At 39.4% G+C, this 72,089-nt stretch overlaps 2 protein-coding genes across 2 annotated transcripts; both read left to right on the top strand.

Annotated features, from left to right (window-relative positions):
* The first annotated feature begins 787 nt into the window (after positions 1–787).
* Positions 788–4,831, top strand: si:ch211-157b11.8 (fibroleukin). The gene is made up of 6 exons (XM_041783575.1): positions 788–1,066; positions 3,188–3,383; positions 3,749–3,826; positions 3,908–4,020; positions 4,141–4,403; positions 4,489–4,831. The coding sequence occupies exons 1-6, from the start codon at positions 788–790 to the stop codon at positions 4,829–4,831; spliced, it is 1,272 nt and encodes a 423-aa protein (XP_041639509.1).
* A 28,826-nt stretch (positions 4,832–33,657) lies between these two features.
* gata2b (GATA binding protein 2b) lies at positions 33,658–44,474 on the top strand. The gene is made up of 6 exons (XM_041815396.1): positions 33,658–33,821; positions 34,005–34,397; positions 34,879–35,463; positions 37,059–37,204; positions 39,846–39,971; positions 41,312–44,474. The coding sequence occupies exons 2-6, from the start codon at positions 34,172–34,174 to the stop codon at positions 41,594–41,596; spliced, it is 1,368 nt and encodes a 455-aa protein (XP_041671330.1). The 5' UTR covers positions 33,658–33,821; positions 34,005–34,171; the 3' UTR covers positions 41,597–44,474.
* The last annotated feature ends 27,615 nt before the right edge of the window (positions 44,475–72,089 follow it).

Genomic DNA, 72,089 nt, shown 5'->3' with positions numbered 1-72,089 from the left:
CTTTGAGCATCTGCTGCATTTCATGTCCACAAACACTGACATGTATGCATGTGGATGGCAAAGGGTAAGTGGTTAAAGTGTGTTTATGAGGAACCAGAATGTTGGTGATATGCAGAAAACACAGTATGTGAGACAGATTTATTGACAGAGGAAGGTGCAGAGCTCAACCACAGCATTAAAAATATGACAAAGATATAAAAAAGACTGATTGATAAATGCAAAATGTTGAACAGTGCACATCTTATTCAAATCAGGATGCATGTGTGCAGGCACCTCTGTATGTTGGAGTCTAAGAGAGCGAGAGAGAGAGAGAGAGAGAGAGAGACAGAGAGAGAGACAGAGAGAGAGAGAGAGATGAGTTAAGGAGATGGACAGATTGTGTGCATGTATGTTTGTGCATCAGGGGGTGGGTGCATTAGTCCGTGTCAGAAAGCAAAGAGTGCCACAGTTATCTAGGAATCTGAGCCAAAGCAACCTCACTAACAGAGCCAGAGCAGGAGGAAGAGAAGAGGAGGGGGACCAGGCATAAGACAAACTGAGCAGAAAAGCAGAAACAAGAAGAGCAGAATAAGAAGACGGATGAGGATAATCCAAAAGAACCCAATAAACTCAACAAGTCTGTGAATAGTTCCCACTTGAGACCTGAGATGATATTAAGTGAAGACGGTTTGCTGAGGAAGAACTAACAGCTTACAGCTCAGCAGAGGGAGGCTCTCCTCCTTGGAAAACCTTGGACCAGAATTATTTTTAAAGAAGCCAGGACCAGCCTATGTTTCTGAATTTCCCCATGATTCCATTTGGTTCTCTTAGTTTGCTCTGTCTGCTGTCTCTGTATGTGGGAGCTCTGCTGTCCTCAGACGCTTCTCCGGCCTGCACGCGCCCTCCCTGCAGGGACACCCTGGTAGCTGTGCCCAACCAGCCAGGGGCAGGAGCAGGAGTCAGCACAGGGGCCTGTGAGGGTCAAACTGGGACAGCAGCCTGCAGGATGGGGGTCTCACTCCCAGCCATCGCCAGTTTACCTCGAAGGGTGGAGCACAGGCAGGATTTCTCTCATGTACAACCAAAGGTAAGACATATCGGCTACAGCGTAATCATCCAAATGAGACTGACTGATCTTAACTTACAGATATTAAGATCATACACTTAGAAAAGCCTTATACTGTAATGCAGCATTTAAATAAAATATTTATCAGCACGTTATGGTGAGGTAGAAGGGAAAAAAGACAAGAAGCAGAGCTGATCTGTGCATATCACTCATGCACACAGAGACTGAGCAGCACCATCAGACTAAGGCCAACAGGTCCTTCCTCTTGGGACAGTTGACACCCTAAACTTGGCACCACATGACAGCCACAGAGCAGTGACAGTCAGTAATCAAAGAAGGGATCAAATTAGGTCTATTTTAAAAATGTCCTCATCATATGTTTGTGCTGAGCTCATGCAGCAACAGGTGTGTGATTGAGCCCATCACAAAGGCTGATGTAAGTGAAAGAGACAGGTCGAGGGTGACACAAAGTATGACACTGACTGAGCTGTGAGGTTTGTGATTGGTCAAAGCTCTTTGAGATCTTACAGACTGAATGCAAAACAACTTCTTTTTCAGCACTTAAAACACATTTCCATTATTTTCAGTCAAAATTAAGGAAATGTATGACATTAATAGGATAGGATGGACTTTTCCCCAGGTTGGGAAATGCCTTTATGATGTCATACTTAGCCTACTGCTGTGTTGTAGGTTAGAAATACTGGGCATCTCAATTCATCAGTGGCTGTATATGGCAGACTATCCACTGTAAAATTACAGATGTAATTGGGATTGTATTTCATGTTAAAATATATGCTAGGTCATAGAAAAACTTACGTTAGCAGCTCTTATTAGCTAACCATAAACTTGGAGTAGCTTTAAGGTAGTGTAAAGGTTTGTAATGTTTATCATACACAAAGGTGTCCTTGTTTACACAATAGCTAAGGGGTGACTCCTTTAAGAATTTATTGTTTTCTAGGATCAAAACTAACATCAGCTTTTTAAAACTCATTTGCAAATGCCATTTTTGCTTGGCTCAAATCTAAAATAATTGTAAATGTTTGCTTGGCTGAATGCTAACTTAAACTATTGTGAAACATGTTTGCTAAGCTAATGTTTGCTAAAATTAGCTACAGAAACTCTATTGCCAATATTATAATTGCAGGGCTGGATAATGTTGTCAAACTCTTTACAAGCTAATGTTTGCCAGGCTGAATGCTAAGATTGTCTATAGTACAATTACTTTGCTAATTACTCATAATGCTGCTTAGCTGAAAACCAATATGCTGGTTGGATGCTAACATTAGCTTCTTCCAAATACATCGTAAGTAAGCTTATGTTTGCCAATCCGTATTTTAACACTAGTTTTTGTAAAACAGATTTTTTTTGTTTGCAAGGCTTGATGCTAATATAAACTCTTACTCTTAAGCTTATATTGGCCCACAGTAATTTTAACACTAGCTTTTGTAAAAGTTAAGTTTTTATATGATGCTTGTGATGCTGGATGCTAACATAAGCTTTTTTCAAATGTAGCCATGTCAGTAATGTTTTCTCATTCTAATACTATCACCAGCTTTTGTAAAACCTGTTCATGTAATGTTTGTTTGGCACGGTGCTTACACTAGGTTTAAACAAACTTGCTAATATTATGTTTGCTAGGCTAAATGCTAAGATAAATTAATGTAAAACTCTTTTGTTAATAGCCTATGTTGCTTAGCTTAAAACTTTTTGGCTGCTACGATGCCAACATAATCCAGTTTTAAATAATGTTTTAGTAATGGTTTCTCATTCAAATGCTAATACTAGTTTTTGAAAAACTCCCATGTTTACATTGACCTAAACTTTGCCTGGCAGGGTGCTTAAATTATGTTATGCTAAACTACCTTGCTAATGTAACTCTAACTATAGATAGTGGGCTTTTTAAACATTGAAATAAGTACCAGTGGCCCTCCAGAACCATTTGTCATTTATCTTGCCAATTAAGAACAGATAATATTGTCAGCTCCCTGCATTTATACTGTTTACAATGTGAAACACAGCAGCATGGAATTATAATAGCCTGGTCATGATGTCATATACAAATGGGATTTAAGAGGATTTCACAGTGTGAAATGCATGACACAATATCTTACAAAAAAGTACCTCTGAGCACTGTCTTGGCAGACTGGAGGTGTGAAAGAGCGTCTCGTTCAGCTGCAGCGCTGCATGCGCTCTCTCCAGGAAACAGGGGGCCCCTGGAGTCACAGAGGCCAGGACAGTGACTCTCTAGGGGCCATCCTAGCCCTGATGGCAGCTGTACTGACAGAGTGTGACCTCCACTGTCACAGCCAGGCCCTTGGGGTGATGGCAAAACGACTGGGTGAGTAATACACATTTATGTCTCCCATGTCTGCAAAAGAAAGACAAATACACACAGACAGCCACACACAAAACACACATACAAAATGCCAGTGCAGTCACTCCCCCACGCATAGTAAACAGAGCCTCAATGAAGCCTGCTAAGTGCCGGTCATAGGTGAGTGCATAGGAATTTATCTGCATTGAGAAGGATGAGACAAACACTGGTATGAATGCATGCTCAGCCACACGGACTGTACAGAGCAGGAAGGAGCTTTAAAAATTCATGATCCAACTGAAACTTGTATGTGGGGTTTATAAAGACAAAGCTTTTATTTTAAACACCTGATGACATTGTTGTAACTTAATCTGTCTGTGGGGTGACAGAGAGTGCAGCCGTGGGAAGAGAGGGGGAGAAGGATCTGCTGCTATTCCTGAAGAGCATCACACAACATCCACCCACAGGTAAGGACACTAGGAGGTATAGGTACTGTAATTCCTTTTGATTAACAGATTGAATAAAGATGTTCTATATGTGGATATTAGTCCCCCCATTAGAGAGACTACATCCACAGGACTGTGCAGAGATTTACAAGCTTGGGATCAAAGAGAATGGCATCTACACCATCCAGCCAGACCTGCACAGGCCAGCTTTAGAGGTATTTCAGCTTTACCATTCTCATAAAACAAACAGGCTGGACTTTTCTTCTTTAAGAGGTGTGTGCGCTATCTGGGGATCACTGATATCTAGGCTTTGTAATATCTTTGTTTTGGCTCAGGCTAAATGTGACATGGAGACGGCGGGTGGTGGGTGGACAGTGATCCAGAATCGTCAGGATGGCTCAGTGGATTTCAACAGGACATGGCAGGAATACCGAGAGGGCTTTGGCAGTCCACAGGGAGAGCTGTGGCTTGGGAACGCAGCACTTCATGGCCTCACCTCCACTGGCCAACACCTAGTGCGCATCGAGCTGGAGGACTGGCACCAGCAAAAGCGCCATGCTATCTACAACAACTTCAAAGTGGCCTCAGAGGCTCAGAGGTTAACAGAAATACACACTTTTTACACACTTTATAATTTCTATGATTACAGCCTGACAATAAGATGCTTCTTCTCTGTTTTCCAGGTATCGTCTCACAGCGCGGGAGTACTCCGGTGACGCAGGCAACGCTCTGAGCTACAGCAAACGTTACAACCATGATGGCAGATCTTTCAGCACCGCTGACCGAGACAACGACCGTTACGCAGCCGGTAATTGTGGTCAGTACTACGGTGCAGGATGGTGGTTTGATGCTTGTCTGGCAGCAAACTTAAATGGACGGTATTACCGCGGGCGCTATAGTGGGGTGACCAACGGTATTTACTGGGGGACGTGGTATATCCTGACAGATGGGAGGACAGGAGAGCGCTACTCCTTTAAGAGGGTGGAGATGAAGATAAGACCCAAGAACTTTGCAGGAACATCCTAAAGATGACAAAAACAAGTTACAATTTCAAAACATGTCTCACAGCATCCTCTTAACACATTGGTTCTGGATTCCTCTTTGAAGGGTGTTTTACTCAGTGTGTGGCAGCTTTTATGTCAGTGATCAGTTATATGACAATGGCAGCTAATAGATTACAGAATAAAAATGTATTCATTAAAACAATGTTGAAAAATTTACTATCATGCCATATAATCTACTCTGTTTAATCATTGTTTATTACCAGGCTTTTCTTTTGCAACATCACACTAAACAATCACTAAAAACATGTTTTAAAACTTAAAATTACACATTAGAATGCTGAGTGAGGCATATAGACTAAGCAACAACTCCCTGAAGGGGTGCAAAAAAACTGCAGTTCCTTAAGTGGCCACTGGAGGATGGCTCCAAAAATGAGTCATTCCCCACAAGGCCCTATATTAAAATGTGGTACTGGAAAACAGAATTAAAACATGCTTACAGCCTTGAACAAGAAGGTTTATGTCTCTTAATTTCTCTTTTTATGACAACTGTACAGTAATTAATTCTTAAATAATTCAAATTATTATGAGGCAGTTGATTTGTTCTCATGCTGTCTGCTTGGTGTCACCTCAGATAATCTAAGGGTGTACTCACACTAGGCCATCCGTACCGTGCCATATTCTAACCATGCTGAAGCCCATTTGACCCCCTCCCCTGTCCCCCCTTTGGTCCGCACTCACACTGCTCAACGCATCCAGGCCTGGGCACAGATATGTCACGTGCCTACGTCATTACACGAAGCGTCTGCCGTTGATGATTCAGTATGCATAAGTGTTGTTTTTGGGCTATAAAATAGTTACAGATTTATACGATATCTGATCTGACACCAGAATTATTTTCCCTGACAATCAGCTACATTAACTATACAGAGCCCAGTGAGGAGAGAAAGAGAGAGAGAGAAAAAGCAGTTCATAGCGGAGAGTTTACCTTTATGCGCTACGAACTGTGCCTTTTCTCAGCGTAATCCTGGATGCCTGATGCACCAGACAAGTTCATGTGTCCAGAGCAGGATTAAATGTTCAGTTAAAAGTTTTTTTTTTAACGTGACGAGAGCAATTTTAACCCTCTGATGAGAGCTGGAGGTGAAAACGCCTCAGGATTAATAAACGATGCTCCGTTCGAACATCAGCAATCAAGATCCCACTTTCACTTCTTGGTGACATGAAATAGAATTAGAGGCAAGTTATTTCAGTGGATGATGGTTTGGCATTATGTCTTTTTTTTTAATAAGAGAGGTTAAATCAGCCGTGTGATTAACCCTGGCACATACTTGTCTGCGTATTTGGCACTCTCCTTTACGCACGGAGGATGAAAGGTGTTTGTTATCCTGTGAGATGCTGTTTGTGACCAAAACAAGGGAAGAAGCTTTATTATACAAACCAAAAACCTCTTACAGTCGTTAAAGCCTGACTTTGCCAGAAACTGGGCAGAAATGTGGACTGGACTGGGATCCTGCTGTCTCTATCATGCAGCTGCTGCCTGGTGGGCTCTCTGAGGCGGGTCCTCTTGTTGTTACTTCACGCTACGTCATATTCCCGCGCTTGTACTCCTTCATCTACATCCGTGCCGTGCCTAGGCCCACCTCATCCATCTGTGCCAGGGCCGCGAAGTGGGCTGCGCCGAAGCACAGAACGATTGCACTCACACTGGCCAAACGTACCAGACTTTAGGCCGAAACGGGTCCAGGCACAGTACGGATGGACTAGTGTGAGTGCGCCCTAAGTTACAGAAATTGACTTGGAAATTTCTCTTGAACCTATACATATCTCCATCCTTGGGCAGTTTTCCGTAATCTTCTCCTCTGTTTTGGTGCATTTCCGTGGCGGCGTTATAGCGCCACTTACAGGCTTGGCATATATACTACAGCATTTTCAGTGGTTCAGTGCTTATGCAGACATTTCCTGAAACGACCCTGTGTTTTCAAAATGAAATGGAAATTTATTGTTTTTGTGTCCGTGTGGACAAGTTACTAAGCTGTCTGACTCCGCCCCTGACTCTGCCCCTCTCAGGAACTGGATGCGGCTTAATGGATGTGGCAGGAAGGGTGGAACTTTCAAGTGGGGAAGGCTGACCAAACCTGGGGATGGTGTTAACTCCTCACATAACATCATGAGGGGAAAATCTGAGAAAGGCTTGTCTTAGCACACATTTTCTGAAAGGGGTGGATTTTTCTGGTACTTGGGTTTGTTGGCATGTTTTTGCTAGAAAAGCCTGAAAAAGTCATTTTTTTTGCTTTTAACTCACTGAATTTCATTCATATTTCAGCACTAACTAGCAGATATCTATTTCTGTGCTCACCAAATCTGGCCAGCAAACTAACTCAGTGTTTCTCATACTCATATTTGTAGATGCATATACATAGTTATAAAAACTGTAGGAATCTCACTGCTGAACTGCTACAACTGCTGAGTTGTACTAAGATTATATTTTTGAGCTGGCTGGAGGTTTAATTGCCCTGCACTAGGATTATTTACCCCATAAGCGTATGAGCCTGCTGTAAGTTAGTCTTTTTGAAGTGAGAGACGAGGTACTGGACTGGTTGCCAGTCAAATGCAGGGCTGACAATAGAGACAAACAACCACGTACTAACATTTGCACTCCTGTAGTATAGAGTCACCAGTTAACCAGAGTACCCACATAAAACCGGTAAGTGGCTCAGCAGGTAGAGTCAGTTGTGGGTTTGATCCCCTGCTCCTGAAGTCGCATGGTGACCCTGGTTTAACCACAATTTGCATTTCAGTGTTGTGTGAATGGGTATAGATGTGTATATATGAGGTAAGCTAATACTGAATTTTGTGTGGATGGAGTGAAAGGGTGTGAATGGGTAGGTGCGATCTGCAGTGTAAAGGTGCTTTGAACAGTCAGATGACTATCAAGCTTAAGTCAAACTTGCAGACTCTGCACATGTTCTTGATTTGAATCCTGTCCAACCAGGATTCAAATCAAGAACCTTCTTTCTGTGAGGCGACGCTGTTTGACACTGCTGGAGCAAGCAACCCTTACTATGTCACCTATAGTATTTACAAAAAAATGCAAAGTACACCTAACGGCATCAAACTAGCAGGTCAAAATCCAGTTGGTTATGTCTGTTACTTTTATACAGCAAGTGCTGTCTGTAACCATATAATGTGGCCCAACACATTCACATACAACATGATTAAAATGAAATTGTAAATGATGATCTTCTAAATGTGATCCTGTAAAATGCATAAACTACTATGTGGAGTTCAAAAATGCTCTTAACTGACTAAGGACATTGACCAGTGTATTTTAGTGTACATGTTTTTTTTTTTTTAACTTTGATGATACATGGAGAGAAAATGTCTGCATTACAGAAGCTTAAAAGTCATTGTGACCCTGCAGTTGGTTGCAGCACCTTAAATTTAAACTTCCCCATGTCATCCTAACTGCAGAGATCTGAGAAGGATTTGAAAATCTTTTGTTCTGTCCACCCACAGGACCCTGTGTTCTGCTTCCAGCTGCATTCATACAGAGCCAAACCCAAAGCTGGTGGTTTCACACTTTTGGAGAAGCCATTTTTCTTACCTCGCTCATACTTTCCCAAGTCTGACACACTGACATTTTGGAGCTTTACACTGCCCTTATACCCTAAAGCCATTCAACGCCCACGATTACAGAGTGAAAAAAACACTCACAAAGACAGACGCTGAACATTTTCTATTTTGTTAAGGCAGAGAGACAAAAATAAGCCTTTTTCTGGGAGTTGGTTTGTGTTGTTGGTGTGTGGGTGTGTGTGTGTTCACAATGAGCTGCCAGTGTCTCCAACAAGCTGTGTGTCTAATATTAACCAGTGAGGGGGCTCAGCAGGCTCTGATCTAAACGCACGGACTCATCAGAGACCAGCCGTGGAATTTCACACACACTACTTATACACACATCTACTCTGTTCAGATGCACTCGTCTCTCTTTCACACACAGGAGCCTCAGTGTCTCCGAAGAGGACGATGATGTGCTTGGCTTCATTAAAACAAGAGCACTTCAAACATCAAGCGACCTCCATTAAAGACAGTTTGATCGTGCCGCTGTAATTACTGTTATTCAGCCACAGGCTCCTGTTTTTTGTTTTTCCACATATGCTTTACGCAAACACAGGAGATAGTGGGCTATCAAGGGTAATCACCCATAAAATCCATTATAATATCAGCTTTCTTATTTGATTTTGCCTCTGAGTATCTCTGTTGAATCAGGAAATAAGAAAGTTTTGAAGTCTAAGACTCTATTTTCTGCCCCCTGGTGGCTTCATTTCTTATCAAAGAGTCAAAACAAGCTTCATTTTAGCCAGAGAATACTGCTTAAATCTTCAGTGTGTGTGTATTTGGAAAGCAATCATTTTCTTGTAGGTCTAAAAAAAAAGATGAACTCTGAGAAATCTGGTTAATGAATGCTAAACACAAATAAACTAATCAAACCTGACTGAGCCCTTCACATGTTAAATGACACTGAGTCATTGTGTCCTCTTCATTTCTTCTCTGTACATTCATCAGTCTTATTGACAGGGAGGAACAGAGGCCCAGGGTTGTGTGTGTCACCACAGTATCCTGGCACAGTGTCTGCTGTCTGGCGATAGTGGAGCTGCTGCATGGTGTGACGGGTACCCGCAGGCTCTGCCACCCCCCTAGGCCGGAAGTGTCAGCCTGGGCAACGGTTAGCCAGCACATCCCACTCTGAGAAACACTGTGCTTCACTGAGAGTTTCCCTGCAACCTGTGTTATCCAGCACTGTGTGAAGACAACAGGTTAAAAACAAAACTTAATTAATCCTGTTGACCCATAAGAGGTTTTTAAAGCACAATCAACATTTCAAGGGGCCCACCATACAAGATGACTTATTTTAATTACATTGATTACAAAGGTAAAAGAGAAATGTATTAAATATTAAAAATTCAAACCTGTTTTCAAATAGCTCAAATAAATAGCCCAACAAATAGTTAAGCTGTAAAAACCGTATTTTCTTTTAAACCTGAATACTAATCACTCCTGTTAAAGCAACACAAACTATTTATTTTAGTAATGATGAAGTACAGCAAATATAACCCCTTAAAAATAAGAACAGAGTAACCTTTTTTTTAGGAATGATAACAATGTGGATGAGCACATTGAACTTAATCATTTGGAAAGCAAGGTCAAATGTTTGGATGGCGAAAAATAAGCAGAAGAAATTTTGAGAACTTTAGTGGGAAAATATTTACACAAAGGCCAACTGATGCAAAAATGGGTTAAAATTGGTTTTGAAAATGGCAACACCCAGCTGAAAGTGGCAAAATAGTTAAGTTTAAAGTTTTAAACTAGAAAAGCAATTGGAGAGCGCAGACTTCCGCCATTAGCCCTATCTCCCAGTAGTACAGAATCCTTCAAAAAATTCCTGGATCCAGACGGTGATCTGGATCAGTCTCAAAATCTAATCAGTTCTTCCTTATGCCATTTCTGACATTTCCTGAAAATTTCATCAAATCCATCCATAACTTTTGTAGTTATGTTGCTAACTAACAAAATAACAAACAAAATAAAAAACAAACCCTGCTGATCACATAACCTCCTTGGCAGAGGTAAAAATTGGAAAAATGAGTTAAGAGTGGCAAAAAAGTCGGAACATTTTGTTAATAGCAGTGCACAAGGTGTTAAAAGTGGCAAAAAATTGTTAAAATGGTCAAAATCATGGTGAAATGGGTTCCAAGTGGCAAAATGGGTGGAAAAATGTTGAAAAGCTGTTAAAAAGAGGAAAAATATTGCCTCCTCAAAAAAACAGGTCGTAAGTAGAAAACCAGGTGTTAAAAGTGGCAAGTAAAAATGGGATGGGTGGTAAAAGTTGCGAAAAAGTGGCATAAATTGCTGAAGACAGGTTACAAGGGCAAAAATCTGTTAATAATGGCAAAAGGTTGCATGAATTATTAAAACAGGATATTAATGGCAATATGTTTCAAAAATGTCTTAAAAGTGGCAGAATAAGTTGAAAAAATCTGGTAAAACAGGTTAAAAGTGGCAAAAATTTGTTAAAAGTGGAAAAATGGGTAAAAAGATGCAAAAAGGTGTAAGAAGTGGCAAAAGCATGGTGATAAACAGTGGTGTTAAAAGTGTCATGATTAAACAATTTCAACATCAGACCAAATGATTTCAGCAGCACTTTTCAGCTCCAAAATGAGGTAACTGTTAGCCAGGATGCTAGCACCAGTGCTACTAAAGGCCAAAACACATGTATCGACAAATGAGGAGCCTATTCATTGGGATTTTCAGGGACCTTGCCAGTTCCATAGGAATGTCTGCATAACGGCAACACAATCCAACAGGTGCTGACACAGCAAGAGACCAAGGGACAGTCAGTGTGTTCTTCTTAGGCTAATCATTGGATTGAAAAAAATAGAACAAGAGAGAAAATTCTAGAAAACATGTGGGCTGTTACTGTTGGGATTGTCATCACAGACATTATTAAAGACAGCGGTAAAAAAGGACAAAAAATGAGCAACAAATTATTAATAGTTATTAAAAACAAGAAGCCTTATTGAGAAGATGTATGTTTAGTTTTTGATTCATGACTTTATCACAAGATATTTTGTAAGATTGGAGCTACCCAACTGTGGTTTTATATGGAGAATAAAATCCAGCCTTTGAAAATCTACAGTTAGAAACCCATCAACTCAGAGAGGGACTAAAGCAGTCCCTCTTAAACACCAGGGGGCAGTGTTTAACTGAGACAAAGCTGAGACTCAAAACAAGATTTTCCCTTTTGTGCCAGTGGGACTTTCACATGAGAACCACAGAGAGGCAGAAACACTGAGCATAGAAATGGCAGAACAATAGATATTGTGCTCTGAGTGAAAATAAATACTGAAAACAATAATTGAGCAAAAACAAAGTGATTATGAGAGAAAAGCTGCAAGAAAAAGTCAATGATGTCATGTGTAATAAGGTTTCTTGGAAAATGTGATTTCTTTAAGTAGCTGATGTCCAAGATTGATAGCCTTTTAAGTCATGCCACAGCATAAGTGAAGAAATACAGAGTGCTGTCAAGGCGATGCAGTTTGATGCCAGCTCGTGCTGCCACATGCAGGGACAGACTGGGACCAAAAAACACAGCCCTGGACTCTGACCTAGCCCAGACCACAGCATCAGTGCATGGATAATTGTAGTGGCTTAATCTTAACTCATGATACTATCCAGAATATCATAATAATGACTGGATGATGGTCATTTAACAAGCCCATGAGAAATGCTAACGGGCCTGACACTTACACTGATCCCTCATAAAACTAACGGGATAACTCCTTCACCTGGAGCACAGCTTTCAGTCTCTTTGTATTAAGAATGTCTTGTAAGTCTCTTCAGGCTGGGCATTCTTATGAATAAAAAAATAAATCAATCCATTATCTGTCAGGGGCCTCCTGGTATAGTCATTATGAAGTATAAACACTTAAAATGATAAAGACATGTTTGACTATCAGAAATGTCCTGGGCAGCACCCCTGTTCCCAAAAGTGTCTTCATATCGACAAAATTATGGTTAGCCAGATCCATATAAATGTACAGTATTGTATCAATTGAAGGTGTATATCTTTAATTTCTAGATGTGTCACTTGGCCTATAGACATGTTAGATTATTTAGATGAGGTGACTTTGAGTTATGATGGCCTACTCAGAGCTGATGAAGAACTGTTGGGTATTTGTCTCAGATTGTAGTCCTCTGGCTTTCATGAGAAGAGATGTCTCAATATATAAACAAAGATATTTTTTTTTCACTCTAAATGTGTGTGTACTCATGTTGGTCTTTGCCATAGAAGTAAAACCACTCTTGTGTGCAACATAACTTTCACAATATTGGCATCATATTACACATCAAGTGCAACATTACTTTCTATAAATGGGATATTCTATGTTTTGAATGTTTACTGTATGCAAGATAACTATCATGTGCAATAAACTTTTCATCACATCATCAAATATTATTGGTGAGTTGTAACAAGCAGGAACTTGTGGCAATGGAGACCTGGTCTGTGTCAGAACTGTCAGTATTATTGTCAATAATGTCATTCTCCTGGGCTTTGTTTCTTAACCGATTATTCTTCTGTTCATTCTGAGATCAGTCCACTTTATACTTTTAAAAAATGCTTTATGTATTTCTTTTAATTTGATGCTCTTTTGTGATAGTCTTATTTGTACGACTAACTGGACGAAACACTGATGAAGGAGGGTTCCCACCTGACAACCCTGGTGAAGTACGGGTTTCTCACAACCCATCAGTCTGCACGGTTGACTTGTGGAGGCAAATAGTAAGGGATTAGGGATTTCTTCACTGAGTGCTGATCCTCTTTATAGGGCACAAGTGTCTTGTGTTTTATTCAGAATCTGTAATGTTGCAGAAGCTTGGCATAATAATTTCCTTTGGGATTAAGAAGTCTATTTTAAAATCTAATTTTAAGATCTATTTGGGGGCTTTATCCGCCTCCAGATAAGGTTGGAAACCAGGGTAGAGAGAGAGTGGGGAACTTACAGCACCACAGGCCCTGGCCTACAGCTTCAAGGACAGCAGACATAACTACTTGGCTATTGGCACCCCCATCTTTTCTTGTCTTTTCTTGATCACATGACACACATATAGTAAATATCACTGCCTCGTTTACAGATATCAAAATATGTATAATTACTCACATAGTCAACCATATTCATGTAATAGTTATCCCTCTGTATTTATAGTCCAAAAGCAAGTAAGAGTAAAAAGACAATCATGGCTCCTACTAATCTCTTTTTCTGAGGTAAGAAATCGTAGGCAGACCCTGGTGCATGCTGGTACCTACCTACCTGTGACCTCATGTGCCTGCAGTGTTACAAAAAATAAACAAAACTACTACATAAGTTATTTCATTTTAAAGTGAAAACAGATTTCTACAAAGTAATGTAAATTAAACAAAAACATGCATGGAAAAACAAGAGATCACATAAATATTCACCTTCTTTAAAGTGGCAGACCAAATTCAACAGAGGTCCAGCCAACTGGTGCTAGCAGTCTCACAATTAGAGAAATGGGGATCACCTGAGTGCAGTGAATGTGTCTTAAGTGATTGTTGAATAAAGACATCTGTTTCTGAAAGGTCCAGTCACTGGTTAATCACTATTCCTGGCTACCATTACACCATGAAGACAAAAGAACACTCCATGCATATCAGAGAAAAGGTTACTGAAAAGTACAAGTCAAGGGATGGATATAAATACTTTTCCACTGAAGGCACTGAACATCTCCTAGAGTTCAGTTAAATTCATCATAAGAAATGGAAGGAATATGGAATATGTGTAAATCTGCTTAGATCAGGCCATCCTCACAAACTGAGTGACCGTGCAAGAAGGGGACTAGTGAGAGAGGCCACCAAGATACCTATGACTACTCTGAAGGAGTTACAACTTCAGCAGCTGAGATGGCAGGGACTACATACAACAAATGTTGGTGGGGTTCTTCATCAAGCAAAGCTTTATGGGAGAATGGGGAAGAAAAAAGCCACTGTTGAAGAACACTCATATTAAATCTGGACTAGAGTTCACCAAAAGGCATGTGGGAGCCTCTGTGATCCAAGTGAAAGAAAGTTCTTTGGTCTGATGAGACTAAAATACCACTTTTTGGCCTAAGTTTGGTCAACACCAGAAACTGTACATCACCACAAACACACCATCCACACTGTGAAGCATGGTGTTGGCAGCACCATGCTGTGGGGATGCTTCTTGGCAGCTGGCCCTAAGAAGGCTAGTAAAGGTAGATGGCAAAGTGAATGTGGTAAATTATAGGAAAATCCTGGAAGACAATCTTATTCAGTCTTCAAAAGAAAAACGGCTTTGGAGAACAGCTCAGTCCAACTGAGAATGTGTATTTGGACAACCCAACAGATCTTGAGGAGTTTTGCAAAGAAGAATGACGTAAAATTATAGTGTCCAGATGTGTAAGCCTGATTGAGACCCACCCACACAGACTCAGTGCTGTGATTAAAGTCAAAGGTGTATCTGCTAAATACTCACCTATTTTAAATCAAATTGTTTCAATTTAATTGATATTACTTTGTAGAAATCTGTTTTCACTTTGACATTAAAGAGGGTTATGCATCTATGCTATCTTTTTTTTTGTCAAAAAAGTCAAATTATACTGACTATGACTGATTAATAGAAATCAATAAAGGGTAAAACATCCAAGGCACCACAAAAAAAGTAATGCAAATAAAGAAAAATTCTAAAATGATATTCTATTTCACTAACAAGAACCATTAGATGGATAACTCTTTGTAGTGCATCTTTTTTACACTAGGGGCAGCATAGCAGAGTTTACAGAGGTCAAAAGGCAAAACCCTTACATTAAAATGAGATTAAAAAGATTTTAGAAATGTTCAATAAGTCAGAGGAAAAAATGCAACATGTTAACCCCACAGGCTGAACTTCAGGAAGTCTAGATCCAGAGAAGAAGTCTCATTTATGATAGACGGGGTGAACAAGGTCAGTGCAGACGAAGGAGGAGGAGGAGGTGATGTGGCCCTAAGTGGAAGGAACCTTCATTCATTCATTAATCTGCTGTCCTGTTGATAACGGTGTTCATGCTGCTGTTATGGGTAAGAAGAGGGAGGAAGCAGGAGCGGGTGAGGTCTCAAAGGTGTGCGAGTATAACGGGCCGTTGGAGGCCCCCACCCCTCCCCGACCACAGGGCCACTGAGAGACATCATGTGCCTGCTTTTAATACAGCTCCTGCACAAAAACCAGAGCAAGGCAGCGTTCCGTTTGAAACCGGAATTCACCAGAACAAGTGTATCCTGATGTGGTGAGGAGATGAGGGGGAGGAGGGGGAGAGAGAGGAGGTGGGAGGACACAGAAAGCGCCATGTGTTAAAGGCCTCGCTCCATCACTGTCACTTCTAGATCTGCGCAAGAAAGAGGAGGCGGGGTGGCCTGTCAGGGATGGTGGGGGGCATGGGGGACTGGAGGATGTGATGTGTGGGAAGTTTTGAGATTGAAAAACCTTCAAATGAAAAAATGTTTATGGAAATAACACGTCAAGCAACTGCTTGATGTTTGTTTGATGCATGTTTGTAAGAGGCACCTGTCATATTTATGTGAAGCTGCAGAAGTAAAGCTGAGTAACTTTACTGCCAATGCACTAGGACTAAATCAACAAAAATATCATAGCCAATTTAATTTAGACTTATAAAGACACAATCTGAAGGACAATTCAGAATTTAAACCTGTAAGAGCAGAGCTCAGACATGAGAGTTTGGGGTTAATACCTCCAATCTAAGGAAGTTATAGGGTTTAGGTGCAAGATCTTTTGATACTTTTCATTGATTTAAAATCTGTAAAACCCACTGACAGAGGTAGAGGATGACCGATACCACTGATATATGAAAAATGGAGATACAAGGTTTCCACCCAACAGCGACAGTAGGCTGTCTGACCTTGAGGTCACAAATGAGCCAGTCTGCAGCCTGTGATTCTGGGACAAAGCTTGTTTATATGAGGCATGGCTGAAAGCTCAGGCTGACGGAGCATTCACACTTAAAGTCCATGTAAGTTTGAACACAAGAAACTATGATATTAACCACAAAACAAAAAACAAATGCAAACTATATTTAGTAATTGTGTAAAATTACTTAAATAACAATATCAAAATGAGATGAAGTTGTCATTTGAAGAGTTAGAAATTAAGAAAATGTTGTAAACTTAGACATAAGAGTATTAAAATAACATATATCGAGCCAAAAATGACTACTTTTGTTCAGAATACACATGTATTTATAGGTGTTTTTGTCCACTAATCAATGCCTGAGTTTGAAATTAGTTCTGTGTTTAGGTTTATAGAGGACAATATGACATCTTCTGCATTACAAAACTGAGGGATCCCAAAACAGTGTGAATTCAACATAAAAAGACGTATAAGTAAGTCAAAGTTAAGCTAAACAAATAAAAACACAATTTTATACATCTGCGTTTTCCATTTTTAACTGTCCCACTGTAAAGTATTTTTAAGAACATATTCAAAATGAGTATTAAGGTCGTATTAGGATTTTTACAGAATGAATGATGAAGAGAGAGTAAAAATATAAGGAGATTTCTTTTCCTTTTAAAAAAATGAAATAAAATGCTAAAATAATGAAACAAATAGCAGCACCAGTCCTGTAGCAGTATGGGACACAGTCCTCTATGTGTAAAATTGATTTTTAAATGAAATTCAAATGATCATTTTTCCCGCTCTTATTGACCTACTGATGTCAAACAAAAACTGAAAAGAGCTTAAAAATCACACTTTCTACACAAAGTCATTACAATGACAAATGTGGCTGTGTATGCATGCTATCACGTGAAAAAATAACATGATGACATCACACCAGCGTGATCAAGGACCCCTGAGGTTTATTCTATTTAAGTCCCCTGTCAGCAGGAAAGCTGCTGCATGTATATAACTTCTTCTATATTATTTCTTTTTCACCAAAACACCAAATAAAATTCCTCATTTTGAAAATGCATTTGGCAATTTGTCATTTTGTCAGAAAAGTGTACAAATGCATAAATACAATTTGAAAATTGTGATAATTTCTAATATTTTGTTTCAGTGCATTATGGTTGGGGCCGGAGGTGGAAAAAGTACTTTACTGTTGTACTCAAGCAAAATTTAAGTTATGTTGGAAAAAAAATCACTTAAGTAGAAGTAAAAGTAGCAATAAATCTTCTCAAGTAAAAGTAAAAAGTAAGTCATTTAAAATTGATTTAAAGTACTGAGAACTGGTACTGTAAAAAAAAAAGATCTTTTCTTGGTGTGAAATAACTACGAGAGAATATGAATCCATAACCAGGTTGTTTTTATAAGGTGAGACTTAACCTCAAGTCAAATGCAACAGCTGTTTAGGATGAAATGTGGAACCATTCTGTGGCAACTGATTGTCATGTGGTGTGAAAGTCAAACTTTTGGCCAATTTCTTGTTGGCAGAAAGCCAGAACCTCCTTGTTTTAGCTTGTAGTGTTTAATTTTTTACTCAGTATTCCATGCTTTTTAAAATGTAGTGTGGTACAATAATTCCCTCAAAATGAGGGAATGTTGTTTCAGTCTTCATCACGTTGCTTTAAGATCTGTCTGAAAACAGATCAGAACAGATTATCACCATTGAAACTTACTATACTATATATATCACATGTAAACAATAAAACAGAGTTTTAAACAAAGTAAATGCTTGCTCAAAACATATTTCTACGATCTCTTTTTGCTTAAGTTTTTTTTTTTTTTCTGGGATTACAGATCAAAACCAGCCATAAAATAAAAAATGCTTCCCATCAGTTTCCTTCTTTAGTTTCCTTTTGTATCAGGATCTCTCCTGTTGACTGTTTTCATTTTAATCCACCAAACTGTCACTGTGATGATGAGGATGAGCAGAAAAGCTGCGGTGAGAGGAAATGTGAGGAGATGGAGAATGCTGATGAGGCAGACTGTTTGTGAAATCAAAGGATTATCTAATCTGATAATACAGACTGACACCAACACACATGAAAGGGAAGCAGCTCATCATAATCCACCACAAATACCAGCCAGGAAGACCTTTGACAATTAATAAACCAAAAAAAGAAAAAAAAACACTCTGTGTTTGTTGAAATATACCAAGCATGAACTTTATGTAAGGGTGTGTTTTAAGGAAGATGTCAAACTGAGTACAGAGGATGTGGTAAAGCAGACTAATGGTCAGCTGTGTTTCTCTTCTTCTCTCTGTTTCTTTCTCTCCTGCACCTGCAGAAAGTTGTGGTGGAGTGAGAGCTTATACGCACTCATGCACTCACACACGAACTTAAGCACACAAATAAATCCACAAGCAGTGACTGATGGGTGATGTAACGCGAGGAAAATTAAGTTTAAAGAGAAACTAATCCCTCAGAGCATTTTTTCATCCGAAAAACATTTAGTAGTTAATGTCAGTCATGATATTTGAGTAGGCAAGTATTTGAATTTTACATTTTAGAAAAATGCAAAGCTCCTGCCCTCTACAGTTTAAACCCAGCTACTGCAACTGAATTTTCCTATTGGTTGATGGTGCAAGCTTTGCCACCTGTTCCAATTTTTGCCTAAAATGAAGCTGATAACCAGTGTTGGGTAGTCTTATTTTTAAGTCATTTACTACTAAGAAAAGAAATGTGTTAGAGTGCTTTTCTTACCAAAAGTTGAATCTCTTTAACCACTTCTTCCAACTGTCTTCCAACTATGTGATAACCTTTAACATGCTCACAATCCGACAGCAAACCAGGAAGAGTCAAACCAATATTTCACATAGGCCAAACAGAGTGCATTATTGAAAGAGCTCTGTGGCACCACCAAACAATACAAGAGGTGTTGAACTTAAGTTTCGTGATGCTGTGGTGCTCCCTTTCATCTAGAACTTCAGCATAATGGGGGTAATTTCCCAGTGTAATGGTGTCCTCTGCAAACTCACTAGCTCAATAAATTAGCCATGCACGCACTGAAACAGTTGTGTTTACCTTTCACTGGCATGCAGTGATGTGCCAATGGGAAGGAGAGAAACAGAAACTGTGCAGATGTTTGGGGATTTTTAAAATTTTTGTCATTATATTAATCCCTTTTTATTGCATGGAAAGGGAACAGCGAATAAGGTTTTTTATTTAAATAATGAATGAAAAAAATATCTGATAATTGAATGGGTTGTATAGGTCTAAGTAAGTATAAGTTGAATAGGTCTAAACCAGATGGTATGACACCACGGCTTATGAATAAATCTGCAAAAGCAGCTTAGACAGTATAATGTTGTTGCTGATGGGGACTGGAGACGATACGATATTGTCCAGGGCGTCCTAAAGGCCTTTTTTTAAATCCTGGGAGGAAACACCTCTTCCAAACTCTGGAGTTCAACCAGAGAAAAACCACAGAGTATTGGAATGAGAAGTTCATGTTTATTATCCGTCTCTGTGTGTTTGGCTGTGTGTGTCTGACAGGCAGGACAGGTTAGCGCTGGAGAATCAGCTTAAGCAAAGCAGCAGACATTCCTTCACAGGCTAAGGAGAAGAGTCAGGGATTTATAGACTCACAAATACAAGAGGTTCAAACATAAGATGAGCAGAGAGATGAACACACAAACGTGATAATATTAATAACACACACACATCGACTAAGGCACAAAAACACACACTCAACTAAAACTGCACACATTGAGCCTTAACTTTTAGATAAAAAAACAACAGAGATGCTTCTACACATCACAGAAAAGTTATCAGCATGTTTTCCAGACGGGCTGTCTCATCAAGCATGAACAATGTCAGGCTGACTGAAGAAGACAGGGAGCAGGGATTATTTGACAGCTTATTTGCACATTTCATTTCTATCTCCTTGTCCTTTATTCATTCATTCATTTATTCATGCCTTTGTTTTGGAGGGGACAGGAGGAAATCAACATTACATTTACAACCCTGATTCCAAATAAGTTGGGGCACTGTGTACAATTTAAATAAAAACAGAAAACAATGATTTTCTAATTTCATAAACATAATGGCAGCAAAACATCTCAAAAAAGTAGGAACGGGTCACAAAAGGCTACTTGAGTAAGTAGCTGATGAAAAACAGCCAGGGGAGCATTGGCAACTAATGAGGTTAATTGGCAATGCCTCAGTCATATGACTGAGCATAAATGGAGCCATTTAGAGCAACAGAGTCTCTCAGAAGTAAAGATGGTCAGAGGTTTTCCAATCTGAAAAAAAATTGTGTTAAAACTATGGAACATTTTCAGAAAATCTTCCTCAACAAAAAATTACAAAGACTTTGAATATCCCACCACCTACAGTCCATAATATCATCAAAAGATTCAGAGAATCTGGAGAAATCCCGTATGCAAAGGCTGGAGGTCATTATTGGATAATTGTGATCTTCAGGCCCTCAGGTGGGACTGCATTAAAAACAGGCATGATTCTGTACTAATAATCAATGAATGGGCTCAGAAACTCTTCCAGAAATCATTGTCTGTCAAAACAGTTCACTTTACCATCCACAAATGCAAATTAAATCTGAGTCATGCAACGAAAGAAGCCATTTATAAACACGATCCAGAAATGTCTCTGTTTTCTATGGGCCAAAGCTCATTTAAAATGGACTGAGGCAAAAAGGAAAACTGTTCTGTGGTCAGACTAATCAAAATTTGAAATTCTTTTTGGAAATAAAAGACACTGTGTCCTGTGCACAAAGGAGGAGAGGGGCCATCTAGCTTTGGGTGTGGGGTTGCATTAGTGACTATGAGTTTTGTGGGCAGGCATTATCAATGCTGAAAAGTATATGGAGGTTTTGGAGCAATATATACTCCCATCCAGACAACATTTCTGTCAGGAATGGCATTAAATATATTTCAGTTAGACACCACTTAACCTAATACCACAGGTATCACAACAGCATTGCTTTGCAGTTGAAGGACCTGGATTCTGAATTGGCCTGCCTTAAGTCAAAGCCAAAGAAGACCCAAGACTGTTAAACAGCTAGATCAGAGAAGAATGGAACAACACTCCTCTCCCAAAACTCAGACAACTAGTCTCTTCACTTCCTAAATGTTTACAGACTGTTGTTAAATGTAGAGGGGATGCTTCACAGTGGTAAGCATTGCGCTGTCTCTGTTTTTTTGAGATGTGTTGTTGCAATCAAATTCAAAATGAGCTAATATTTTTTCATGAAATGGTAAAATGTGTCAGTTTTAAATCTGAGATTTGCCAACCATTGCATTCTGTTTTTATTTACATTTCAGCGCCCCAACTTTTTTAGAACCTGGGTTGTAATGGTCCAGAACTATACAAAAATACACACCATTAAGCAAAAGATGACACATTTGGGACTATTAAAACACATTCATAAGAGAGCTACAGTAAAGCAGGGTACCAGGGTCATACCAAGTGTGTGTGGGTGGGGGGGATTCCCAGAGGAACTGGATTAACCTGCAGACAAAATAAAAGCAACAAGTCTGAAACTGATGAACATTCAAAGGTTGAAAAAAGTGTTTTGACTTCCACAGCTCCCCAACCAGCTCCACTGAATCAGTTTGATTGACAGGTTGTTAGTGACAAGGTGTTGTAAACTTTCACTTCCTGCTGCTCTCTGGGAGGAAGTGAAGGAGTGAACCTCTGACCTCTAATGACTCACTAAAGATCCTTCATGAGACTGCACACTGAGAAACAAGAGATAAGGGAGGGGCAAACAAAACTAACAGGAGAAACTGAAAAAATCATTTAAACTTTCTGATGATGTCAGTGTTGACTATCAGCAGGGCTCACTGGGAAGTAAAACTCTGCTGACATGGAGCTGTATAATCTAAGATAAGTTACTCACACTGTTGTGAAACATGAAAAGGCAGGCAGCACACCCTAAGCAAATCAATGCTTCAGGATGAATTCAGCAGGAGAAGGCAGCTGCTTCTTCTGCGGGTGTGAGAGGGTGAAGAATAATTCCCCTTCCTGTAGGTGTCACTGTCCACCTGATTATACAAACACGCAGCAACTTTACAGATGCACATCTTATCTAGGAGAAGGAAGGGTTCCTCTGTTCCACAAAACACAAAGCAGTACTTTTATTTAAAAAAGGTTTTGAGTGAGATTCACATAAAATGCTGTGAAATTAATCACATGTTAAATCCAGACTCAGTGGTGAGGAACTCGCATTTTTGTTGATTATGCACTTGTGACCAAGACAAGTTTCCTAAAGGGTAAATTAATGTGCATCATATCATATAGTGCATTATAATGTGTAGAGCTGTGGTGTACCATATTGTTTCGTATCGTATCAAAACATAATGTAAGGCATTTTTGTAAATACCTCTTACATTTCTATGCTTTTATGCTGACATGAGCCTATAGATGACATAAAGTATTAAATAGAAAGTACTGTGTCATACTGTATCATGTTTTTGCATGTGTTGTATTCATATACACATTTTATATATTTTCTATGCAGACATGGACTTATTGGTCTGAAATGAAGCTCAAAATTGAATGTGCTGTGTTATATTTTTTTCATTGTCCCTGTCTTGTATATATACCTAAGTTCATATTTTCTATGTTTTTATTAGCAGATGTGGACTTAAGGGTCAGAGATACATGCCCTTGTCCTTGTTCAGACGTGGCTTGATACAACCCCAAAAACGGTTTCAAGAGCACATTTGAACGTGTGCATGTCTGACCAAAATGTTCCCAAATATAGATCCTTCATGCACTGTCTGTAAAAGTCAGCTGTAGACTATATATGCACACATGTTATGGTAGCTTTACCGAATTTTGGACCCTTATCTTCAACGCTGTTGTGAGGATGTTTCATAAAGACATAACTCCCAATCCCATGTGTGCCTTATTTGGAAATAGCTCAGATTTCTTGTAGAGAAAGTGTATGTACAGCATTTGTGATATAGTCATGGGACTCATACATCTATCCTGGAAAGTAAAAACTCCTCCTAACTAAAGCAGCTGGATTAGAGACACTTGAAAAACAGATTTTTTTTGCAAGACTTGAAAAAGGTTTCACTCTCTTTGGTACATTACAGGAACTTCCACACTTATGTATCCATAAATGAATGAATAAACCATTTTAATACTTGTATATGATTAGGGGACTTTTAATGGATTAAGAACGTCACTTCATTCTTGTAAGGTCTGGGCCCAATTGGACAGAGGGGGGTGGGAGGTGGGGGGTGTTTGGTGCTTGGTTTGGGTAGGGCAGAAAAAGCATAAAAACTCTATCCACTATAATATTGAAGGTATTACGTGCATCAAGAATAAACATAGAAAATGCATAAATTTTGTGGGTTAACTTCCCGCACATTTTTGTCATCTTTTGAAGAAAACCTCCAGTCTTTTCCAGCCTTGTTCCTCTGGGTGGATTTCTTACCAGGTTCTTTGGGTTTACTCTGAACTGGGTAAAGAAAAAAAAACCTTTGCTTATTTTGCTCCCTGGACCTGGAATAATTTCCCTACATCTGATAAATCTAGTCAAACTGGATATCTGAAAGCCATGACTGCCTCTTCTACCTGGTTTACTATTTTCTTTGTCTCTCATGTTTGTTGTATTTTACCGTCTTCTCACTGTAACTGGTACGATGTCTATGCCAGGTCATCCTTGAAAAACGAGGAAAGTCTAAATGGACTTCCTGGTTGAAAAAAGGTTAAATAAACATATCTAACTGTTGGTGGCATGCAATAATCCAAATTTGTTATTTCACAAATTCTTAATAAACGATATGACTTCTTCATTTTCTGGATTTTAAATTTTTGAGTTAGCTGATGATTTTTAAAATATAACATGAGCTGTCAGAAGAATGTGGATATGGTGAGCATGTTTCAATAAGTTCACCAGCACTGCAAAAAACAAGCAGCTATTCAAACTGGGATCTCTGGTGTTCTTGTAAGTCTGGGATTTGATGCCAAGCTGCAGCAATTCTTTTAAAAAACATATTTTAACTCACCAGTCAGTGTATGTTTGTAAAAATGAGCATTGCTCCATTTTTGATTTGGAATATTACTCACTACACCTGTGACTAAAAGCATCTCTGAGTGACATACAAGGCCTACACAAAGTATTCACCCTCTTGGATGTTTTACCCTTTTATGGAATTTATAAATCAATCATGATTTCTCTCTCTCTCTCTCTCTCTCTCTCTCTCTCTATATATATATATATATATATAATTTTTTTTAACCAAAAACACCTTTTTAATGTCAAATTGAATTAAGATTTTTTTTATAGAGTAACATCACTTAAATAACAATATGTGATATAAAATGGTTTACCATATAAATATTCACCCCCTTCAAGTCAGTATTTAGTAGATGCACCTTTGGCTGCAATCACAGTACTGAGTCTGTATGGATAGGTCTCAGTCAGGTTGCATACCTGGACACTACAATTTCACTCCATTATTCTTTGTAAAACTGCTCAAGCTCTATGCATGGGGATCAGGCATGAACAGCCCTTTTCAAGTCCAGCCACAAATTCTCTCTTGGATTAAGTACTGGGCTTTGACCCAGCCCCTCCAGAACATTCACCTTGTCATCTGAAAACCATTTCTGTGTAGCTTACACTCAAAAAACCAACATGGGTGTCTGTTACATAAACCTAAGTCTAACATGTAGCTTCTATTATATAAAATTAAGTTTTATGGTTGAACACTTTCAAACCATGTGGTTTTAACATAACATGCAACAACTTAAAATTTACTAGACTAATTTATGTTAACACAACCTAATTCCAATGAGTTCAAATTGCAAATCACCTCTGCTTACAACTCCAGACCAGTAGGTGGCAGTAATGTGCATATTCTTAATTAGGAGTACCCCTCTCTATTTTATTAGTTGAAGGCCATGGTACAAGTTAAGCTTAATCCTTTATCATCCATCGAACAGAATACAATAAGGGTGCTAAAATGTTATCAATAGTTAGTTATTGTTATCTTCTGCCTTTTGGATGATTTTTTCATTACTGAGTGTTTTATTAGAGTTCATTAAATTGCTGTAGATATATATATATATATACTGTGTCAAAAATATTTTATTTTCTGAATAATTACTGTTATGTTCATTTTCATATCATAAAAAGGTAATCTCTTAACCTAAAGCATTAAATTAAGTGACTCATAATCATATTGTAGTGATCCAGGAAGCAGTCGCTTGGAGCAGGGACTTCTGGGATTGTTTTGTGCAAAAGAATTCACTCTTCTACTTTTCTATAATGTTCATGTTTCATTGCAAAGTTATAAGTTAATTAGTTGCTTGTGCTTGATGCACAAGTGCTTGCTTAACTCTTTCTGCTTGTGTTGATTCATTCCTTACCACAGCTTGCAACAATAAAGTACAAGTTTAAATGGCCTAAGGAAATTATGTTGGCGGGTTACAGTTACTTTTTCAATTCTAGTTGGCCTGAACCATGGTAATAAAGTAACAGTAATGCAAATACATTATGTTGACCCAACATATTTACATTTATGTCACTCAACAAAATTGTTTCTGGCTAAGTTAACGCATTTTATTTGGGTGGACCCACTTTCCGTAATTTTATTACGTTCACTGAGCAAGTTATTTTTTTGAGTGTACATTGTATGTTTCGGGTCATTGTCTTGCTTAAAAGAAATCTTCTCCCAAGCCGTAGTTCTCTTGCAGACTGAATAAGACTGTCCTCCATGATTTTCCTATATTTTACCACATTCATTTTACCATCTACCTTTACAAGCTTCCCAGGGCTTGCTGCTGAGAAGCATCTCCACAGCATGATGCTGCCACCACTATGCTTCACAGTGGGGATGGTGTGTTTGTGGTGACAAGCAGGGTTTGGTGACTGCCAAACATAGTCTAATGGTCAAAAAGCACCATTTTGGTCTCATCAGACCAAAGAACACTGGTGTCTTAACACTACAATAACTACTACAATAACAATACTACAATAACTACAATAACTTGAGACACATTCACTGCACTCAGGCGATCCCCATTTCACTAACTGTGGGATCTCTGTTGAATTTGGCCAGTCACTTTAAAGGATGTGATCATTTATGCAGTCACTTTTTTACCTCATGCATTTCTCTATTTAATTGACAGTACTTTGTAGAAATTGGTTTTCATTTTGAAATTAGAGTTATTTTTTCTTGTCAAAAAGGTCAAATAATATTGACCATGATTTATTTCTAAAATCAATAAAAGGGGTGAAACATCCACGGCACTGTAAGGGAGTTCTCTCAGTCTACCATTACATTTTGTATGTTCACATTGTGGGGTTTATGTCCCAAGTGTCCCAGTTTTTGTTGGAATGGGAGGGTAGGATGGCATGCTAGGAGGAGAAATTTTTCCAGAGGCACACTATGGGAAATCTCTCAGATGGCTGATGTAGAAGTGACAAAAAAGTGTATAACTGTGAGTGGTTTCTTTGTGCTTGACATAAGAAATTATGACAACCATCACTGTATCTAGAATAAATGTTGTTTGAATATGTATTTTTAAAAACTGCTTGGAGTAGAAATGTCCAGCTGAGGATTACTGATGGGACTTATAGATTTCTTTAAAGATTTCACCTATACCCCCTTTAATTCTGTTATGAGGGGCAAGGAGGCATTCAAAAATGTGGGTAGGAAAAAACTTGAGCCTGAGACCACAACTAGAGTACTTCAGTCAGGACTGACATTCCTTTATTCAGAAATCTCTCCAAATCTTGCAAACCAGGTGTTACTTTAAGCCTTATGAGATGTTTTATGAGCCTTTCGGCTTCTCCCACAAAAATCTGTGGACCCAGAAAAATAATGTTTCATCTGCAAATTCCTACACACAACCGATGATTTCTTATGTCATTTAATCTTTGTTTTGTTGTCTCTTGAGTCAAGATAAAGGCATGTTTTAGTCACAGCGCCAAAAAGAGGAGAAAACAACCGATATCAGACACACTATGTATGAAAATAACACCAAGAACAAATCAAATCTCAGTAGATCATTTTCCACAGTGGGAGGTGTGCATCTATCAAAGCATGTCAGAAGAGTTCATCACACTGGTTCAGATGGGAAGTGCTCCGTCACTGTAGAGACTAGAGGAGGAGGAGGAGGAGGAGGTGAAGGAAGAGGAGGAGCGCTCCTGCTTGGCTTGACTTTCTGTTTGACCTTTTGGGAAAGGAGAACTAATCCCTGAATATAATAGACTGTAAGATATGGAAAATGACTGTGCTGTTATCAGCGTTACCGTGGAGACCATCAGCAGCACCCAGGGCTGCTGCAGCTGCCAACTTATTAAACATCATGTTTGTATGGAGGGAAAAATACCTTTCAGTGCCATAACTGCTCACCACACATACACACACACACACACACCCACACAGCTTCACAATGCTTCAACACAGGCTCCTCTCCTCAGACCTGATGCCTCTTTTTGTGGGGCCTTTTGTCAAGAATGAGGAGTATTTATTTTCATTCATGATTTTAACTTGTGTGTCGGTGTTTTTACACTTTTTTTTTTTTTTACAGTTTTGTTTTATTTAAATTGACATGATGTGCTTTAAAAACTGCCTAATCAGATCATCTTTACTTTTTTATTATTTACAGAACAAAATGTTTTGTTTGAACACAAAGTGTAGTGAAGTTAAGACCATGAAATTGAATAACGGGTAAATCAATCCCACGCTACGGGTGCCTGTGAGTTTCAAATATCATGAAAATCTGTTTTTAAGAAATATGTTTGTAAACAGACCCAGCGGTATAAGCCGCCTGCTCCAAGTTATTTGCAAAATTTTCCCCACATGAAAAAAATTATTCAGATATTTTTTTCTGCCTGGTTAGAGTCTGCAGCGCCTATTTAACTCCTCTCCAGTCAAATCCAGCATAAAAGAAATAAGATATCACAACAAAGAACCGGAACCTCAGATGGCTCGTGCAGATAACCTTCGAAAAGAATGGAAAAGCGAGCTATTTATGCTGTGTTAAATAAAGACTGTGCACATGCACAACATTAAACTTGTAAATAATATAGCCAACACCATATTGGCTTTTCTTCCTCTATCTTTGCATCTATCATGTGCACAGATCTGCTTCAGTAAATGATGCATCCCCTGCATTAGATCTATTTGTTGTGCGCGTGTTGAAAAGGCGGCGATAATCTGGGAGGGAGAGATAAGAAATGCCATTTATTCCGCGGCACTTTGGAGCCTATTTCCCGCACCGATCAGCCCCCTTTTCTCCCCGACACCTCCAGCAGCTCGCTGATAACGATTAGGCTATTTATTATCTGCACAAAGAACAAAGATTAGCCAGCGCCGATGAAAAATTACCCCGGGATGGGTTAGGATCTCAGGGACCTAAGGAGCCTGTGGATTTCCTTTTTCTAAACACAACACAGACACGTCTATTTCACATGATTTAGAATTCACAAATTAGGCTGAATATATATATACAAAAAATTCAATTAAACAAAGCAGATAAATGAAAAAATAATAAAGAATTAAGGAAAGTCGAGTCCTTTTTAAATGTATTCATTCATTTATTTTTTTGAATGATCTTGAATAAGAAACGTCTCTCTCTAGCCTGTGATTTTCTGATCTGATTTATTGCACTCACTTTAGATATATTTTCTCTTATTTATCTCTATTATTAAGCTAGGTAAATCCACTTTCTCTCAGTGGCAGCTCTATAATGAGATTCCCGGAGATTCGACCTCTCTCTCTCTCTCCTGAGCTCGCGCAGTAAAAAAAAAAAAAAAAAAAAAAAAAAAAAAATGGGCGGATTGAATTAATGTCAAATCCTAAAATGGAAGTGGATGTTCTCTGCCGATAAGGTTTTTATCGGCACGCCAGATCAAAAGGGCTCACACTCAAAGCATGTGTATTTGCACATTATCATGCTGATGAGCTCTAATACTGACGCACTTGTCCCTCCGCTCTGCTCGGCTTTCTCCACTCTATAGACGGAGGATTTCTCCTCTTAATGCAACCTGAAAAGAAGCTTTTTCACTGAATAAATAATCTCACTATAGAGGCTGCTTTCTTCAACTAGAGTTAGCTGTTTATCACTGCCTGAAAGAAGGGACAACAAGGACACTGTTATGAAATAATTATTAAAATGTATTATTAAGATAGATAGATAGATAGATAGATAGATAGATAGATAGATAGATAGATGTGTGTTTTTCTAATTACACGCCAGTAAAAAAATCAAATCTCCATAAAAATGAGGGATTGCAAGTTAATGTTGACACTTGTAGGTTAAGGTTGAAAAAGATAAGGTCAATTGAACAACCCTTATTTTTACTAAAATGTATGTTTTTGTATTAGTGCATGTATTCAGATCATATTATTTGTATGTAGACAGAAAAATGGGCTAAAATCTTAAACTCTGGAGACTTTTGATTATGACTGGCGTTTATGTTTCTCTCCTGGTCTACTTTATATCAGTGAGGGGGCTGCCATTGCTTTTAGCTTTGTCTGGTTATGTTATATTCTGTGTGTGCTGGACCCCAGAAAGAATATCACCAATGCTCTTGCAAATAGGGATGGATCCAAAGAAAGAAAGACAATCGTTTTTACAGTCTAGACAGGGTGCTGTCTTCGGATGCCCTCTGGTATTGTCAGGGGTGCCTTCAAAATGTTTTAAAATCAACCAAAAATGACTGTCAAATGCAGATCATTTTCTATGTAAATACGTCTATGTATGCTCTCATACATTGGCAGAGTGAGGGGGTGGCTTATGGGGCTTAGGCCCCATTTGTTTTCATTAAAGCCCCAAATCTTTCAGGTTTGTTAAAATGATATGATGGATAAATGCAAAAATAAATAAGTGATAAATAATTGGGCCTTGCAGCATGAAAATGTAATTCTTGAAGCGAAACTTAATTTAAAAACAATTAGATCTTATTTTTGCCATGAAGAATGTATGCACTCGCCGCTGTATAAAGGGTATCCTACTTTTAACAGCGTTCTAAAAATACAATTTTAAGATTGTTTTGTGAATAGATTAATATCCTTAAGCCAATGTATTGCTTTTATTCTTTGTTTGAAAATATCAGACACTTTTACGAGGCAGAAGTGAAAATTATCGAACTGCAACATGGTGTATCATTAACCTCCCACAGCAGATGGATACGGCTGTTTCTGTGTTTCTCACTGGCGAATCCATCTTGCAAAGTTCCCGTCTGAACAGTTTGGGCCCGGTTAGAAAGTGACAGGACCAATCAGTGACAAGGGGCAGTACTCTCAGGCCCGGCGGAGTCGTGACGTAAGCAAGCAGCAACAAGAGGCCAGTCCAATTATGGCGGAAGAGCTTAGCCTGGATGCTGCTAAAGTGCCAGTTTTATCAGAACTTGATGACATTTCTTCGTTAAGAGAAGAACAAAGAACAGCATTGAGTCGTTTTATTTTCAAAAATGACAAAAGTCATGTACTGACATGTCTACAGTCACCATGGTTCGTGTTATTCCTTGGTCGCAGCTACGTCACGTGTCTTGTTGCTCTGATTGGCCCGTAAAGATGTGACAGACAGAACGTTCATCCAATCACACACCAAGTTTTTTTCAAATCCTCTGCCTTTTCCCAAACGCTTAGTATTAAAGGTTTTCCTGATGGATGTGTGAAACACATCTATCTGGCATGTCAGGTTAGTGTATCATAATTTTAGAATGATAATGATACATTTAGTGCAGGTAAATAAAGAAAAAAAATGTTTTAAGCACTGAAGATTTTTACCACGATGATGCATAGATTTCTTTGACATTTAAAATCTAGATTAGTGTTTAGAGTTGTGTAAAAATAGTGCATTCAACTCCCTAATAAGCAAACAGCTTCTTGGAAAGCAGCCTCCTTGACTGTCCTTTGTTTATTTTATATATATATATATATATATATAAATGTATCATATATTTATCACACCTGGCTCCGCCCCTGGTTTCATTGACTCTTTTTCTGAAATCACATCAATGTCAGGGTCATGGGCTTTTGCCATTTCAGTGGGTGTGTCAAAATGAGGCAAATTGTGTTTTAAAGGTGACCATTCTTTGAAACTTTAGACATTTTAATTGCTTTAGGAGATTGCCTTAGAAATCTTGTACATCTTATTAGAGCATGAATCCCTCTGCACTCTTAGGGATGCATTAGTTTTTACATTTAAAAGCGTGACATGGGATTGTTTTGAATTTTTAAAGGGTGTCTTGACAGAAAAAAGTTTGAGAATTGCTGGTCTAGACCCTCTCTGGACCCATCCCCACCTCCCTTATGAGAAATTGTGGCGCAAATGCATCACATTTTTCAACAAATAAAATGCATTTAATGCAAAACTTGCAGTTTGAACCTGAGTTGGAACAAAACTTATGACTGAACAAAGAGAAAGGATGAAACAAACATTTTTAAAGAATGAATCATTACAGAGGCCCTGGGAGAATATGAATGCATTTTATTGTACTCTGCTTCCATGATAGTATGTACATTTTGGTTGTTTTCTGTAAATCTTAAGAAATTAGAACTTTATCATGGGAAACCTGCTTTGTTGTCCTGAGATATCAAGAAAATGACTACTTCTTTTTACTCTTACAGCACTAAAGTGAAATTTAAATGGATGTGTCAAGTTAGGGCTTTCGTACTTCGCAGACTTTTCCATTTTAGCGCCCATGACTGACTGAAAACAGCTCACTTTTGGGTCCCAATCCACCCGTTGAGAACCACTGGTCTAGACCAGTTTAATGAAATCCAACTAAAGCACCTGCAACAGTGAACAGAAATAATTGTCTTTAAACAGGCAGAAACTAAACCAGACTCACTGGTGAACAGTCTTCTGCCTTTTAACAGCTTTATGTCATTCCTGTTCAGAGATGTTGAGCATTTTATTGGGCAGGATTTATCAATCCAAACATGATCTGTTAAACTCTGAAAATGGAGCTGTTTTATGTTCAAACTGCTGTGCACCGCCAGATGAAAGTGGTGTCAATGCAAAACAGGTTTTTAATGTAAATGACACACCGTAGGCTTGATGTGTTGCTGCTGAAAGAATTTCCTCAATAAGGGCATCTTAGTTTTAATCTAATCACTTCAATGTGATCTAATCTAATCTAATCAGATCTGTTCTAATCTAATCTAAAGTTTATAGACAACCTTATTAATGCAGTGCTTGTCCTGATCTTAAAAAATCACAGCAGTGTCTGGATGGTGTAGGCTATGATGTATTATTAATGCTGCCACAGTGTAAATATCACTTGGAGTGCCTTTCCTCGAATTCATCCGCTGGGACTGTAGCAGACTCTGGGCTACCCCCGTTTTTTCCTCTTTCCCTTTCTCTGTATTTTGCTCACTCTGTTGGTCCCTCTAAAAGTTCACGTCCTGATTGTGTTTTTCTTTTTTCTCTCTTTACTAAGATGCACTGACGTCAGGAAACGGCGTCAAGCAGGCGGCAGAGTCTGCCGGCCGGGGCTGCACGCGCTCCCTCTCCAATTATTGTCTGTCAATCATGCGCGAGAGGGGAGAGAGAGTGCGTGTGTGTGTGTGTGAGAGAGAGAGAGAGTGAGAGAGAGAGAGGGAAAGAGTTATATCCTTAAAATGCAGCTTGAACTTTAGCCAATCAACAACAGACCCGGAAACAGGCCAAAATACTCGACATATTCCTGCAAAACAGACCGTAAAAAGCACGAGCAGATCCTTCTTTATTTAATTACACAATATTTAAATGGCTTATCAGCCGCATATCAAGACAGATGCACTGAAATCTGCCTTAGAAGTCCAATTGGAAACACTGGAAAATTTGTTTTATTTCAGTGTTTTATTGAAGTGCCTTTACTGCTTATAAGACACTCCTTTTACAATAAAATGCTCCTTGTGAATGCGATTACTTGGAAGATAAGACCGTAAGAGTCAGTTAAAATAGAAATAAAAATAATTATTAAATACATGTTTTTGCTTCACTTATTCTACGTGTGGATTTAGAATTTTAAAATGCAGTTAAGTCAAACCATATATAATTACTAATAACTAAGTGGTTGCCATGCTTTGCTGACACTCTGTAAATGAGTTTCTTCGTTTTAAATTGATTATGTTTCAGAGAATGTTACGCTTGTGATGAAATAATAAATTCCATAAAGTACATCAAGTCATAATAAAGGCCTGGCCTGAAGCACACAGACTCTCCACCCTCCTGGATGAATATTACAGAATCATCACGGTGATTTTCGGCTCTTTAGACCCGCCTCTTTGGTCCAAACAGCTGCTCTGTGATTGGCTGTCACAAAGCTTTCACTGAGAGTCCGCCCACGAGCTTGGCAAGCCTGGCCCCGCTCTGTCACACACATTTATACGTGTTGCTTTAAGTCCCAGTGGACGGAGTTTACTCTGACTAACAGCAGCCGAAAAGTGGAGAGGACCTGACAAGGACCTGAAGGAGCAAAAAAGGGACACGAGACAGGTTTACAAAGAGGCGCGAGCTGACCGGAAGCGGCAGATGAAATAAAAGCAGCAAACCTGCTGTGAAAACGGTTAGTTTTCTCGCACTGAGCGGTGTTTTGTTGTCGTTAAAGAGGCTTTGTGAGAAAGTGATGAAGTTGTTATTATTGCTAGGTTTACATCGTGAAGCTAAGCTCTGCCTTTTAGGCAAATGATGCTAACAAGCAAACAAACACTGCCTTTGAAATGTTAACATGTGATTTCGCTTGTTGCAGGTCCAGAGTCAAACTTCACTTTATCTCCAGAGGAAGAGAGGGATTTAAGTCAAAAGGACAAAAATCCATTGTAGATGGACAAAGTGACGATATCATAAAGGACACATAGTATAACCTGTGTCCTCTGCCTGGATATCCCCTCATTCACTGTACAGCACCTCTCAGAGATGGATGTGGCGGCCGATCAGCCCCGCTGGATGCCCCACCACGCCGTGCTGAACGGACAGCACCCGGACTCCCACCACCCCAGCCTGGGACACAACTATATGGAGCCCACGGCGCAGCTGCTGCCTCCGGATGAGGTGGATGTTTTCTTTAATCACCTGGACTCACAGGGAAACCCATACTACCACAACTCCGCCCGGGCCAGGGTGTCCTACAGCCAAGCGCACGGTGAGATGGAGCCACCAGTACAGGGTGCATGATATCAAATAAAAGACAAATAAAATGCAGACATTTTGCAGCATTTTTCTCCAAATAGTTGGATTTTTTTTTTTCAACACAGTCAACAATACCTTGTGCAGTATAAAACATTAATTTTATTGTGAGATTTTATCTTGCCTTTTTCTTAAATTAATAAATATAACAATAATTTATGTTTGAAGCTTTAAAGTGGTTTCTTGGGTTTTAATTTCCCATGAGTGGAGATAAAAAATGACGCGACTCTGAACATACATTTAGGGATCAGGCTGACATAGCCTAGTAAAATGGCACATTAACTGATCTATTATTTCTGACTTTGTTTACCAATTTAAATGAGGAAAATGTGCCAATGAATCAACAAGTCTGTGTTGTTTTTGCGTGCCACAGAGCACTAGATATTGCCTCTATTGTCAGTTTTCCGAAAATTATTCCGCTTTTTATCATTTCTCAGCTCGACTGACGGGAACCCAGGTCTGCCGGCCTCAGATCCTTCACAGCCCTGGGATTTCATGGCTGGACGGAGGGAAAGCAGCCCTGCCAGGCCTCCACCACCACAACGCCTGGGCCGTCAGCCCCTTCAGTAAGCCCAGCCTGCACCATCCAGGCTCCGCGTCCCCCGGCGGCCTCTCGGCGGTCTACCCGTGCAGCAGCACCTCAAACACTGTCTCAGCCTCGTCGTTAACCCCGCCGTCCCATTCCAGCCCGTCCCTGTACACATTTCCGCCCACGCCGCCAAAGGACGTATCACCAGACCCCGGGACAGCGTCTCCCTCAGCCAGCAGGTTGGACGAGAAGGAATCTATCAAATACCAGGTGACGTTACCGGAGGGGATGAAGATGGAGGGCTCGTCTCCCCTGAGGAGCGGCTTGGCCTCCATGAGCGCTCAGGCCCCTTCCACCCACCACCCCATACCGACCTATCCTTACTCTCTCCCGGCGGCGCATGAGTACGGCGGGGGTCTGTTTTACAGCAGCCTGCCGGGAGCTTCACCCAGCTTCTCCCAGAAGAACAAGGGCAAGACACGTTCCTGCACTGGTGAGAGCACACCAAAAAAGTAGTCCCTACGAAGTAAATTAAATAATAATAATTTAAAAAAGAAATACAAAGAAATAAAGTCGCTTTTTAGCAAGCCAGTTGCAATCAAAAACATGTGAAAGAAAATAAAACCAAGTAGGTTCTCTTAGACAATATCAAAATAATTAAAACATGTCTAAAATGTACTTTAGCACTCTTATCAGCATTGCATTTGTGTATCTGTAGTAGATCTACAAATATAGTTTTTCTTTACCTGAACTTCTCATCATTTTTGCTATCTTGCATGACAGTAATTATGATGACATAATTATAATGTACTATTTATGGCCCAAAACATATTCAAATACCAAGACTAATAAATGATCTGTCAAGATTGGGATAGTTCAAGATAACAATCTCTTACAAGATTATAACCATAAAACCCATATTTAAATTGATCTAATTAAAGGAAAATGCTCCCATTATTAAAACAGTTTCAATTAAATAGTAAAAATTTAAAGAAAATATTGTATAACTCAATATTAAATATAAATCAGTGATAACACCTTTTAAATACCTTTACATATCCAGGTAACCAGACTGATTACTATGGAGTGATTCTGCATAACACACATGAAATAACAACCGCCTTCTTCCATGTAAAAGCAGTGATTTCATCAATATCAAATCTAGTTTTTATTTAGAAATGTCAACAGAATAAAAATGTGTAAGAATGATTATATTATGCAGTTAATTATTTTCTCCAAAATTCCTCAAAGATAAATAATGATAATCCATCTTTGTTCAGTGTGACCCTGAAATGTCACCTTAGCTGCAGATGAACAGTGAGCTGGATCAGGTCCAAAGGCGTGAAAAGAAGATCCGCAGGTGCATGGAGCCAAAACCTCAGTATTTAGGCTACCAGTCTCCTCTCTGTTACATTACACTTTAATACACTGTCCTGATTGTTATTTGAGGCTGCCAGCTTCAGTCTGATTGTACTTAACCACTTTATAGAGGAGGTTGACTCAAACTTAATGTGAAAAACTTGTTTTATTTAGTTAGACATGATAACTGCATCATACTTTAGTGAAGAACTTGTTATAATTATTGCATATACTGTTGCTTTAAAAGAAGAAGAGACATGGGCCTGCATTATGAAATGTTTCCTCTTATTGGTCAATTTTTGTAGATTCTGCTTGTTTGTTACATTTAAATGGCATTACATTGGTCTGCTTTTATTAAAATCAATATCTTAGGCAGCTGGTTTATGAACCATACCAAGAGGAAATTAAACTAGTGACTCTTCTCTACTCTTCTTCTGTTTTTGTGCTTCTGTCATTGCACACGTATGTATCAAAATATCAGTTTCTTCCTTTTAAGAGTAAAAGAGTCAAATAGTTGGATGCAACAGGTACTTTTTTTAAAGCTGAAAGCTTAATTTGTGCAAATGCAATAGCTAATTGTTAAAAAATGGTGAAACGACTTGAAATAAGCTTCAAGTAAAAATTAAAGACATCATCCTCATATCTAACAAGATAAGGATCCGTATTTGATCAGTAGACACTAGCTTCGATTTTTACATTCAGATGTCATAAATGTGTGTTCTCCCTCAGAGGGCCGTGAGTGTGTGAACTGCGGAGCAACCTCGACCCCTCTGTGGAGACGTGACAGCACGGGACACTACCTGTGCAATGCCTGCGGCCTGTACCACAAGATGAATGGACAGAACAGACCGCTCATCAAACCCAAACGCAGACTGGTCAGTCCCATCATTATATGTGTCTGGGCGTGTGTGTGTGTGTGTATGAGTGTGTGGAGGTGGTAGTAAATTAAAAAGAGTGTAAGATGGAGGGTGAGAGGGGAAGAGGGAATACAATTGCCGGAAAGTTATATTTTCCCAATCAGTTTCCAGGAATTGTGTTAGTGGCTCACCTCTGGCTCTTTCAGCTCTGCGTGTTAGCACAGAGGGACTATCTGTTGTTTGTGTTATCATTATTACTGCTGCTTCTGATACTGTCATTGATAGCAGAACCAGCAGTCCCTACTTCATAACAGCACAGAGCCGCACTTAGACTCTATGATTTTTTAACATTTGTACTGGAAAGTGTTGTTCTTTCTGCTTTTGTTTTGAAACTGGTGAAGTAGAAAGTGGCTGTCCAGGGTAAACCATATTTTCCCAAATTAGGTGATCTGAATTTCTTAAAAGAACTGCTCAGTTCCAGGGTGGGGGTGGGGTATGTGGGTCTTGATAAGACCATTGGTTTATGTGGGTTTGTAAAGGCCAACAGCTGCACCTCCTGATGATTTTGTAGCAGTTTGAAAGTGAATGTTTTTGTGGGTTTGGTGTACAAAGAGCAAATATGGAGCTGTTGGAAGTCACATATGTCCCAAATTTAGTGTTGCTCAGTTAGATCAAACGTATGCAATGCTCATCCCACTGAGCTTGAAATGTGGAAAAACTTAATCCAAAGATGCACAGCCAAGCTGGAGTGTGGATATTTTAAAGAAATATTATTCACTGAGGCCATTAAAATTGATTTCTAGCATATCTGTAAATTGCATTTCATGTTTGCATGCTGTAATGTAATAAATGAAAACTGAGCCCATTAAAATCTCGTTACCATGCAATTTCAGTGTAAATCAGTGTATTTCCAGTCTTATTGCATTCATGCAACTTTAAGCACCCAGTAGTTGTTGAAGCAGGCCGGAAGTGAAATAAAAAGTGTATTTATAGAATCAACAGAGGCTGTTGATTCAATCAGCAGAGGAGTAGTTAACGATACAGGACTTTTATGTGAATGGAACTTCTTTCATTTGCTTTATTTCAAAGACGACTTTAAGGAATGCAGAAGAATGACGAAATAAAGGCAATACGAATAAATTATTTTTAAAAGTATGAATTAATTAAAATACTATCTGATTTTTCTAATCACATAAGGACTATTTTATGTAAGAAACATGCGCAGGAGAAAGTGCGCAACGTCACACTTGCTGAAGACAACAGGTCGATGTAGAAAATAACCAAATCAATAATAGGTATTGTTTAATGTATAGAGACAAACCGATAAAAACTTTAACATTACGGATAATTCTCGTATTTTAAGGAAACTGTAAAGACAAGGTAAGCGAACATTAACCTCTTTTGACGCATGCGAGTTGTGAGTGTACCTCGCTGTTCGACGCTAGCCTGCAAACACCTGTCCGCCTGGCTCTAAATATACGACCGTGTATTCCTCCGTCTCCCTGCACTCATGGCACACTCTCAGTCATATATCAGGCTGGTTTCCGTGCAGCTCGGTGGCCCCGGAGCTCGCTGTGTTGAGCAGCAGCAGCTTCACTTAGTTTCCTCTCCGGATGTGTGACCGGTCCAGATAAAGCAGTTGATGTGGCCAGCGCCTGTTTCCTGCTCCAGGCCTCCTAACTACAAAATACTCCGAGCTTTTTTACACAGTGGTCAAGATTTCAGACCGGTACAGAGAAAGCACACAGTGAACAGACAAATAAAAAAAAGAGCAGAGGGAAAGTTATGGGCGCTGATGTATGACTTCATCAGACAGCTATGGGCGCAGTGGCGTGATTCTCAGATTGTTAAAAGAACAAAAAATGTACAAATAATGGTGTTTATTCCAAAAGGGGTAATTAGAGGGTTCTGGGTGCCGGAAAAACCGTATACATTTCTATTGGTGAAAACAGCATTTGAAAAACATTTAAACAAGTGTTGTAACCAATAAGATCCATGGGACATACTGTTTATGATTGTTTGGATTCTGCTATCAAAATAGGAGACTCTCAAAAAGGATCATCTACAAAATATGACTATTAATGTAAAGTTTAGTGTCAACAATATTCGTGATTATTCTTTTAAACTTTTTTTGTTAGAAAAAAGGTTGGTTCTAGTCTCTCAGATGTAGGTGTGTTCTGGTTTCCTTACTTTTCTCTGAAAATTTACAGAATATTTAGGGGTTCTGAGGTGCTTATGCTGAAAAAAACCTCTGAAAATGTCAAAACAGTAGAAGTAGAAGCCAGGCAGTAATCTTCCATTGATGTATTTAAAGCAAAGCTGAAGACCCACCTGTTTACTGTTGCATATGAGTCTTGAATTGTTTGTTTCTCTGATGCCCTTTTTGATAGTTTTAGCATGGTTTTAGATTTTGAAATGTCCTTAACGTCTAGATTTTTTTTCTTTCTATTCTATGTACACCACTTTGATTGAAATCACTTCATAAATAAAATGTGTTATTATTATTATAATCATTAATAAATTACAGATTGCAGCTGAAACAAAAATGCCACATAGTCTTGTGTGTTGTGAAATACTCTGATTAACTCTCGTTCTGTCTTGTATTTGTCAGTCTGTGCTGTCGATCTCTAATCAAACCCATATCCATTTTTCTCCACAGTCTGCTGCCAGACGAGCAGGCACCTGTTGTGCTAACTGCCAGACGACCACCACCACGCTCTGGAGGCGCAACGCAAATGGAGACCCTGTGTGCAACGCCTGCGGCCTCTACTACAAACTGCATAATGTAAGTGTTTGACTGCTGATCGCCAGGCTGGGCCTGCACAAAGCAAGCAGGGTCAAGTAGACGGGAAGCATAGTCAGGCAGGTTACACTGATTGTTGAGGGATAAGTGAGGCGCAGAGAGAGAGAAAAAGAGAGAGAGAGAGACTGTTGGACCGGTTGGTGTTTTCTTTCTTGGTGCTTTATTGTTTCCATGGGAGGCGTAATCCCCTTGAGAGTCACAATGGTGGGACTGCTGTTAAGTGGGACTGCAACAAGAGCAGTCTGCTTATGAATAGCAATGAGACTGGCGGCAAGGCAGCAATTCTGATAATATACATTAGCATGCAAACTTTTAAAGCATGACTTGGTGATTTATTCTCTATTTCTTTCATTTTTAACAGAGCGAAATAGAAAAAAACACTAACTGCTCCACTCGGTGTAGCTGAAGTCTGCTCACTTCACACCTTCACTGAGGTTTGAAAACCATGTAGAAAACTTCAGGGAGCGAACAGTGTCAATCCCCTTGTTAAAATAGTCCCTGGAAAAAAGCAATGTGTACTCCTTTTTGTGTAAACCTGAGTGCCCAGTTTCTTTAAGAAAATTCTTAAACTGGGCGCTGGTTTGGCTCAGTGAATAGCAAGCACCCATATGCAGAGGCTGTAGTCCTCACGCACTGGTCCCGGGATGGATTCCTGGTCTCGGCACATGTTTGGTGCATGTCTCTACCCACTCTCACTCCCTGTATTTTCTGTATTCAGCTGTCAAAATAAAGGCAAAAAGCCCCCAAAATAATCTTTAAAAACATGCCTTATTTATTTAGGTTTTTTAAATTTTATTTTGGGGTGCTATATAAATTCAAGATATTACTATAACTGTCATAGAGGAGTTGGAAATGAGGGTGGGGAATGACATGTGGGAAAGGAGCCACAGGTTAAACTTGAATACAGGCCGCCAAAATTGATCGTGATCTAATTGATAGGACGTCTGCGCTCCAAAAAGGTCTTCTTTTTTTTTTTTAAGACATGCAGTTTAGAGCAACTAATTTTTGACTACTGTAGTCTTTGCCAAACTTACATGTGTACACATACTCTACATAGGTAGAGTCTGTTGGCTCTTGGCTGCAGCAGTAACAAATATTAGGAGTAATTAAATAGAAATCATCATTTTCTTCCATATGCTTTGGTTTGCTTTTGTAGGCCAAACAGAGTTACAAGTATTGATCCCAGTCTGTTTCATGAGCAGATAAAAACACAGTGTATCTATAACAGCTTATATGTGTCATGTTTAACAATGTATCAGATTACATTTCCTGTCCTTGGTTTTCCTGATTACTCATGTCCTTGTCATTCCCTGGCTTCACAGGTGAACCGACCTCTGACGATGAAAAAAGAGGGAATACAGACACGTAACCGAAAAATGTCCAACAAATCTAAAAAGAGCAAGAGGTGCAGCGACAGCTACGAGGAGTTCTCCAAAAGCCTCCACGACAAGAGCTCTCCCTTCAGCGCTGCCTCGTTGGCCGGACACATGTCCATGAGCCACCTGCCACCTTTCAGCCACACAGGACACATGCTCCCCACGCCCACCCCGCTGCACCCGTCCTTTGGACACCCACACCACTCTAACATGGTGACAGCCATGGGCTGAGAGGACGAGGAGGGCTCTTAATGTACAAGAATGCCAGGGAACTTTTCCCTGATTGAGAACAGATGCATTGTGGGAGGAAAGGACCTTTTACTCTTTATCTATAGGTACATACTCTGTTGGAGGAAGACAGAGAGAAATTCTCCTTCCTGTCAGCCAGCCACACACAAGTAGACACAAAACCTTGTAGTTTTACACCACTGCTGTGGTTCAGTTTGTGCTCAACAGCTTTGTAATGAACTGTGAATAATGTAAATATGTGAGTCTGAAGGGGACGCCCAGACTGAGAAATCCCCTTCACAACTTTAAAAGTTAAATATGCTGGATTTTTTTTGGCTTATGGACAATTTTAAGTTTCAACAAGAAACAAGCAAACAAAAAAGGTTTATGATTAAATTTGATGACACTGTTTATTATAATTATTGTTATTATTATAATTATTATTATTAAGATAATTTATTTTCACTGCCTCTCTTTTCTCTGACTATATCACCTGAATCATACTATGGATACTGTTACAACAGTTACCAATCTATTTTTAGCTGAAGCTTTCTCTGAGCTGGTCAACATTTATACTCATAAGAAATAAAGAGATCAAGTTCATTATTGCATCTGCTCCTTCTATTTAATATCCACAATTGAATAAATACAAAGTCATAAAAACAACAAATACAGGAATTTATATGTGCGGTGTTTGTCTTAAGCATGTCCCTGTCTATCAGTTCATTCCAGTGCCCAGATTCCACTGCACACGTGTTTGAATGAGACCTGCATCAGACTCCAGTATTGATGTAAATGGATCCACATTTGAGAGTGGCCCCGATCTGATTTTAAAAGACCAGATTCCAGGTAACTCGATTTACTCAAACTGCTATAAAAATCAGATCTGGGTTACATAAGAGCAAAAATCAGAGTCAGGTCATCTTGGATTACAGTGTGAATGTAACAAATGAGAAATTAAATACCTAGTGTGGGCTCTTGATTGTAAATCCTACATGTTGTAAATCAATTCAGAAAGGCAAATTAAACAGCTGTTTTTATGTTATTAAGAGGTCTTACAATTTCTGTGATCTTGTAGCTGTCCTGTGACATGGGTTTTGTGAATCCAGCAGATTTAGAATGTCTGTTATAGAGACACTCCCAGTAGGGTATGGTGAATCAGTGCTATTGTACGGGGCAAAACTGTGGCATATACAGAGCATGTGCAAACAAAAGCTGTAAAAAACACCCAGACATTTAAATCCTACAATTTTAAGCTAAATCATCAGCCATACTTCTGTGTTTTCTTTTTTAATTTTAATAACTATCCAAGATTCATCTTTTATTTCATTTAATGCTCTTTTGTTTATATACATCCCTGAATATCTCTGGAGCAACAAATTAAAGGAACAGTTCCACATTTTAACAAACAGTGACAGAACATGATTTCCTGGGGATTTGTTATAAAGACACCTTAGCTTAACAAAGAGACTGAAAACAGTGGAGGATTGTTCTATCAAAATGTAAAGATAAAACAATGATGTTCTTTTGACTTCCTTCCCATAACATCCTAAAGTCCCAGAAGAAAGCAGGTGTAAGATTGTCAGAAGTCTTGATTGTCATTTCAATCATTTTTGATACTTTGTGTTTTGGGTTTTTAAAGATGCTTTTTAAGGCCTTTATTTTGAGAGGAGAGTGGAAAAAGTTGAGATATGCAGGAAAGGACCCACAGGCCGGACTTGAACCCAGGCCACCAGCATGCATGGGGCACAACCTAACCACTAGACCATCTCTGCCTCAGAATTTTGTGTTTTAAAACAATACCACCCATTTTTAACAAAAAAAAACAAAAAAAAAACAGTCCTTTTTACCAAAACCTAAAAACCTACACTAAGCTGTGAAAAAGGGTACAGAAACATTTGCAATATTTTTGTGCAGTTTAGTGTGTAGGAGTTTACATGCAAATTTTGATGACTGCAAAGTTTTCAATATTGGGCCCAAATGCTTATTTCAGTCAGGACCACTTTGTCAAGAAACACAGGATTTGTGGCTATAAATATTTCTTTATTAGCAGATATTAATTAGCACATAAGCTGCCATTCATGTTTGGTGGTGTTGCTGTTGGGATTCCCCAGTCCTTCCATGAATCAAGCAGGAACAGCACACGCTCCCGTTCCTTCTATGCTGATGAGGAAAGCTCGAGGCAGGGAGAGAAGCAGCAAAAGCCCAGTGCAGAGCAGAGCAAGCATCATTGATTAAGTCAGGAGCAGAATAAAGGAGGAGCTGGGGTGGAGGAGGGTTGCAGTGAGAGCGGCAGAGCTTAGCCGAGCAAGAGCAGTTTAAATGAGAGCAATTAGCCAGTTTAAAGCAAATCAGCTGGCTTTCAGCCAATGATGACTTGAGTGAGATGAGCAGATCTCAATTATGGTAGCACTTGACTCGGTGGCCCACTGAACTAACAGTATATGCTTTATATTAGTCATTTCTTTGGAATCAAAACAGATATTGAAATTGTTTAATATTTACAAAGCTTAAACTCTTGCACTGCAACAGCTCTACACAGGTGCTAGTGGTTAATAGCTTTTTTATGATAATCTGAGCTAACTGGTTAGCATCATACTGACCATACAGACTTGAGAGTAGTCAGAATCTTTACTGCCCGGAGTGAATTATTAGCTGAACAGATTTTGTGCTAATAGCCACAGATCACCAATACAAAAGGGGCTGATGCAACAAAATAGGGCCTGGTGTCAGCTAGAGAGGGAAACACTTTTTCTTTCATCTTTATCATTAGTTTTGATCAACACCTCCCCATCCTGCCAGATTCAGAGAATTCATGCTTGATTCTTGTTACCTGTATGATAAATGTAAATAACTGTTGGCTGCTGCTGCTGATTGACAATAAAGAAACCATGTAATGTAGCATTGATGAATCATGTCAGATTCTCCCACTTAGACAAAAGCATCTTTCCATATTGTATTTATTAGATATTAGGAAATCAATAATGATTCCTGTCTTTTTAGGGCAAAGAGCGGCTTTTGTAATCCCCTCTTCTTTTAGGGGGAGCTTGGAGTGATTCTCTCCAGCACAGTAACAATGCTTTAATGTCCCCACTCTAACCCTTATTGACATGAAACACTGCTTCCTAATAAACAGGTTACTTCACTGAGAGCTGCAGATTTATGATGGGACAGAAACAGAGTAGCCTGTGCCATATGTTCGTGCAATTACTCAACCAGCTACATCTGCCCGTTAGATAATACACTTATGAAATTGGCCCTCTCATTTTCAGATGTGTTACATGACGCCAACACAACAGTGATATAAGACATTTTCCGTCAAACACAGCACTATTAGAACTGATTGCCATGGTAGAAATGTGTCAGAATTTTGAATGGGAATTTCCTCAGTAGTTTCAAATAAGTTGTTCATCACATGACATTTCATCTTCTTTGTGGTCAAAGAAAATAATTTGTTAGGATTTTCTGAGCACCATGAAAAGATTCACATATAAGTTCTCCACCACAACCCTACAAGACTGTGATATATAATGAAAACCAAACGTCTATGACACAAATCCCCTTTTAATAGCTTTAAAATAAGGTGGTCATTTTTTAAAAAAAATTTCAAATATATTTTTTAATAAATAATTTCATAAGAAAATATAAAGGGCAGGATTTAATCAATCAGAAATTGCATGCTAACTCCTACATAACATCTCAGTTGCACAAAGCTGCACACATTTTTGATAGTTGATACTGTGGTTATGACGAGCTCAGAGAGATCTGCGGCATAATGGCTGTAGATGGGATCGTTTTATCTGCGCAGTTTAACGAGTTTTGTGTAAAAGTGGGATAAGAAAACATGTTGGCTCGCCTGTATGCTGTGTCAAAAACATACAAAGCACTTAATTTCTCCCAAACAAAACCATCTATGTCAGGCACTAATTTATGATGTAGCTTTTGCCATTTTGTCTCCTTCCAGCCAACATGCTTTCTTGGCCAGTTTTTACATAAAACTCGTTAAACTACGCAGATAAATGTTCCCATCTACAGCCATTATGCCGTGGATCTCTCTGAGCTCATAATAACCACAGGATCAGCTTTCACAGAAATCACTGGAGGCTAATGCCACTACTATAGCCAAGCACCTCATAGGAGCCAACTTCAAAAATCCAGAAATATCCCTTTAAAAACTGAACCAGGTTTCAATACCATTGGGTTTCAAACTAGCATCATATCGAAGTGTAAAAGTCTGAAATCATGGCAATCTTTAACTTAAACATGCATGTTTTAGGCTTTGAACTGTTATTAAGTACCTTAAATGTTTTCAATAGTTTCATGGGATTTCAAGGATTGAGATCCATGCTGATATATATTCAAACAGTTTTAGCTTTATTATGAGATTTATGACTCTGAGAGAAACAAAAAAAACAAAACAAACTACTACTACACTAAATTTACTACATCATCATTTCGGGCAGAGGAATGACCCATCTGTCCACTAAAGCTGAGGTCACACAACACAGTTGTTTTGGTCTATTACAGTGGTTAGTATGTCAGATTTGATAGTCAAAAGCTGTAAATTAATGCCATGACTTGACCAGGGGCAGACTACACAGAGGTACACAATCAACTGATAGCTTCAACTTATGCAGGTACTTTGCCAAAACTCCTTTCTGGGTGAAAAGGTTCCATCAAAATGAACGGCAGTAAATGAGAAAGACTGGGTCATTTGTGATTTTAAATCTGCAAATCTGAAAATACTTCTATACTGTACTTGAGTAGATTTTTAGACCTGTACTTTTACCTGAGTAAATTTTATCTAGGGTAACTATACTATTTGAGTACAATAGTTGTGTACATTTTTCACACCCCCAAGATGAGTAAACAAATTTTCAAGGGCCAACTGGTCCCAAATTCCTACAACTGTTGGGTTTTGCTAAATTTATGCTGAAAAAGTCTAGTCTACCCTTGGCTTAAGGCCTTTCAATCTCAAATATACCCTTTTTCAAGCCAAGTAAAGCTGTTGGTGTTTACTTCACACCAAGAGGATAGAAAGTAAAAATTCAAATAAATGCAGTCAAGCTTTTGGAATCTACTTATAGGAGCACAAACTTGATAAACAGGGCTAAAGATCAGGGCCGTTATGTGACCAATAAGGCCCTCAAAATTAAAGAAAAATTGAGGTTGAGGATTGGAGGAGTCAATAGAGAATGTCTATATGCGATGTTAACCTTAACAATTTTGGAGTTAAAGCTTCTGTAAGGAACTCTGACACCTTCCCCTTGCCAGCAGTCTCAAACATTAAAACAACTATACAGAGATAATCAATCTAATCACCATAAAGAAGCATCAGCATTAATATCAGTCTGTTTCATGGCCAACTAAAAACACCTCACAGTAGTTTGAAGTAAATAAGGATGAATAATAATCTCAGTGTTTGGGTCTTCTCTCCCCTTATTTGTGCACCACAGAGAGCTGAAGGCCGTCTCCTCTTCACAGCTGCAGCTGTGAGTCTTAGATGACCAAAGTTTAAGGTCAGCTCAAGTACAGCATGAAGCCTCCTCTCAAGTCCTCCCTGGCCTTTAACCCTGGAAGCACTTACTATGTCAGTCTCCTGTCCTCCCTCCCCCTCACAAACACTCTCTCTCACACACTGCACTCAGGTTTATTCCCTACCCTTTTAAACGCCACATACTTGCAAAAAGAATGATACTTTCCTCATAAAGTGGAGATAAAACACGGCCAAGGACCAAGTAGGTCTTGTTGAAGTGAACCCTCTGAGGACCTCTGTGAACAAGGAGTTTCAGGACTGGGTGGCCATCTTAAATCAGCTCATGGGTGAGTTTTATAGCTCCCACCTTTACATGAGCACCCTCGTTTAAGAGCGTTTGTTTTTCTACCAAATTCAATTAAAGGAATCAGAAACACGACCAGGAGTGAGTTCAGAAGAGGGAGTTAGCAGAGAGATGGTGATAAAGGAGATGAAAGAGTGAAGGAGCAGAGTTGTAACTAGTTCAGAACTCCAGTAATGACAGCGAGAGGAGGTGTTTACCAGACAGAGGGGAGGAAAACATGATACATGTGGATTTAACTGAACATCTCCCAGAGTTCAGTTAAATCCATCATCAAGAAATAGAAGGAGTATGACACATGAGTAAATCTGCCTAGATCAGACTGTCCTCACAAACTGAGCAAGAAGAAGACTTGAGAGAGGCCACCAAGACACCTGTGACTACTCTGAAGGAGTTTCAAGCTTCAGCAGCTGAGATGGAAGAGACTCTACATACAACAATTGTTGCCTGGGTTCTTCACCAGTCAAAGCTTGATGGGAGAGTCACAAAGAGAAAAACCACTGTTGAAGAAAACTCATATACATCTAGAGTGGGAGACTCCATGTTCAAGTGGAGGAAGGTTCTTTGGTGAGACCAAATTGGTGCGTTTTGGCCATCAGACAAGACGTTATGTTTGGGGAACACTGAACCCTGCACATTACTGCAAACACACCATCCCCACTGAAACATGGTGGTGGCAGCATAATGCTGTTGGGGTGCTTCTTGGCAGCTGGCACTGGAAGGTTTGTAGAGGTAGAAAGTAAAAGGAATGCAGCAAAATATAGGAAAGATAATCTTATTCAGTCTGGAAGAGAACTACGGTGTGTGAGAAGATTTATTTCCCAGACAAACATTGGCCAGAAGCATACAGTGAAAGCTACACAGAGGTGGTTTAAAAACAACAAGGTGAATGATCAGGAGGGGCCGAGTCAAAGCACAAACCTCAGTCCAATAGAGAATTTTTCTGTTGGACTTGAGCTTGAACAGTTTTGTAAAGAAGAATGTATTAAAATTGCAATGTCCAGATGTGTAAGCCTGATTGAGACCTATCCACACAGACTCAGTGCTGTGATTGCAGCCAAAGGTACATCTACTAAATACTGACTTGAAGGGGTGGATATTTATGTTGTCACTTATTTTACATTACATATGTTGGTTTAATTGTCATTATTCTGTAGAAATATGTTTTCACTTTGACATTTAAGAGTTTTCTCTTGTCATCTGTTTTAAAAAAAAGCCGCATTATATTGACCATGATTGATTTACTAAATAAAAAACGGGTAAACATCCAAGGGGGTAAATATTTTTTATCTACACTGTATATTGAATCCATGAAGCTCTGTTACATAATTAGTCCTCGATCTTACCAGAGACGTGTTCACACAACTGTAAGTTGGTGAATTTCTAATCAAATATTAAATAGAATAGGATGTATTTTGAGCCCTGAAGAAAAATTAAGCATGGTACATCATTAAAAGGCCTTCTATTTTTTTAACATAATCATGAAAATAAAGCACTTCGTGCTAATTGCTATGGTAAATTTGATAATATCTATATTAGATATTTATGCAAATATCCACTATAGAGCTTAATTATGTCTGTATTAGGTTTTTTAACTGTTGTGGTTGGTCCAGGCCTTGTGCTTCATTCATTTTACCTCTGGTTCTAATTTATCTAATTAACTAGTAATTAACTATTAATCGTCATTTTCAATTGTACCTTCAGATTTTTGCCCTCTCTTGCTAATCTTGACACGTAAAAGTTGCCTTCTTAATATTTAAATGGAGGAATTATTAGCAACACCAGTGTGTATGTGCATTTAGATACCCAAGTTAAACTGCCTGCAGCTCTCCATCACATACATGCCATTAAAAACTAACTTTGCCTTAATGTACAAGTAATGGGGCACACTGCATCACCTGGATGACTCATGACTCTAATCACTAAGACAAATCTGTTGTCTCCTCACACTCATCCCTGAATGACCGACAGACACAGAAACCTGTGATTCTGTCATTTCATTTTAAATGGCACAGTCCCACACAGCTCACTCTAAGGGGGCCAGGGGACAGGAGACGTGTCCATTCTGCACCAGTGGGACTCTGCTGCAATCTGGGACAAGCTTCAGAGAGATCTGGGTTTGATACACAGAGGTGTTGTCTCTGCTGAGATCTCAAAGAGAAGAAAGAGACAGAGAGAGAGGGGGGGGCTACAATCAGCCATCCTCAGAATATGTGATAGAATCAGCAGCGTCCTAGAGGAGAAATGAAGACAAGTCACTGACAAACTTTCACATCCACCGGAACACAATGACATACTCTCAGACATGCTCTCACTGAGGACAAATAAGAGAGTAATGTGGAGAAATAACTCTAACCTATGTAGCCTGAGTTTTCTAGATAGGTATTAAGGATTGTTTTCATATGTTAATATGAAATATCAAAATGTAGACATAAAATGAGGTTAGAGAAAGAGAAGTAATGTGGGCGCATGTATCCTCATGTTACTACACTAGATGAGGGATATACACAATGATTGTGCAAACACTGACCGTGCCGCACACTGTACTCTGCAGAAAAGGTAGAACATGCTGACACACACAACGCATTCTCCCTGAAAACTGGGACACCCTCCAACCACCCGATCCACATCCACTGACAAGTCCCTTTCAAACTGCTTTTCTTCTCCCGTCTGAGGCGGACAAATTCATCCCTCTTGTCTCCAAACAATCACCTCTATTCTTCAGCCTGGTGCTCCAATGAAAGACAGAGGGAGGGTCTAGCAGAGAGTGAGGGACAAATACATCTGCCCCACAGAGCTACACTGTAGCACCAGGCTAACGTCCTGTGTGTTAGGGCTCATGGGACTGGGCGTCTGGGCCCCCCCCCTATCTTATAACACACTTGACAAAAAGCCCAAGGCTCAGCCCTCAGGAAATCTGAGAGGCGGGGTATGTAGGCCGGTACAGAAAGAAGGAGGGACAAAACATCTCAGGTACGATGCACCTACACTGGCCCATATATGACTGTAATGACAGCATAGTAATGACAGCTTTTCATTCAGACTAACTGGTTTATGAAATGTGTCTTTAAAGCCATGACTGAAGCCAAAAGTGTTTGAATATGCTCCTCCAAACAGCAACAAATTGGCCTGTTGTTAGAAATCGAAATAAAATTAACATATCAATGTTCATTTCCCAATTACAGAGATTGGAAGCAATCCTACTGGTAAGCGTCAGGGTACACTTCACTGATGTCAGGTCAATGCTTTCCAGTTGGTCGAAAATCTGTCTATGTTGTATGTTGTGTGAAGTGTCTGAGCGATAAGGGATGAATTTTTGTTTGTGAATCCAAACGAAAAGGCAGGAAAGCTGTCTCCATATATTCAACAAAAGATAAGTGACACTATAAGAGGATCAGCTACTGATCAGCACTGAGGCTGTGGTGTATTTAACATGTTGCTTGAAGGTACTTCACCTGAGAGTAATCTGTGTTAGTACGTTTACCACCAGGATTAAGTTGAGCTGTGATTATAGCTTCATTAGGCCATATAAGTTGACTGTTGTCCTTGCCCCAGTTTAGCACCAGAAAGGAATCCATTTATTGACAGAAGTATGTATAACTCCGCTATAAAAGGGGGTGACTTGTCCACTCTCAGTCAGTCAACTGAACAAATTAGGCATGCTGGGATTGGAGGCAATATGTAGATAGGCCAGGGAGGCCTGGTACTTGGCTCAGGCAAACCAGCGTGGAACAAAGCAGGCCTAAAGATAGAAAGAGGCTGGTTAGTTGAGCAGGTACATAGCCAGTAGGAAGTAGTAATGTCAATCAAACAAAAATATGTAATGTACAATAAGTGACAGCATGAATATGCACTCCCTGTAAAGTGGCACAATTCAGAAGAGGTCCAGCGATTTGCTGCTAACAGTCTCACAGTTAGTGGAATGGGGATCACCTGAGTGCAGTGAACGCATCTCAAGTGATTGTAGTATAAAGACACCTGTGTCTGGAAGATCCAATCATTAGTTAATCAGTATTCCTGTCTACCATTACACCACAAAGACTGGATCACTCCAAGCAACTCAGAGAAAAGGCTATTGAAAAGTATAAGTCAAAGAATAGATACAAAATTATTTCCAAGGCACCAAACATCCCTCAGAGTTCAGTTGAATGCACCATCAAGAAATGGAAGGAATATGGCACATGGGTAAATCTGCCTGGATCAGGCCGCCCTCACAAGCTGCATGGGCTGAGAAGGAGACTAGTGAGAGAGGCCACCAAGACACCGCTGAGCACTTTCAGAGTTAAAAGCTTCAGCAGCTGAGATGGGAGAAGCTGTTCAACTGTTGCCTGAGTTCTTAACCAGACAAAGAGATATGATAGAGTGGCAAAGAGAAAGCAATTTTTGAAGAAACTCATATTAAATCTTGACTAAAGTTCACCTAAAGGCAAGTGGAAGAAAGTTCTTTGGTCTGGTAAGACCAAAATGTTGTTTTTTGGCCATCAGACAAGACGCTATGTTTAGCAAACACCAAAAACTGCATATCACCACAAACACATCATCCCCACTGTGAAGTATGGTGGTGGCAGCATCATGCTGTGGGGATCAAGGTTATTATAGTTAACTAAAACTAAAATTCAAAAATCATTTTAGTTAACTGAAACTAAATAAAAACTAAGCTTTACCAAAAAAAAGAAAACTAACTAAAATGGTATATTGTGCTTACAAAACTAGCTAAAATAAAATAAAAATGGAGAGAAAATATCCTTAGTTTTAGTCTTTGACATAACCATACTGACTGGCACCTACACACAAGTCTGGGGAGAGTAAAATTGCCTGATCTGATTGGTTAAGAATTCACACAGAGGTACTTTAACATCAGGAGTTGTATTCAAACATCATCTTTTAACAAATAAAATGATAAAAGTAGCCTGTTTGAATATGTTTTTAAAAATGTGTGACATTCACCGTGCTCTGACATTTATCCAAAAAACTAAAACTAACACTAAAACTAATAAAAACTTAACTAAAACAAAGCATTTTTGCAAAATAAAAACTAAACTAAACTAACAAACTAGCAGTCAAAACTAGTAAAAACTAAACTAAAATCCAACACAGAAAGTGAAAAAAATAAAAATAGAAACTAATGAAAAATCCCAAACTATTACAATCTCGGTGGGGATGCTTCTCGGCAGCCAGCACTGCAAGGCTTGTAGGGGTAAAATGAATTTGGCAAAATATATGAGCATCATGGAGGACAATCTAATTCAGTGTGCAATTGAAGTATGGCTTGTCAGAAATTTTATTTTCCAGACAGACACTGACCCTAGGCACACAGTAAAAGCTGCACAGAAATGGTTTAAAGACAGCAAGGTAAATGTTCTAGAGAGGCTGAGTCAAAGCCCAGACCTCAAACCAACAGAGAATTTGTGGCTGGACTTGAAAAGGGCTGTTCACACCTGATCCTCATGCAAATTGACAGAGCTTGAGCGGTTTTGCAAAGAAGAATGGAGTAAAATTGCAGATTGAAACCTATCCACACAGACTCAGTGCTGCGATTGCAGCCAAAGGTGCAGCAACAAAATACTGACTCGGGGGGGGGGGGGGGGGGGGGTATTTTTGTAGTCACGTAGATTTGATCTAATTGACATTACTTTGTAGAAATCTGTTTCCACTTTGACATTAAAGAGGGTTTTTGGTAAATTTCTTTTTCATCAAAAAAGGCTGAATTATATTAAATCAATAACAGAGGAAAACATCTAAGGGGGTGAACCCTTTTTATAGCCACTTTACAGTCTATGGTAGACACCCCCATGAACTCTCAGAAGACTATGTTAATCTGTCTCGTTTATGCTGTGTGAGTTACTTTAATTTGAGAACTTCCTGGAAACGGTTTTCTTTTCCACAGGCTTGAGTTCTGAATGCCGATCACATATGAGGAGACAGGTAAATAACCTAACATGATCCTGAACCAAAGATGCTAAGGCTAGCTTCTGATGTACTCAAGCTTACACTGGCCAGATTAAGCACCAGCTCTGAACCAGCCCTAGGAACATCTTGGTGTATAAAGGGTTAAACAGAACATATACTTGGCTACTGAAGTGGTATTTTCCAGGCAAGCATAGTTTCAATGCGTATTACATAACATCTCACCATCACTATTTTATCTTTCATTTTTACTCTTGTGCCGCAAAAGTGCCACTTATCCAGCTGGCCCTCCTAACAGAGACATTTTCAGTGCTGTTAACTCATGTCAACATCAGTTCAGAGTTCTGTACCTCAAATAAACCAGCATCAATGAGGTCGCTATGAGCGGGGAGGCTTGAGAGATTGTAGATACTTCTTGCTGGGGGTTTATTCTGGAGGCCGAGTGTCTCTGCTGTTAATGTTGTCTCTCAGCCGACCTCTTGGTGACCTGCTGAGCTACAACAGCTCTGAGCTGAGGCCCTGCTCTTTCCTGGGGACACGTTACTGAAAAGAACAAGTCCAATAAAGAAACACACACTACCAAGAGAGTTGTCACACCACAGAATAACAATCAGAAAAGAGAAGACATGATGAAAGATGGACAGGGGAAGCCGTGACAAGAATAAAAGTGTGTTTATGAAAGAAGGAAGCTTGTGTTTATTGATTTAAGTGATCAGGTTGTCTGAACAGCATTACAGGCTCCGTTTTGAACTCAGCCACGGCACATAGCTCATATATTGCTACTCCAGCTCTAACCTTCCCCCTCAGCAGATCACAGCTCTGATATCTCACTCAGCGTGCTGGAAATGACTGCAGTCAAAACTGATAATGAGCTAAATATGCAAAAATCGGACATGCAGGCACCCACGCACACACATAAACTTAAGATTGCATAGGGGAATCCTGTTAGCTTTGATTCTTCTTCATAAGACTTTGAACATGAAAGTGTTGTGATGTGTCAAGTGTGCTGCTTCTTCCTCACACCTCCTCTTCTTCCCTTTTTCTGTTGAATTTGAACTGATTGACTTGTCAACGAGTGCACCTCTTATCATCTTTCACCATCAAAGCTGCTTTTCATTTCCTCTCCTTTTTTATTGCTTTTCTCTTTTTTTTCTAATTTGTGTCGCTTGCTTCTTTAACCCTTCCTCCACCCTGCTGAGCACCTGCTGTCTGACTCAATTGACCTGTTTATAATCTCTTACCTTTTAACCCTCACTTTTTTTCCTCACACTTCAAGCATTAAATACATCCAAAGGATCTGGCATGCTTTACAAGAACATAACTTTCACACACCTAGGTGGGGCGAGGGATGGAAATAGGGCCAAGAGAAACTGGAGACCTGGATGTGAGAGCTGAGAGAGGGAAAAAGAAAAGACAGTGACAGACATGGATCCTTGTCACATGGTGCTCTTCAACACAGCAGACCCCCACCTCCCTGTAGAACCATTTCCACATGGCCTAACACAGCTTTTTTATGTCTTTAATTTCACTGCCTTTGTTGCTGTGGCCGCAACACCCTGCTGTATTGTTGTATTGTCCTTTACACAGCTCCAGTTTAATGAGGCTGTTTTGTCACCTGCAGAAGAGCCATTTTATGTGCACAGAAATCACTGCAGGCTAATGCAGCTGCTACAGCTGAAACAGATATTCACAATGTGTACTTCCTAAACAGTTTAACCCAAATGGCCTGCTAACTGCTCATGTGCAGGCATGCAAACACTCGTACTTTCTGCACATTAAGACTAAATAAGACTGTATGAAAACGTGATGATGGATCACTCTGCAAAATGATTTGATTTGTGAAATCATTGAAAGTGTATGACTTTTTGTCTCTCAATCAAGTGCACAAAGCAAAATTTTCTGCATGATGGACTCTGGACTTGTACATCTTTTCATCATCAACCCCCCCATGGCTTACGTTTGTTGGAGGCAACTAATATGCCATAAAATTCCCATGTTTTGTGATGCATATGAACTTTGATCTCTTCACTATTCATGCATTCTTGAAGTTTATCTAAATATACAGATATTTATGTGCATAAGCAAGAGCCAGAGAGAAGTAAGAAATTAGTTTATAAAGCAAAAATTTTAACAAAAAAACTTAAAAAGCATGGTGTAAATGCTTTATTCAAACTGTTAAGGTTTATGCAGAGCAAATCAACATTTTTGACAAATGAGATTATGCTAAGCCAGTTTTAGGAACACCCCGATAATCCATTTGAGGACTCACAGATGAGTAATGCTACACATTAGTTTTTCAGTCCAAGTAATCTGTTGTTACTGTATTTCCTCTGATAAAGACCGGGAGTCAAACTGTGGTCAAGCCCTGTACTATAGCTAGGGTGGTTGTCCGCACAAACAAAATAGAGGCACCTCCCTTTTATTGGCCAGGGTATAATAAAGGATTAACATCTCAATTATCATGCATTATTATTTAAAACAGTGCAGCTTTTAATGCCTTGAAACGTTAGTCTATTTGAAACGGTGCAGCTTTTCTTGACCTTTTTGTTAAAACCTGGCTCAGGTGAGTTTACCGAGGGACAAACGGAGTGAGTCTGCGACAGCAGAGACAGTTTGTTCATGAAAAGAAGATGGAAAAAAAACAGAGCTTCTCTTCAAAAATGGACAGACTGTAAGATGGTCTTCCTACCCCATGCTACAGGCAGTTTAGACCAGTATATCTTGTATGTTTCAGCACAGCCATGATGATGAATGTGGTAGTGTGCAATGTCAATAGGAGACAAAACACAGGCCTGTAAGCAGTAATCTCGACTCAACATCTGATCTGAGGACATGGAAAAAAGACTAGCTAAGAGACAGATCCATCAGAACCCTCACACAATCATTTACTAAGCAGCAGATTTTGATCAACATTCAAATTCGTTAACTAACACAGAAGGTTATAAGTAATTCAAACCAAATAATTACTGAAAAACCTGCGCTATTTCCACTCCCTTTTATAGTCACAAAAAAGAAAATCCCAAAAGCATCTGTTCTGTTTCTTTCCTCTCCTACCTGATGTTACATAGCTGCAGAGGCTATTCTGTGTGTTTTGGCCTTTCATACAAATGCAAATTGCATTTTAAGTAACTGAAAACACACTTTGTTGAAAACCCCTTCCAGGGTGAAAATCTTCAGAAACTCGGTTTACCGTGTTTATGTGTAGACAGGGAAAACAGAGTTTTTGATTGTAAAGTCACACTGTACAACGGTTTCTCCTCTGTTTGACATCACTGGTATGGGATGTCATCACTTTAGTTCCCATAGCAACGACGGACAAAGCCAAAGTTTTGGTGGTGTTAATGTTGCTAACTAGACTTTTAACATGATTACACACACAGTTACTCTCCCACTATGTTGATGAACAGTGACACCTGCATGGACTATGGAGGCCACTGCTACTTTATATAACCATCAAAAACAAGACTGTGACCATTGGTGCCTCTAGATGAGACCCAGTTTGGGTTGGTGGGACAACTTTGAAAATAAAATTGACATCATAGAGGAACAGTGAGAATATTTCCACATGACAAAGATATCACTGCCGTGAGCAAGCCATTTCACCTGAGAAACTTTTTCCTTTTTGAATTCTTACATTCACACATTTTATATTACCAGATCATCCCCATTATAATAGAACTATGAGGATATAGCAGCCTAGAAAACTGTTTAAGTTTGGTTATAATGTTCTGAAAAATCAGTTTAGCACAACAGATTTAATAATGAAAGACAGATAATAAAAGTGATTCTGTCAGTATCGTCCATTGATTGTAGCCTATTACATCTTCTTGCATCCCATTAAATCAATTTAATAAATTAATTTGACTTTGATTTATCAAAAAAATGAAAATAATTTATGTGTTTTAAGGCTATCAGGCTAGGATAACTAATAAGAGTTCCTGATCCTGCAAATTGTGAATAATTGTTAAAGTTGAAGATTTTAGTATGTTAACTTTTCACATCAGTAATAAAAGACAAGCACTTACAGCTTGTCAAATTTTAATTTAATTTAACCTTTATTTAATCAGATAAAGACCCACTGAGATCAAGATCTCTTTACAGGGGTGACCTGGCCAAAAGGTCAGCAACACACGTCACAATAAAGAATACAATTCAGGGACAGATTACAAAAACAAGTTGATAAACAGTATTCATAGACTCTAGACATTTGGCTGAAGCAGTCATATACAGAACGTCACCATAATCAAGCAAAGGTAAAAATGTTGCAGATGGAAGATATTTTCGAGCTCTGAGAGAGAAGCAGGATTTGTTTCTATGATAGAAACCTATTTTCACCCTGAGCTTGGTGACCAAGTTGGCAATGTGTGCTTTGAAAGAAAGCTCATGATCAATAAGAAAACCCAAATATTTAGCTCAATGGGTCAAATGGCAAAATCAACTAAATAATTTGAATTGATACTGTAAGGTTTTTGATGGTAATAAACCTTGATCTTGGATGAAGACCGACGGAAGTGAAGGCTTTATAAATGATGGTACCAGACAGCAGGTTTCAGAGCTCTGAAGTTTTATTATTTTTAATAAAATACATCAGGAATGTACAACTGATCCATAGTGTCTCTCTCACAACAGCAGACTGCAGGATCTCACACACCCTTACCCCCGCAGGTGCTACAGATTTTAGCTGAGCAGAGGCCCACTCTACCTGAACCCCTCCACCTCTCTTATCTCACCGGGCCTCTCTCCCCTTCTGTGAGAAATCTGTTAACCTATATTTACAAATTAACAATATTTACAATTAATCAACACACACTGCAAAAGACTAGTAATCAGAATACAGAATACAGAATAATCACACTAACTAAATAACCCCAAACATTGTAAACTAAAGGCAAATATAACTAAATAAACTTCCCCCTCCCTCCTCCTCTCTCTCTTCCCTGCTAGCTTAACTAGGTGATTGGCAGCTGCTGTGGCCTATTAACTGCATCTCCATGTGTGCACTCCATGAAGACACGCCCCACAGGAAGTAGACCTCGAATACAGGAAGCGTTAGGAGCGTTTACAAAATACAATAACATTCTGTATTAATTTACTGAACTTGTCTCTGCAGTCTGGTGTGACCTTTATCACCTCAGTGAGGGGGGTGCTTTCCAGCTCCCTCACAGATACCGTTTAAACAATATTTTTCTGCTGTCTCTCTACTTCAGTGCAGCAGTAGTGTCATTTTACTGACTAAAGCAAACCTATCATTATTCTAAACAGACTGTATCAGACAGCCATTGATGGCTTCTCTCTAATGAAGAAGTGTGAAACGATATGCTACATGCCCATTTTACATTAGTGCACACAGAGTGTGATCATACTAGCTTCATGGTACCCAGTGTCTTTAACTGGAGCTTAAAGCTTAGTCAAGCCTATTTACCCCAAAAGCCTGGCTGCGTTTAGCTTATTTCATGGTACAACATTGTTGAAACCTTCTAATTTAAAGTGGTGGAAACTTTACAAATAGCTTAGTAAAAATATTTTAACCCATTGAGTGCCAGCCCTATACGTATACCAAGCCTTGAAAGTTAACTAAACCAAGCCTTGAAAGTTAACTAAACCAAGCCTTGAAAGTTAACTAAACCAAGTCTTGAAGGTTAACTAAACCAAGCCTTGAAAGTTAACTAAACCAAGCCTTGAAAGTTAACTAAACCAAGCCTTGAAAATTAACTAAACCAACCCTGGAAAGTTAACTTAACCAAGCCTTGAAAGTTAACTAAACTAAGCCTTGAAAGTTAACTAAACCAAGCCTTGAAAGTTAACTAAACCAACCCTGGAAAGTTAACTTAACCAAGCCTTGAAAGTTAACTAAACCCAACCTTGAAAGTTAACTAAACCAAGCCTTGAAAATTAACTAAACCAACCCTGGAAAGTTAACTTAACCAAGCCTTGAAAGTTAACTAAACTAAGCCTTGAAAGTTAACTAAACCAAGCCTTGAAAGTTAACTAAACCAACCCTGGAAAGTTAACTTAACCAAGCCTTGAAAGTTAACTAAACCCAACCTTGAAAGTTAACTAAACCAAGCCTTGAAAGTTAACTAAACCCAACCTTGAAAGTTAAGTAAACCAAATCTTAAAGTTAACAAAACCAAGCCTTGAAAGTTAAGTAAGCCTACCTCAGAAAGTGGCAAACATGAAAAGGCATCACAAGTTAGATCTTTTAGTCATGAGCTTTGGAGGATATCAGTGAATAAAAATATAGGAGGATGATTAAGTCTTTTTTTTCTCAATCTATCAAGCTCTTAGTACATCTGAAGCCTTTTACAAAATCTCTCTTTATTCAACCCTTTCTGAGGGTTTGTTCTCCTGACCTGCTGATGAGAAAGTTAGATAGCATCCGAGTGGCCTCCCTGCATGCTGAACCATCAAACCGCCACCAGAGACGGGTGGGGGTTGGCAGACTGGTTTTAGCACAATGTTTTTACTGTGTAGCTGGCAGACTCCAACCATTGTGAGAGACCTGGAGTCAGTGTGGGCCCAAAGTTTAGTTACATCAGTCTGAGCTTGGAGTCTTTGACCTTCACAATTATAGACAATCACACTATATCAAGCACTTATAAAACCATAGAAGAATTAAAGGTCTAACACGTTTAGAATATTAGCACAGATATTTACTCTGAGATTTTCACAGTCATCTCAAGTGCACCAAGCGAAAGAAAATCTGACTGCCTCCACTAAACTGGATCTATTGTGAAGTACACATGATCAAACTGCTCACTTACACCCTTTCATTGTGCTATTTATTGTCTTTTAAGGAAATACTTCCTTTCTGAACCACTGCCCCGAGATACATATGAGGTCAATGGTGCTCAGATTGCCGTGACAACGCAGCCGAGGAGTTGCGGCACAATCGCTGTGGAGTGACGCTATGAGGTTATTAGTCTCTGTTCTGAAACCTCACCCTGCCCACCTTCTCCACTCATTTCCACCTTGAAATTACAACTTGTACTCTTCTGTTCTCCTGTTACACCAAGATGACTGTGAGTGCTTCAGAAACCCTGTAACTAATGATACAAACTCATTGTCATAGCCTTGGTACTGGCGTTTAATTAAAATCATATTTGCATTAACTATAGCTGGATAAATGCTTAAGCATCACTGAAAACTGTAAATCTGTGTGGAGCTATTTAACTGTAGTTCCGTATTTTCTAAATTTAGTTACCATAAGATGTAATTATCTTTTGTTTAAGGAGCGTTTCTATTACACTTTTTGTAAAAGACAAAGAAGAAGCATTTACAGGTAGATGGACTGAAAGGAATATTCATGATAAAACAGCACACTGGGAGCACCAATGGCGTCACGGTTAAACTGCACATCAGCCACTCCAGAACATTCACCTTGTTGTTTTCAAACGATTTCTGTGAAGCTTTCACTGTATGCTTCGGGTCATTGTCTTGCTGGAAAATAAATCTTCTCATAGTTCTCCTGCAGACTGAATAAGATTGTCCTCCAAGATTTTCCTATATTTTATTGCATTCATTTTCCCCTCTACCTTTAAAAGCCTTGCAGGGTTTTTGCTGAGAAGCATCCCCACAACATGATGCTGCCACCACCATGTTTCACAGTGCAGATGGTGTGTTTGTGGTGATGTGTAGTGTTCAGTGTTCCCTAAACATAACGTCTTGTCTGATGGCCAAAAAGCACAATTTTGGTCTCATCAGACAAAAGAACTTTCCTTCACTTGACTAGGGTGACTCCCACATGCCTTTTGGTGAATTCTTGTTGAGATTTAATAGAAAGTTTCTTCAACAGTGGCTTTTGCATCACCACTCTCCCATAAAGTTTTGACTGGCGAAGAAACTGTCTCTCCCATCTCAGCTGCTGAAGCTTGTAACTCCTTCAGAGTTGTCATGGGTGTCTTGGTGGCCTTTCTCACTAGTCTCCTTATGAACTCATGCAGTTTGTGAGGACCGCCTGATCTAGGCAGATTTACTCATGTGTCATATTCCTTCCATGTCTTGATAATAGATTCAGTTGAAATCTGGGAGATGTTCAATGCCTTGGATTTTTTTGTTTCCATCCCTTCACTTACTAACCTTGCAAAGCAGATAGCCACACCCATTTCTGTGTTTCTCACAAAGCTCCTGTCTGAACAGTCTGTGCCTGGTTAGAAAGTGACAGGACCAATCAGGAGTAAGAGGCAGTACTTTCGGGTGTGACGGAGTTGTGACATAAGCAAGCAGCGACGAGAAGCCGGTGCAATTATGGCAAAAGACATTAGCTTAGATGCTGCTAAAGCGCCAGTTACATCAGAACTTGATGACGTTTCTTTGTTAAAAGAAGATCAAAGATCAGCAGTGAATTGTTTTCTTTTCAAAAACGACAAAAGTCGAGTACTTACATGTCTACACTTGCCATTGATCGCATTATACAGTTCTCTACCAAGTTTTCACCTCAGTAGCGGCTGTATCACGTGTTTTGTTGCTCTGATTGGCCCGTAAACATTAATCCAGTCACCCTCCGAGTATTTTTTCAAAGGCTCTGCCCTTTCCCAAATGCTGTCTATGAGGGGTTTACCAGATGGATGTGTGAAACAAATCCACCTGGCGTGTCAGGTTACTGACTTACACTTTTCAGTATCCTTTTCTCTAAATTGCATGGAGTGTTCTTTTGCCTTCATGGTGTAATGGTAGACAGGAATACTAATTAACCAGTGACTGGACATCCAGACACAGGTGTCTTTATACTACAATCACTTGAGACACATTCACTGCACTCAGGTAATTCCCCATTACACTAACTGTGAGACAAATTGGCTGGACATTTGTTGAATTAGGTCAGTCACTTCAAAGGGAGTGAATATTTACGCAGTCACTCATTTTATATGATTTTTTTTTTTTAAATTGACATTACTTTGTAGAAATATGTTTTCATTTTTACATTAAAGAGGGTATTTTTTATTATTTTTTGGTCAAAAAAGTTAAATTATATTGACCATGACTGTTTTCAAAAAACAATAAAAGGGTAAAACATCCAAGGGGTTTAATACTTTTTATAGTCACTGTACAACTTCAACCATTTAGCCAGCTGATTGCATCCCTAATATTTCCTTTATTGACATGAACCAAAACTATTTCACTACACACTCTACTTTTAATGAATATGTAGATGACCAATAAATGTGAATGTGAATCTTTAATAGGTATGACATGTAACATCACAGTTAACATTTCCTTCTCTACAGGGTGATAACATTTGAGATATCTCTGAGAACTATAAGCTCCTTGTCTAAGTGTGTGTCGTGACTTTGCAGTTCACCTTAGTTCTCCATCTCAGTCCGTCTTTGTGGTTTTCGCATGTGGCCCCTATTGTGTGAGAAAGCAGTACACATACAGTATATCACATTCACAGACACACTCACCTACAGATGGCTGCAGGGCTGCTGAGGGTGTGTTTGTTAGGGGGGGATCATAGTTCCGCGAATTTCTATAACAGGAAGTTGAGCTGGAGTCAGCCCACACACCAAGGATGCTGGGAGGCTGGAGGCCCCAACCGTGGGAGAGACCGGAGAGGTAAGAGGAAGTCGCTTGGCCAACGGTGTATTAGCTTATATAAGATTTATGATGTAAAAAAATAAAACACTGAAGAGGGCTGTGATTCTAGCAAAGCGAAACGACGTGACTGACAGGAGGCACACGTCCTTGATTAGCAGAAAACCAGCTGCACCTCAGGCTACCTCATCCATCTCTCACCCTGCTAATCCCTTAATGACAAACCAGTGAAAGAGAGAGAGAGAGTCAGTGGGCAGCGGGAGAGAGAAAAGAGTGGGACATCAAGGGCAAAAAGAAAACCTTCAAATACCTCTGCAGAATGCACGATTCGAATAAAAGTTAGCTATTTGCATTTGTGCATGAGGACACCTGCCTTCGCCCTGCAGGATCAGACACATGAAGGTCTATGGAGACGCCAATAAATTATGAGATGGTTCTAAAAAGGAACGTGTTGAACATTGATTTTCCCCTAATGTTACAGCTGACAGGCGTTCACAAAATGCTGCATTTGGAGACAAAGAAACATCTATTTGTGCGTGTTTTTCTGCAAAGCATGTGTGACTACTTCTAAGTTTTGTGTGCGTGTGTGAGAGAGAGAGCAAAAGCGAGAGAGAGGGAGTGAGCTGTACAGATTAATACTCCATTGTGAATGGAGTGAGAGAGGGCAGCATGAGGATCATGTGACAAGAGTCAGACTGAACCCCGGCGCCTACACGCTTCTCAGGGGTCAGGCCAGGGTCGTCATGCGGCTACTGTGCCCACTGCCAAATAGACAAACACGCACACACATGGAGCATAAGTGTGCACAGAGACATACACAACAAAACAATTAACACATACTCAGAAATACAAAAAAAATCTCAAGTTAGATGACATAATGACCCACAAAGAAAGAATTCACTTTGTCAGGTTCTTAAACATATTTCCTCTTCTCTCTAACGTTCATGTCGTTCTCCCTCCCATCCTCTTTTTTCCCAGGTCATGTAACCTGAACTTCCCATGTTCTGTCCTTTCTGCATATTTAACGCAGCCATTAGTGACATCAGCTCAGTCCAGACGAAAGCACGAGCAGATCAGGAGAAAGACGGAGACACTGGGGACGATATGATGGAGGACGGAGTTGAAATATTTTCTATAGTGTAAAAAGAGACATTATTAAGACAGAGAGGAGAGAAGCTGGATCAGGTTTCAGTGTTTTCATGCTCTCTCTCCATTACAGTAATGTGCCGGGGCCACTTAACTAATGCTTAGAGGCACGGTGATACCCGTAATAAACATTACACAATGAATTAGAGCCACTGAGAAAAGTACACTGTGTATACTCAGACCCCCCTCTCTCTAAACACACACAGTAAGATGACGAACTTCATTACGCTCCCCATTCCTCTTGGTGAGCGCAGCGAATTGAAACCTAATTACCACACCAGAGCCAAATTAAAAGCTTTTCCTCTCAATGGCTGCAATCCATCTCCGACAAATGAACAGCACCGCCACTTCCACTGTGTTAATGCTCACTCGTGTTCTCCACACATATACACACGCCCTGCATTCAAACATCTTCATTCATGCCAGCACACTTCCTTTCAAACATTATGGATGCAGCAGCTTTGATAGCAGAGGCACAATATCTCAATTATATCATTGTCAATCATATTTCTAGAGTGTAATATCAGAAATAATAAGCAAATCTGACACATCATGTTGTCCTTTATTACACTGACTTGGCAGTCATTTGTAAAACTCCCTTCAGACACCTCAGTGCGACAGTACTGTGGTCAATTCTTAAATCACTGATGTTATTTTGATGAATCAGCTTCTACAAGCTGTTTTGTCTGTGTTGCCTGATTCTGAGACCTGCATTATCCACAGTCTATTCGTTTACCTGGGAGAGATACCATGCTCTTACATGGTAAGATGGATCACAAAGGCAGCTTATTTTGTGTGTTTTTAACTAAAAAATGCCACCCAACCTACATGGAGTTACATATTTCCAGAGCTCTGCTAGAGTGCAGACCGGTAACGTATGTATGCCAATGTCACACTGGACTGGATTAATCTATCGCATCACACTGCATTGCATTGCATCACATCAAATCATATTGTGTCATATCGCATCATGTTGCATTGCATCCTGGCTCCTGGCCTGTAGCAGCACAGTGAGGTTGATTCTTTCAGTTTAAAGTGAATTTAATTAAACAACGAAATTAAGGCAAGGGCTCTGTCTGCAGATCAGACATCTCTCACAGATTGTTTATCTACGTAGCTAACACAGCTAACAGAGCTATGTGAGCTACTCTTGCTGCTAAAATATTTTCATGGACAACCTTTCCCATGTGATTAGACTGTTTACTCTGCTTTATTAAACATTTTCTATCAGGTTTTACAGGACAGGTTTTTAACTCTTAACTTTTGATATCTCAACCCTAAACTTAACCTTTAACCTAACCTAAACAGAAGTTTAATCTGATTTAATTTTGAAAGTGTCAGCGTGTATATCTGTTCTGAGATGTATAGAGTCTCGAATGAAAAGTCTGCAGCCAGACTATTTCGAAATTCATGTAGCTCTTGTGTAGCTCAGTTAGACCAACTTCGCTACACTAAGCTCTTGCCACACCGACTCCCAGCAGACCCCAGCCCTCTGCCACTTGGTGTGCATCTTTCTCTTTATTTCTGTGTTAAGCATAGTAAAGGCAAAGGCAAGAAAATGATCCATATCAATGAAAATACTTTGAAATCCAGAACTTACATTCCTGCCTTGAGAATCTTCTATGCAACACAAAACTTTAAATAATCTCTACATCTGTTGCTCATCCACTACATGGCTGATTTTAGATTCAACTTGCCATCCAACTCCTTGGTGCGATTTTTGTGCTGTTTTTTCTCCTACAAGAAATCATTCACTGTCTCAAATGTAAAAGCAAACTTTGCAGACAGTGCATGGGGAAAAATAAATAAGCGGTACTGGTACTTAGCTCAGTTATACTTGCATAAATATGGACTTCCTCAAATCACCTAAAGTGTAGCAACTATTTGCACGTAAAGAACTACCATTTAATTTTTTTCTTTAACAGAAACATGAGTACAGGTTACAGTTAGGCTTTCCAGGATGAAGCGTAATCACATCTGTCTTTAATTGCAGTAGGTAATTAATAATGGCATGTATCAGTCAGAGATCGGATGTTTTAGGCTGTAGGAGGGTATGCTTAATCCAATGATGTCTTCTTCGAACAGATAGCACTGGCTCCCAGACAGAAAGGTTATCTGCCTGGCTCTCTGCTCACTGCCACTTAATGGAGATCTCGGGAGATTATGGCTCACAAATTCACCATTACCGTTACTTTCTGTTATCTTTTCTTGTCCCTAGTATGCTTACCTTTTACAGGAGATTTCTGAAAATAGCTACCATCACTAATGTTTTTTTCTAGGAACAAAGATACAAGGCTCACTCATTGCTGGACACATCCCTGCCACTTCTTATTTTACTCCTAATAACAAAGATGGTCAATGGAAAGCAGGTTTACAACAAGATTCAATCTGATTGATTTACAATAGCTTAGAGCTTTAAAATCAACCAATACTAATACACCTAAAGTGTACTCCTTCTGTTAGATAGTGAAGGCTCCATCTATAAATGTTCGATTATCACATGAAGGTTAACGTGCTCTTCATTTAAGAGTCTTTATCACCAGTCAATCACGGCTGAACTGGTTCGGATTGATGACGGATCACTAGTGCTCAGTGTGCAGGTACTAATACCATTATTTTCCTGCTGGTTCCAGCTCTATCCGTCCATCCTAATCCAGTTAGACACAATGTGACGGACCCACGGGACAGAACAGAGGATCTAACCAAAAGAACATCCTTAAATGAGTCACAAAAATCCCTCTTTTTTTCATTTTATATCTACTAAATCAGCTTTAATGTAGAAACGTGGTGTGTGTGAGACGGAGAGTCATATATTCTGCACAGCTTGTTTTTGATTGACAAAGAAATCTTATCTACCTCTGACCATCCCTTGCATCTCATTACTCCTCTTTCCTGCTCTCCTATCTGTCCGCTCCCCTGGGAGCTGCTTGTAACCGTACTTTGTAGCATCTGTCACAGTGAAAGAGTGATGGACATTGCTTTGAAATAACTGCAACAGCCTAAAATAGGCCCAAAGATGGTGTTTTGTTAACATGTTGTACCTCTAAATATTTACCACTTGACGCTTTTCCACATAAAATCCACAGTAAAAACCTAATAATGACAATATATAAAGGCACACAACAAATAATGCAAATAAAACATGCGTATTTTATGATTCCTCTGTATGGCCGATGAAAACAAAGACTTGAGGAAGAGGTAGCTGCATCACAGGGAGGACTCTGAATGTACATCGATTCATCTCGAGTTAAAGGCTGTGTGAGGTGCTAGTGCAGGCGATAAGAGGGAAGAGATCTTTAAGTCATAACAGTAAAAAAGGGCGAAGAAAGAGCGAATCAGTGCACATGCAAGACAGTGGGTAAGGTGCCTGCTTTTGTGCTTGTATAGTTGCAAGTTTTTCATAGCATGATTGTTGTTATTTAAGGGCTAAATTTAGTGTGCTGAATTACAATATTCCAAGAGAAGTAACAGGTAATCCTTAATAAGCCCGTGTAAATGTTTGTTACAGCAGCAAAACCAGATGAACTCCTCTTCTTGTCAGTTTGATATTAGTATGTTTCACAATATTTACAACTTGTAGGGCAGCCCTGATTATCTTCTGAGCACATTGGAGGGTAAAATCCCTCTTAACACACCTCAAACAACAGGAGAATCTGGCAAGATGATCTTTAGAGCCATCAAATAATCAGTGGTCTCATTTATAAACATTGCGTACACACAAAACGGGGCCCGAACAGTGTTGCCAACTCCTCAGCAAGGAAAGTAGCTATTGGCTATCCTAAAAGTTGCCAGAAGTCACTAAATGACATCATCACCTAATTTGCATAATCGTGGGTATGCATTTAATTGTAATGAATGCTGTAGGAGAGAGGAAAAATGTCATGAGAGAGACAAAACGTGAGTAAAAAGATCCTTGATATGTGTAGAACTACAAATGAACTTGCTTCTGTTGATTCTTGTTTTTACAACGTCACAATTCCAACCCCCCCTCCTTTATCTGGGCTTGGGACTGGCAAAAAATGAGTTACTTTAATTTTTAGTTTTAGTTTTAGTTTATTATTCTACTTATTATTCTATTTCTCTTAGAAGTTTAGCTTTCTTACTTTGGATTAACAAATTTAAATCAACCAAAAGGAGACAATAGAAAAAACAATCAAGGCGCCTTCACAGCGTGGTAAATTTGCAGTCTGGACACAGAGGCGTGAGCGTGTCCTGCTCCGACTGCAGCTAAGAGGGACTGCTGCACGAGGACTGGGCTGCCTGTGAGTGCTTTGGGACAGGGAGGGGCCCACAGCTGCACCTACTGCTCACTGAGAGGAGCAATAACGATACATGCTTTCACGTCAGAGTCTCCAAAAGTCTCCAGTAACACCAGAAAAAGTCGCTAGATTTGTCGCTAGTTACTTTTAAGAAAAGAGTCGCTAGAGGGGTCTGAAAACTTGCTAAATATAGTGACAAAGTCAGTAAGTTGGCAACACTGGGCCCGAAGTTGGCGTGCGCCACTTTATTTGCATATTATGTGATCTAAAAAAACATAGCCTGACATGCAAATCCATCTGGAAAACCTACAATAGACAGTGTTTGGGAAAGGGTGTAACCTTTGAAAAAAAACCTCTGAGGGTGACTGGATGAACGTTCTGTCTGTCACATCTTTACGGGGCAATCAGAGCAACAAATCACATGATGTTGTAGGTGTGTGCCGCTACCGAGGAGTAAACTCCATAGAGAGCTGCATAACCCGAACCATGGCAACTGTAGACACGTCAGTACACGACTTTTGTCGTTTTTGAAAAATACGTCAAGCTCTGATAAAACGTACTCTATGGCAGCGTCCACGCCAATGTTTTCCGCCATAATTGCACCGGCCTCTTGTCGCTGCTTGCTTATGTCACAACTCCGCTACACCCAAAAGTACTGCCTCTTACTCCTGATTGCTCCTGTCACTTTCTTACAGGGCCCAATCTGTTCAGATGAGAGCTTTGTAAAATGGATTCGCCAGTGAGAAACACAGAAATGGGTGAATTCATCAGGTGTGTGGGGTTATAAAAAACAGACATGACACTAAAATGTGTGCGCCTGTCTGACAACTCTGACCCATGCGTACGAACGTTTTGGAGGCAGAGGGAAACTGGTGACACACACGGTGAGGTGGTGAATCGAGGCCAGTCAGTATATTTATGCTTCTGAAAGAATTAACTTCACTACATTCAAATTTTATTCTACTATCCACGTCATCATAAGCAGACAGTTTCATTTTTACATATGCCTAGTAAGGCACATTTTAATTCCTTAAATGTGTTATATTTTAAAAACCTGCCATATGCTTTATTATTAAAGTCTCACCTTCATTTGGCCTGATGCAGGTAGCCAAACCTTAATGTCATCATTTGATGTAGAAATCAATACACCGTAAGTAAGAAAATACTGCTGACCATAGCCAGTACTTATATTTTCCTTGTTATCACAGTGCAAGATTTAAACGGACGAAACGGCGACACAGCATCTGCTTCACACGGATTCTTCTCTGCCCTCTCGTCACTGAGCACATCTTTATTGCCTGCATGTATTTAATCATATAACTGGCCAGGTGTTTAAATGGCTACGGTCCTTGAGGCTGGCGGCCAAGGTTCAGGTTTGGCCTTTCATTTCCTATGTATTATTCCCTAGTCTCGCTCTCTTTTCCTAGTTTCTGATCCTATCAACTGTCCTATCTAGGTGATGAAGGCATAAGAAGCCTGACAATAAATCTTTACAATAACAATAATAATGATTATGGGCAATAGATACATAAACCATGCTAAAAACATTTTGATTCAAGTAGAGGATAAGATTTAAACAAATAAATGAATTCTCTGCAAAAGTTGCTCTACACTGTGCCTTCAGACTTTCTCTGAGACCCCTGGCTACCTGGTGGAGGAGAAATGAAAGTTATATTTCATGTTCATGCAGCGTCACTACACAGAGAGGTCAGAAACAAGCAGAGGTTCAGGTCATATACAGCGCTCTTGACCCGCTAGACCACAGCACTCCCCCTCTTTCTCTCTCTCCTATCGTCCATGTAACCTTCGTCCACTTTATGATAAGAACCATGAGTAATCTCCTTCCTCCCTCCTATAGCACCCTCTCACTTTCAGCTCTCCATTTCTACTTTTATCTCCATCATTCTCCATCCATCCTGATCCCCCACTGAGACCTGCACTGCTACAGCTGTTTCACTTCAAACAGCAAAGAGACCTGTGTAAGAGGCCAACCTGTGCTGTACTGCTCAGTGTAAAGTGTTTATCACTCCAAGCGAGGGGAGAGTGTATGGAGGGTGTGTGAATCAGGTCTTTGTCCCGGTCTATAGTCTGAGGTGTAAAAGGAGGAGGGATCAGCATCTTTGTCTCTGCAACATGATCCATCCAGAGGAATAAAAAAGAAAGAGGCCTCGATTCAGAAATTTATACCGTCCAGTATGTGTGTGCCGAGGCCGTGACGGAGAGAAATCATTACATTTGAAACTATCAGTGATTGTTTTTTTTGAGACTTTTTAAGTAGACGAAGGAGCACAAAGCAGAAAGGTAAACTGAGCACTCTGGTTTTGTGTTTAGAAGAGAGAGAGCACCTCTAATCAGCTGATGGTAAAAGTTTAGGTGGAGGCTGAGGTTCCTCTTCATGATTGCCCACCAGAGTGAAACAACTGAGAAGGGAGCTTCCACACTGTCACAGCCCAGGCTAAGAGAGGGAGAGCACACAGTTTAAAGAGATTTTACACAATAATTGGAAACTTAAAGGAAATAACCTGATGTAAAATACCTTGTAGTGGTGTAGTGTTTGTAATGATGAATGTGTGTGGTGGTGGCAAACAAAGACAACAAACCAAAGTTGTTGACGATGAGAGAGAGTGAGAAAAACTGAGAAACCAGCTTATATAACCCAGGCCCTACCTGCCCAGGTGCATCCCATCTAATTAAATGGCTCCACCCCTCTCTATTTAAAGGTAACGTGTGGAGGGGTCACAACAAAATGATCACAAAGACTTTTCCTGTGATTTTCTTGTTGGAATTGTTTGAATTTAAAAGATGTTTGTTTCTCCTGAGATTGCCACCTATAACAAACAGCTCACCAATTTATCCAACCATAGAGACGTAATAATTTATTTTCATATTTCCCTGTTGTTACAGAAGATACTGGATGATAACTAAGGAATTAAAACATATATGGAAAAATTTGAACTACTTTGACAGAAGTGCAATTAAATGGTTTTAATGCTTATACACAGCCTTAAATTAAATATGCAATTTGTAATATCCAGCTTAGTAGAATTTAGCGGAACAAAGATGGTAAGAACAAAACATAATATAAAATAATATCTAAAATAGTGTTTAATCACCTGAATATATAAATTAATTCACTTTTATCAACTAAGAAAAGCCTTGTATTCATATAAAGGGGGTCCCCTACATAGGCAGTGCCAGGGGTGGCTTGCGGGGCTTAAGCCCTCAAGGTCTTCTCAAAAGCCCCAAATCTTTTAGGCTTTTGAAAATATTTTTTCTGCTTCGTGTTATGATCAATTAATGCTAAAAGGAATCATCTGTTATATTAAGTTATATACAGTTTGCTTTGATGTCAATTGTAGTATACAAATGGACATATGAGGCAAATTTAATAAATCAAGTCTTTTTTTAATTTCACTAATAAGAGCCAATGCTAAAAGAAAAAATACTTTCTTTTAAAACTGATCCATGTTTATTATTGTTAAAAACTGAAATGTCAGTTTCTGCATGCTTTCAATTATGGTTAGTTAATTATGGTTTTGGAATGATGGGCACACTTTGAGAACCATATCATTTGAAATAAATGTTATTGGCTGTAAAGGGTTCTTTCTAAAGATGAAACGGTATCATTTTTGGCTAAATGATGTATAACTTTGTTGGTGTTTTGAATCTGATAAAATATAGATAATTAATTAATTAATATTGCATATAATTGCCTGATGAGCAAAACTTTGTGGGGAAGCATATACTGGACCCTCCTGTTTGGGCTAAGCCCCGGATATCAAACATTTCTGGCTCAGTCCCGTGTTCCCTCCA

This window comes from Cheilinus undulatus, linkage group 3 (genome assembly GCF_018320785.1).
Source record: "Cheilinus undulatus linkage group 3, ASM1832078v1, whole genome shotgun sequence".
NCBI classification, from domain to species: domain Eukaryota; kingdom Metazoa; phylum Chordata; class Actinopteri; order Labriformes; family Labridae; genus Cheilinus; species Cheilinus undulatus.
This window is presented reverse-complemented; position numbering and strand designations above follow the sequence as displayed.

Coding starts and splice junctions, on each gene's coding strand:
- si:ch211-157b11.8 (XM_041783575.1), top strand. CDS start 788: ATGATTCCATTTGGTTCTCTTAGTTTGCTCTGTCTGCTGTCTCTGTAT. Junction 3,827..3,907: donor CACACAACATCCACCCACAG/GTAAGGACACTA, acceptor TGTGGATATTAG/TCCCCCCATTAGAGAGACTA. Junction 4,021..4,140: donor TGCACAGGCCAGCTTTAGAG/GTATTTCAGCTT, acceptor GTTTTGGCTCAG/GCTAAATGTGACATGGAGAC.
- gata2b (XM_041815396.1), top strand. CDS start 34,172: ATGGATGTGGCGGCCGATCAGCCCCGCTGGATGCCCCACCACGCCGTG. Junction 37,205..39,845: donor TCAAACCCAAACGCAGACTG/GTCAGTCCCATC, acceptor TTTTCTCCACAG/TCTGCTGCCAGACGAGCAGG. Junction 39,972..41,311: donor TCTACTACAAACTGCATAAT/GTAAGTGTTTGA, acceptor CTGGCTTCACAG/GTGAACCGACCTCTGACGAT.